The following is a 72,089-nucleotide window of genomic DNA, read 5'->3' as shown; positions in this document are numbered from 1 at the left end:
GCGTTACACGGGCAGAGTTCCGACTTAAAACCCGTAAAACATTCTTACAATAACCTTATTATTATTAACTTAAATTAAAATTAAAATTAAAATTAAAATTATAAATATATATATTACATGTAAAGAGAAAGAAAGAAGAAAAGGTGTACATAACTCGTCCGAAAATTGCTCAATTTATAGACTTGGCCAGCTACAGCATCACATGCGATCGCATGGATTTTGTGCCTTCTGGCCATGCGATCGCATGGCCTCCTGATCCAGCTCATATACTTGCCAAAAACGTGGGCGGCTCTTGATTTATTTATTAAATAATATAATATATATAAATTTATATAATTATATATATATTATATTATATTCTTGTGCATAGTTGACTTGTAATTTTAGCTCCGTTGACTCGCGCGTTGATGCTCGGTTCATGTCCCGGTTCCGGATTTTCAAACGTCCTTTCGTACGATTTAATATCATGTACTTTGCATTCCGCGGCTCGTACTCTTGTAATTTTTAGACGTTTCTCATCAATAATTCGAACCACTTGGATTGTACTTTGTACTTTTTAGCTTTTTGGTCATTTGCGTCTTCAAATCGTCATTTTCTTCTTTTGTCTTCGCACTTATTTATTTAAACGAATATTACATAAAAATAGAACAATTGCAACTAAAAGCTTTACATATTGGAAGGATATTGTGCCTAAATATATGTTCATTTGGAGCACTATCAGGTGCTTAGTCGATGTTGCCTCCGCTGTTAGACTTGCTGTCTTGGTGTTATAGACTTGCTGTTATGGACCTGCTGTGTTAGATTTCCGCTGCATTACTTAGAGATGTCTCAATCATGAAACTTTTATCTTGCATTCGTAACTTATGTTATTTTCAAATAATGACTTTGTAACGACCTTTGTGTCACGTTATCTTTTGTAAACGCTATCTTTTTATGAATGCAAAATTGGTTTGCAAACAACAGGTAGTATTTGACCGTGTAAAGATCCTGTTGGTGACAAATCGTACACAATGGTTTTGTACGGGGCGTCACATATGCATATAATCAGATATAAGTGTAATGACACGGTTGTAGACTAGACCACTAATGTATCCAAACAGTCCAGGTCAGACACACTAATGCACCTAATTCCCTACAACCAACTGTAACGACCCTGGATTTTCCAACGTTTATTTATTAATAATTATTATTATTATTACGTGTGATTAAACGAATGTATGTTATTACATTTACATGTTGCCATGATTGCCCGTACTTGACTTTTAAATGCCCGAAACGTCTTTGTGATATACGAAACTTCACGAATAATATTTTCAAGTATTATTTGCATTCATGATTTATTTTACTAATCATTTTAATTAACTAAAGTTACTAGTTAATTACTTGGGCTTTATTTGATTTAACTTGTGAATTATTGAACTTGGGCTTGTTTAAAGTAAATGGACTCATGTTATTGGGCTTCCAAGCCCACCCTACCTTTTAAGTGGACTTAGTTAGCCCACTCTTTCATGTGTAAGTATCACTTAGGAGTGTAACTAGTTAGTTAATACATGAAGGAATCTAGTTAACTTGTTATCCCCATGCATAACCACTCTTTATCCACCTTTTATGAGCTTTACATGCAAGAACCCAACAAACAACTCCCTCCCCCCTTGTGAGCTGCTGTAACCGTGGCCTAAGGCTCCCATATGGAGTGGTTTTTGTTTCATTTTTCATTTACTTCATTTGCTACATTCCTCTCTCATTTTCACACACACAAACTTGCTTCATTCTCTCTCAATTTTCTCTAGTTCTTGTAAGTAAACTTGAAGCAATTCTTCTCTTCTTTTTCTTACAAAAACCGTAGCCCTTGGCTACAAGGATCATCATCATCTTTTGTTACATGTTGTTTAATTGCTTATTTGTTATTGTTTTGTTACTAGTTGTAGTTACTTACTTAGTTCCAAGAATCAAACTTACTAGTTTCTTTCTTCATTTATCTTGTAATTTCAAGAACACCTAAGAACTAAACTTACTACTTTATGTTCTACATATATTGTTTCAAAAGATCAAAGTTCATGTGTTGAAAGCATAATTGTGATTCATGAAATAAACTTTAAAGTTTACTTTCCTTAAAGAACAAGCTTAGGCTTGAATCTTTAAAGTATGCAACACATGAACTCATTAACTTGTTTAAATTAGTTTGTTATTTTATTTACTTGCACTTTAATTCCATGTTTGTTAGTTTAATTGGTCAAGTACTACAAGTTAGCCTTGATCTCATTAATCTTGAACTAAAAGTTAACTTTGAAAGTTCAAGAACACACAAATAAGTTTTCTTTAAATATAACTTTGTATACTTATGCTTGATCTAGACTTTTGAGTCTTGGATCTTCAAGATCTAACTAAGAACTATGTTCTACATCTTAAGATCTTGATTAGTTAGTTTACTTTCAAGTTTGTAACTTGTTATTAGCTTTAAAGTTCATGTACGTGTTAGATCTAAGACTTTGATGTAACTTTGGTTCATCAAAACACTTGCAACACTTAAGTGAGTTGTGCTTCATGTCTTAGACTTGCACTTGGGTTATGATGGTCAAATCTTGGTCAAGATGATTCAAACACATCAACGAGTTGTACACTTGAAGCTATATGCATCAAGGATGAGAACCATGATGAGCATCGAGCACCGGAACCCATTATTTTCTGTTTACTGTCTTCTACCTACTGTTTTGGTGATTCTGTAACAGACCATTAGACCTGGTCTATTGTGATTATGATTTTAAAATATCTCTATTCTAATAGATAACTTTTCATATAGGACTCATCTTAAACCAAGTTACGGTTTAGGATTTATGGCCCTCCGATCGTCACTATGTCCTTTAACGTTGTGCAGAAATTTCTGACCTACTCGCACTTAGACCGTCACCACGGTCAAACGAAGACGAGTTTGCTTCTGGAATTTTTACCACACTTAAAGGACTCATATACGGAGCCATGACCACTGGTCTCACCTTAATTCAGTAAGGTTAGAGGCCTAGGTGACTGACCGAAGTCAGCCTTTGTTTTAAACTACTTTCATGAACGAAACCTACTTTACGCCTTTTGTTTGATGATGAATGATGATGACCTTTAAGACCTAATTTACATACTTTTAAACCTATTAAGACAATTTACTGACTTAGTACTATTTGACTTAGGTTGAGGACTTTCGGACCGATTACTTGCACACCTTTTCCGAACCGACTTTACGACTACATTATCATTGTGAGTTATAGCATTCCCTTTTTACTTTAACTTATTTTGGGAACTGAGAATACATGCGGATTTTATGTTTTACATACTAGGCATGAGTACTTAAACTATATATATGTGTGGATTATACAACGGCATAAACATTCCCTTTAGCTCGGTAACGTTTAATCATTGGTTTTTGAACCGTGAACGCGAATCTTAGATATGGATCCATAGGGTTTGACATCCCCACTCGGGCTAGTAGCGCTAGCATTTAATGAGTGTTTAATACTTCATAGACATACGCACTTGCCAAGTGTACTTACAGGGGGTATAAACGTTAAGTTAGTTACCAAGTGCCCACGGTTAACATATACTTTATCATACTGTTTTGAAACGCTCTTTGTAGCACTGAAATCTCGTGGCCTACCTTACTTACTGTTATACTTAAACTATAGCTCACCAACCTTTGTGTTGACGTTTTTAAGCATGTTTTTCTCAGGTGCTTGAGGTTAGCTTTCGCTGTGTACTAGTCGTGCTGTAGACACCTGCTGCTTAGAGTTGTTATCGCATGAACTACTTTATTTTGCATTCAAACATTAGTACTTTTGAACTATGACTTGTAACGACCATTGTGGTCACATACACTTATTATTTTCTTCTACTTACTGAAGCATGCTTTTGAAATGTAAAACATTTGATGTCGGTTATGACATCACCTTTTTATCGTGAATGCAACTTCTTTAATTACAGCATATAGTACTTAACCTTATAATGATCCTGTTGTTGATGATTCGTACACGATGGTTTTGTACGGGGCATCACATTTGGTATCAGAGCATTGGTTGTAGGGAATTAGGTTGCATTAGTGAGTCTAAGACCGACCCGAGTAGGATTCACTAATAGGACTAATCTACAACTTGCTAGTTTACGTGTTTCTGCTGAACTTACTGCATGCTGTTGCTTACTTTCACTGCTATATGCCATATGTTACAACATGATTTCACTACTGTATGATATCATTTGCTTTCAATTGCATGCTACTTCTGTACGATTCGTTATTATTGCCATGCTACTTATTGTTATACATGATTTAAACTGTTGGCCTAATACGTGCTTGCTTTATGACTTACTGACATGGAAAATTTATTTTTCCTTGTTCAGATGTCGGATGTACCACCTGCTAGCATTTTGGGCAGTTTAGACTCTTCAGCTACTCCACCTACCACCGTTGCCGATCCACCGATCCCGGTACGCACGAGTGACCCGACGCTTCATCTTCCGGGACTAGCAGCCAGCCGCCTGCACCAGTGGCTACTTCTGATGGACACATGGGCCCTACGGAGATTCCAGCTCCGTCTGCTCCTGGACCCTCGGGGTCACAGCCCCGCATCGGTGGTGTTGTGATCCCCGCGGAGTTCGGGGAAGGGCCATTTCGTAACCATATGCGCATGCCATGCCGACGTGCTCCAGATGGATGTTTAGTGCCGATTCCACCATTCAGACACAGAGAGATGTTGGCCGCCTTCGGACTACCAGTTCAGCCACCCGTATCACCACAACATGATTCTGATGATCCTTCATCCGATGACTCCTCTACAGATGACTCCAGTGACTCCAACGAAGAGAACCTTGATGTCGTACCTATACAGACACCCTCCACCCCACTGAAGAAGCGGTACCGTCCTAATGGCACCGTCATTTCGGGGGTGAATGGAGGTCGTGCTTTCACTGACGCTTTCGGTCGGCGTCAGAGGGTTACTGCCCGTAAGTGGCTTGTGCCGTACCCTGCCGACCCACTCATACGTAAGGCACCTCGTTACGTGCTGACTATTTCTGGAGCCGGGACATCTGAACCCCGTTTCGTGCGGTCTGCACCACCCGTTCCACCAGCACCATCCGCTCCACCGGCCCCACATGCACCACCAGCACCGCCCGCCCCACCATCTCCCACAGTCGAGGAATTGACAAGGGAGGTGGAGATTCTCCGAGCTCGAGTTACAAAGCTCGAGGAGCAGATGGCTCAGGTTTTGGACATCCTACACCCACCTTCACCGTAGAACTTTTGTTGAGTGATGACGTACGACTTATCGGAACTAAAATTTCAAATCAACTATGCATGTGAATTTAATATAATATATAATTAATTATTTAAATTATATATATTATATATTTATTTATTCATGTCGACAAACAAAAAACAAAAGAAATGTGAGCTGTAATTGGAGGCCATGCGATCGCATGGCCATATAGAAGAAACCCCATGCGATCGCATGGGGATAGATTTCAGCTCTGATTGCTATAAATTGCTCGTTTTGCTCGATGATAATCACACACAAACACACACACAGATATTTATTTTTGCTCCGTATTTATTTATTTTATTATTATTATTATTATTATTATTATTATTATTAATAAGATTATTATTAATCTTATTATTTTTATTATTAGTATTATTATTTTTGCGATACAAAAATAAAAATGTACCTAAAATATTACTACGGAGTGCTGTCCAAGTAACTTTCAAAATGGTTTCCAAGCGAGCTAGAGCTAAGGAAATTATGGGTTATTGCCAAGGAAATTATGGGTAATGTTCGGGGGTATTTTTGTGAATCAAACCTCGTGTTTATCATCTCCGATGCGTCTACCTGCTTTCCTACAATATTGTATATCAATATTAAACAGTGAGTTCATTGATCCCTTTTTATACATATTTTTGGGCTGAGAATACATGCGCTGTTTTATAAAATGAATACAAAAACTAAAACTGATTTGAGTGAGTTTCATATGATCCCTTTTACTCTCTACATTTTTGGGCTGAGAATACATGCAAATGCTTTATTAACTGATTTACAATATTTATATGCGTGAGTTTCATTTGCTCCCTTTTTAATTGCTTTTGCAATATATATTTTTGGGCTGAGAATACATGCACTTTATTTTAAACACAATGGATACAAGTACATACTAAATTCTACACTGAGTTTGAACCGAAAATCCCTTAGCTTTGGTAACTAGTAACTGCCAGTTATAAGAACTGGTGGGCGCGAGTAGTAGTATATGGATCCATAGGGCTTGATATCCCCGTCCGAGCTAGAGCACTAGCCTTTTAACGGACGTATGCTATTTGAGAAGCGTACACGTTGGTTTGCGTGTATTATTAAGATGATTATACAAAGGGTACAAATTATATATACGTTAAGTTTAGTTACCAGGGTGCTCAATTTCGTGGAATATTTTAATAAACGTTTCTGGATTGAACAACTGAAATCTTGTGATCCACCTTTATATACAGATTATGCGCAACATTAAAACTATGAACTCACCAACCTTTGTGTTGACACTTGAAGCATGTTTATTCTCAGGTTTCTAGAAGTCTTCCGCTGTTTGCTTATACGTGATACAAGATATGTGCTGGGAGTCATACATGCTATATACAAGAAACTTGCATTCACCAAACCATTACCATGTACCTTATTTTGACTGTATTGTCAACAGATGTATTATTGTAAACCATTTAAATGGTGATTGTCTATACGTAGGAATCATCAGATGTTAAAAACCTAGAATTTATATATTCATTTATGAAATACCTTTTCAAACGAATGCAATGTTACAAAACGTATCACATAGAGGTCAAATACCTCGCGATGAAATCGATGAATGACGTGTTCGTCCAGATGGATATGGACGGGCCATCACAGTTGGTATCAGAGCGTTGGTCTTAGCGAACCAAAAATTGCATTAGTGTGTCTAACCAGTTATTGTTAGGATACATTAGTGAGTCTGGACTTCGACCATGTCTGCATGATAAAAGTTGTTGCTTATAATTTCTTATTAGAAATTACCTGCTTATCATTCCTTGTGTGGAAAACTACCTGCTTATCAATTGTAGTCTAGACACACCTTATTGCATGAATTGCATGACTAGTGTATAGACAAAATAAATATCTTAGCGTATCTGTTACTGTTACCTTTATTTGACAGTTTCCGAAAGTTTCTCCGTAATTTGCGGAACCTTTGTACTATATAAAGGTATTCTATTTAATTAGAATATCATCCGATATCCGAAAATCATTTCACATTGAAAATTCTTTATCTAACCGTGTAAGATGAATTCTGCAAGCAATTCGAGTTCTTCGGATTCCGATATGGATTTCCACCTGAGTTCCGAAAGCAGTGTAACCGGAATGAATCAACCAATCAGTCATCACCAATTCTGGATGAATTGGGGATGGGTTCGTAATCAACTTAATCAATGGAGACAAGAGGAAGGCGATCCTTTCCACCAACCGAATTCACCTCTTGGTGAGGAACCTGAGGCACTTACCGGCGAACCCGTTCGAAACACTATCTTCACCCTCATTTCCAGGATATCTCGCAACGATTATATGATAACCAGAATTTTAAACTTTATTCATCCTCTCGTATCAACCGCCAATCATCCCGGAATAATAGAAGAAGTTAACGAGCTTCGCGCTCGAGTTGTGGCTTTGGAGAATATGATGCACAATTTGCAGGCATCACAGGCAGCACCGGTAGCACCACCAGTACCAGCAGCACAACCAACAACAGTACCAGTACCACCAACAACAACATCCGCACCGTAAACCTTAACCTCACCATCTGTCCCACGAGTATCAACCTCATACGTACCGTAGGCACCGAAGAATACTAATAACCATAAACGATGAAGTATTGATTCATAACTTCATTGGAGAAATATCCTGCGACGATTATGTAATCTTTAATATAGAAGAGATTATTCGTTTCTAGTTCCAACCGAAAACCAAATGAGTTTAATAACTCATTAAATCTATATTACATCTGGAGGAAATATACATACATATATTTTCATAAAGATTGTAATTGAAAATCCTTTTGTACAAACTGTTAATGATAAGAATATTTTATCGGGTAGGTAATACTCTAGAAATATATAAATTTCACATTAATGTGTTATACTATACATTCTTCAATTCTGATTCAGCAATCATTAACTATACGTATCCATTCACCCAAGAACAACCGTTTCCATATAAACTCGATTACATATTCTGATTTCGACAGATCAGAATCCAATTCAAGATTGAACGAGAAGACGAACCAACTACAAGAAGAAATATTTATACTTATAATCATACATCTGGAAAGCTCTCGAAACCTAAGTGAAACTTTAACACGTATTTGTGATAAATCCTTCGGCATTATTATTACTGAAAATAACCTTGCAATTCCTTTTTAAAAGTATCCAGTATTATCACCCATTCAACTAGTCAACGACGACCTTTCAGACTTGTAACTTTGGCATATACGTTTTTGTTACTGGGGAACCTTTTATGTTCCACCACAATTGCAGTAAATTTACCAACAACTTCATTGATCCTTGATCCTCTAAAAAAAATCCTTATACTCATTGAAACCCTATCATGTACTCATCCACATCTTGTAACGGTAATTGCCATACCAACCACCGGGAATTAACAATCAGTATTTTGAATCTCGCAGCATTTTCTATGACAACAGTTATATATAGATAACATCCAACTTCTAGACTTACATACTTCGAATGTGAAGTTTCTGAAAAACACCCAAACTGCGAAACTAGTTCTCCGAATTTTGAAAAGATGCTGATGAAGCAGCAAAAACTGTAAACGACCTTAACAGTCAAAAGTTTGATGATAAAGAATAGTATGGTGGTAAAGCTGAGAAAAAGAGAAAATTTGGTACTGGAAAACGAATTGAGCAAACTATGAAGGAGGCTGTGGACAAATCACAAAGACTAAACCTGCCTTCAAAGAATACAAATGATTCAGTATCTGCTGAAGTCATTAACGAATACCTTGCTCCTGACTCAAAATCCGTTACGAACAAATCTTCTTCATCATCCTTCGATATTTCTGAAGATATCTTCATAACTATTATCATCCGAAATTATTTATGTAACATCCCGCCTTTTTCCATTTACTTTTCCGTTATACTAATATAAAGTCCGTTATATGTTTATAACATCTCCCGTTGATACGCGTTTTAAATTATCTCGTTTAGGTAATTCACGCACCCGAACGAAAGTTGAGGGACTAAACTTGACAAGGGATCAAACCCTTGACTAGGTCAAAGGGTCAAACCCCTTTCACCCATTCATTATCATCTCCATCTCTCTCTCTTTCTCTCTAGCAAGAACACACACCATTACCAAATTCATTCAATCATCATCTAAATCCGATCTAGGAGGCTTACAACAAAATAAATTACATATTCGTAATCCTCTCTTCATCCTCTTCATTTTGGTACCAACTTCATCTCGTTTGGGTAACATTTCTAAAACTCTAGATTTCTCTAAATTCGTGTTTTTGACTTGAAATGGTGTTAGTTAGTGTCTATGGCTCATTGTGATGTCGTGTGTGTAATTTATATGCTCGATCTCGTTGTTTTAGTGTAACTAGCATGAACTTGAATTTTGGTGTGTTGTTCTTGAATTTTGGATGATCATATGTTGTTAGATGTTAAAAGTTCATGTTCTAATTGTGTTCCTAGTATCACTAACTTCAATTTGATGTGTAGGTTGCTTTAGAAAAGTTCATGAACTTGATTTATGATTTTGGTGAATTTGGGTTAGGGTTGATAAACTTGAAATGGACTTTTGATGCATTGAATGCCATGGATTATTATTGGTAAGTGTTTAGTTGGATTGTATGCTTGATTACCTACGAAACGGCATATCATTCATGTAAATTGGTTGCCCGAATCATTGAATTGCATTTATGACTTGTATGCATTGAATGGGGAACATTAATTTCGGTTTTTGGTTGTTGCAAGTAGAAGTTTGATTGATGAGATGTGTTTAGTTGCATTCCTCGTCAAAATACCTTTCCAACGATGTATGATAGGCGTTATAAGTGTTTGCGGGTCAAGTGTTGTGTTAGAAAAGGTTTTGGTTCGTGCACACTTGGAAAAACTGACCAGAATTCTCTGCCCAGGTAGTGGCGCGGCGCGCCACATCCCCGAGCGGCGCGCAGAATCACATGGCCAGATTCTGACCTCTTGGACCCATTTCACGTGAACTGTTTGACTAGCTACCGACCTCCGATTCACATGAAACTTGTTTTAATATACTTGTATATGAATAATTAGCATAGAAAATTTGTCCGGGACCCGACCCGAACATGTTGACTTTTTCGTTGACTTTGACCCGACCAAGTTTGACTTTTTGTCAAACTTAACCAATTAATTATGCAATCTTTCTAACATGATTCTATACTTGTATCTTGCATGAAACTTGACAATTTGCTTCACATGCTACATAATCGAGTCGTGTCGAGCCATAGGACTAATTGAACATCTTTGACCCTTCGTGACTATCGTTATTGATACAACCTATTTGTTTAGATCGAGACTAGCATTGTTCTTTGCACGTTTACTTGTTGAAGTACTATTACACTCTTGCAATCAAAGGTGAGATCATAGTCCCACTTTTACTCTTTTGCACTTACATTTGGGATGAGAAAAACATAAACGTTTCTTTTTACTAAGTGAACACAAGTACATGAAAACAAACATTCTACATACGAGTTTGAACAAAAATCCTCAATTCGATTATCATTAGTTACACTTGCCGGGTGTAAGCAAGAACTTATGTTATATGGCCATATGGGTTTGACAAACCCTCATTCAAACGGTTCGCTACCGTTTACGAATGAAATGTATTTTCGAGAAACAGTGTATGTTCTAACACTATTGTGATGGGGTTCTATGGAAGGAATGTTAAGCATTGATAATTGGGTGCTCGTGAAACAAACTTTTGGAATGTATTACTATTATCTCATGGTTGCAAATCTTGTGGTTCACTTGTACTTACTTACTTAAACCTATGATTTCACCAACGTTTTCGTTGACAGATTTCTATGTTTTTCTCAGGTCCTTGAACGATACATGATACATGCTTCCACTCATTATTTTGATACTTGCATTGGATGTCGAGTATATATGCATACATGGAGCGTCTTTTGGCTACTTTTAAATTGTGTCGCATAAGTTTCATTTGTACTTAAAACTTTGCATCGTAACTTGTGGTGAAACTATTCTTGTAAACTTTGAACAATCTTTACATTTTAAATGAATGCGACATATCTTTAGGTCAAACGTTGTTTTAAAGACTTATGACCACGTAACGGGACCTAAGTAGACGGCGCCGTCAAACATGATTTGGTCGGGTCGCTACAGATGGTATCAGAGCGTTGGTTGTAGGGATTTAGAGTTCATTGGTGTCAACCTCGAGTCATAGGGTACATTGGTGAGTCTGGACTACAACCGGCATATAGACTTGAAGTAGGAATTACTTGACTACTTGTGCATTTATACTCGAACACTTCTACTCCTATCTACTCTTAGTTCATCTTAATCTCACGTTGTTTAATTTGATTGACACGCCACTTTGACTATATGAAATGATGTCGAATGCACATATGAATCAGGGTAATATAATTTCCGGGATTATATTACGGTGACTCATATGAACGTTCCGACATTATGACATAAAGAATTTAAGGCGAGTCGAGGAAAAACTTCTCTTTATCTTTATTCTATATCACGGTTAGTATTATTGAGAATACTAATCAATGATATTCTTGTGTCTTGAAGGAACAATGGCTCCTCGTCGTGTACGCCGCAATGAAACTCCCGAACAAGCTCTCGAACGGATGATAGCCACCGCCGTAGATGCGGCCATGGCCGGTCACTCATCCAACAACAATAATAATAACAACCACAACAACAACAACAATAACAAAAACAATGGAGCCGGAAACTCAAACGAGGGATGCTCCTATAAAGCTTTCATGGGGTGCAAACCTCACACTTTTGATGGAACCGGGGGACCGGTCGTGCTCACCCGATGGTTTGAGCAAACGGAAGCCGTCTTTAGCATAAGCGGGTGTCGGGACCAAGACAAGGTCAAATACTCCACTCACACCTTCGCCGGTGTCGCTCTTGATGGAATTCATCAACTAAACAAGTTTACAAGACCCATTTGGTAGTATATGTAATATGTATATAAAGCGGAAGCATTTTAAAGTTGCATGTGTAGTTTAACCTTTTAAACTTGAATTCCATGTATAGATCTAGTCTTGAAAATATACTAAAATGTAAATAGAAGCTAGTTAGGGTTTTATACCTTCTCCTAAGATGGAGGTTGAAGAAGCAAGATGAAGATGATGAACAAGCTAGTTTCTCACTTGAAACCTCAAGCCTTTGATACCCACAAACCTTTGTATATCAACACCCTTCAAACTTGGTTAGGATTTAGACACAAATGCAAGAAAATCAATTGAAGAACACCTTGTTCTTCCTCCCTAAAAATCGGCCAAGATGAGAGTTGGAAGAGAGTTTTTAGATTTTGAAATTGCAAGTAAGATGTGTGTATTGGAATGTGCAAGAAGGCATGCAAAAGGTAGAGTGTAATATTTAATAAAAGCAAGCATGGGGAGGCTATGTGGGAGTCCCCAAAAACCGTCCCATTATTACCCTTTTTTTTTTTTTTTTTTTGCTTTTATTATTTACTTCTTGATGAATGCACTCTTTATATATATAATTACATGCACATATGTATATCTTTATAAACCACTTATAAAGTTATATATATGTTACTTGCACATTAAATATAATTTTATAAACCACTTTATAAAATTATAACACACACATGAGTTAATCATACAAATAATTAAACTTGCACTTATAATTATCCAAATAATTATTTCTTGCATTTTATCTTTAGAAAACCAAATTCTAAAGTCTAAGTGTCAAGTATTTATTTTAAAGATCCACTCATTAAAACAAATACATAAAAGTGTTGACGGCTTGTTATTGGGTATGACCCGACTTGGATCATAACATATTGGCCACATTAATTAATTATGTCTCTCGGGCACATGAAATACCTTCAATCTCCCACTTGCACGAGAAACATAAGGAATTAATGCAAGTGACGGATACCACCTAACGACCGTCCATCACCCCCAATGTGTTATGACTTGGTGCCATTCTTTAACATCATCCCTTTCGAGTTCCCATCTCGAGTATGATTTAGGTGAATCTTTCAATATATCCTTTCGTCCTAGATGTCATGTCAAATCCAAGAGACATAGAGTGATCACTCTCTTATAGATCTAACTTTATCAGGCCTTAGACATCCGACTCTCAACGAATAAGAGGGACAAATTCCATCTTGACTACATACGTCCTAGATACTACACTTCGTACCATACCTGAAGCCTCCCTTATGTACTACCATGTTTCAGAATAGCGAAGGAAAGAATCAAGGCACAATATTCGGTGAATGTCTGAACCCAATATGTGTCTCAGGTCAGAGGATATAATGATATTCTCCTTTACTCAAGATTACATGTGATCAACCACAAAGGCTCCATATAGTAAATCTTGAGAGCGGGTCTTCCAATATTTGTGTCCCACAAATATCTATGAACCTTGGTTGCAACCTTGTCCCACATTCACCATTTGAATGCTAACCAATCCAAGTTCATAATAGTCTAGACCTCACACTTGTTCCCACAAATGTGATCAACTACGGAATTCAGAATAATAGTTTATTCATGGATAAAATATGCAAAATTGGAACATGACTCATAAATAAATTAATACCATAATTATATTAATGAGTTTGAACTAATTCGTTCCGTTACAATACATAAAATAGATCAATTCCAATCACTAGAATATCGAAGCCCTAATGTACAAACATGTCCCTCATGTTTTGGCCCATGTAAAAGCTTCGTGAGTGGATCCGCAACATTTTGATCTGTGTGAACCTTGTGAATACATATCTTTCCCTTTTCAACCTCATCCCTAATGTAGTTGAATCTCCACTCAATGTGACGAGTCTTTTGATGAGCACGAGGTTCCTTGATTTGAGCAATCGCACCCTCGTTGTCACAAAAGATCTCAAGAGGGTCCTGAATGGAAGGGACCACTCCTAAGTTGTCGATGAATTTCTTCATCCATGCAGCTTCCTGAGCTGCCAATGAGGCGGCAATGTACTCCGACTCTGTAGTGGATAACGCAACAACTTCCTGTTTTGAGCTCTTCCAAGAGACCGCACCACCATTCAACATGAAGACATAACCGGATTGTGATCGAGAGTCATCTCGATCAGTTTGGAAACTCGCGTCCACGTAACCTTTTACAGCGAGTTCCTCCTCACCAGACCCATATATTAGAAACATATCCTTAGTCCTTCTAAGGTATTTCAATATACATTTAACCGCAGTCCAATGACTATTTCCCGGGTTATTCTGGTATCTACTTGTCAAGCTTAGAGCGCATGACACATCCGGTCTAGTACATATCATTGCATACATGATAGACCCAATAGCAGATGCGTATGGGACTTTCTTCATTCTCTCTTGTTCATCTTTCGTGGTAGGACACTGAGATGAACTGAGAACGGTTCCCTTTTGAATAGGTACCAAACCTTTCTTAGAGTTTTCCATCTTGAACCTTTTCAAGATTTTATCAATGTATGTACTTTGACTTAAACCTATCAATCTCTTGGATCTATTCCTATAGATCCCAATCCCCAATATGTATTGTGCTTCTCCAAGATCCTTAATGGAGAAGCAACTCTTTAGCCAAGTTTTGACTTCTTGCATTGTGGTAATATCATTCCCAAATAATAATATATCATCCACATATAGCACAAGGAACATTATAGAGCTCCCACTAGCCTTCTTGTACACACAAGCTTCATCACCATTTTTAATGAAGCCAAATTTCTTTGCCTCATCATTAAAGCGATGATTCCACATTCTAGATGCTTGTTTCAATCCGTAGATTGACTTCTTTAACTTGCATACCTTCTTAGGATTTTTCGGATCAACAAAACCTTCGGGCTGTACCATATAGACATCTTCCTCAAGATATCCATTTAGGAAAGCGGTTTTGACATCCATTTGCCATATTTCATAGTCATAGTGAGCAGCAATGGCAAATAATATCCTAATAGACTTTAGCATTGCCACTGGCGAGAAAGTTTCATCATAATCAACCCCTTGAGTTTGAGTGAAACCTTTTGCTACAAGTCTAGCTTTGTATGTATCCAAGTTTCCATGTATGTCGGTTTTCTTCTTGAAAAGCCATTTGCAATCAACTAGCTTGGAGCTAGGAGGTTGCACAACAAGTTCCCAAACTTGGTTTTCATACATGGATTGCATCTCGGCGTTCATGGCTTCCTGCCATTTATCTTTATCAATCCTTGATAAAGCATCTTTGTAGTTTGTTGGTTCATCCAAATAAACCGTATAGCAACCATCCACGAGAAACCCATATCTCTCGGGAGGATTACTAATCCTACTAGATCTTCGAACGTCTTGTGTACCTTGATCATCCACTTGATCATTTTCAACATCCTCATGTTGAGTACTAGTGCCAACCAATTGTGTAGCATCGGCTTGATCTTGTACCTCTACAAGATCTATCTTCCTTTCACCATCACCTTCCATAAGGAACTTGGTTTCTAGGAATTCCGCTTTTCGAGCAACAAATACCGTTTGCTCGGATGGATCATAGAAGTAATATCCCATGTCATCTTTGGGATATCCTATGAAGATACACTTTGTGGATCGAGCATGTAGCTTATTAGCTACATAACGCTTAGGATAAGCTTCACATCCCCATACTTTCAAGTATGAAAGAGAAGGAGGTTTTCCAAACCACATCTCATGAGGAGTTCGTTACACTTTCTTGGTTAGGGCCATATTTAAAATATGAGCCGCGGAGCTTAGACAATAACCCCAAAATGATAGAGGTAACGAGCTTCTTGCCATCATAGATCGAACCATATCCATTAGGGTTCGGTTCCTCCTTTTGGAAACTCCATTAAGTTGGGGTGTTCCGGGTGGAGTAAGTTGTGAGATAATCCCACAACTCCTAAGATGATCTTGGAAGGTATCGCTTAGGTATTCACCTCCTCTATCGGTACGAAGTACCTTAATTGTCCTATTGAGTTGATTTTGTACTTCGTTTTGATATTCTTTGAATGCTTCAAACGTTTCGTCCTTGTGTCTTAATAAGTAGACATATCCGAAACGACTATAGTCATCAATGAAAGTAACAAAGTATCTTTCACCATTCCTAGTCATGGGTTTAAAGGGTCCACATACATCCGAATGTATTAATCCCAATAAATCTTTAGCCCTTTCATAAGTCCCTTTGAAAGGTGCTTTAGTCATCTTGCCTTGTAAACAAGATTCACATACATCAAATGAATCCATTTATTTGATTTCAAAAGTCCATTCTTTTGAAGTGTATGCATTCGGTTCTTGTTTATGTGACCAAGGCGACAATGCCATAAATAGGAATCACTCAAATCCCTTTTGAGTTTCTTGGTGCTAGTATGGTATATAGAGCTCGATGATGCGTCATCATGAACCAATTCATAAATTCCATTTGAAGGCGAAGCCTTGAAATAGAATACATTATCTTTAGAAACATAAATATCATCATCAATAAAATTAACAACGTAACCACATTGTTTTAAGCGAGAAATAGAAATAATGTTTCTACACAAATCCGGAGCATACAAAACATTTTCTAAAATAAGTTCCAATCCGCTTGGAAGCTTCAAAACAAAATCTCCTTGAGCTTTAACATGCACCTTTGCACCATTGCCCATATAGAGACTTGATGTTCCCGCCATATGATCACTTCTTTTGAACCCCTACAAAGAATTGCAAATATGAGTTCCACATCCCGTGTCTAATACCCATGTATTAGAAGAAGTAATATTAAGCTCTATATATACCATATATATATTACCTGAGGTTTGCCCTGCATCCCTCTTGTCCTTCAACTCCTTAAGGTAGACCGGACAGTTTCGTTTCCAATGACCCATCTCACCGCAACCGAAACATGGGTCTTCCTTGGGGTTTGCCTTCTCGGCTACCTTTTGCTTCTTAGCCTTGTTGATGGTTGGGTTAACCATCTTCCCCTTCCCTTTGCCTTGATAGGCGGGTCCTTTTCTCTTAGCCACCTTTGGCTTAGAGGTGTTACCTTTGGATCCACCTTGATCGATTGCTAACACGGGTAAAGCCCTTTTACCCATGCTAGTTTCCGCCGTTCTAAGCATACCGTGAAGCTCACTTATACTCTTATCCATCCCATTCATATTGTAATTAATTACAAATTGATCAAACCTTTTTGATAGGGAGTTAAGGATAAGATCGGTGGCTAACTCATTAGATATGTTTAGGTTAAGACGGTTAGCACGATCGATAAGGCTTTTCATCTTAAGTACATAAGATGAAACCGATTGGGTATCGTCCATACGACAAGCATGTAGCGCCCGAACCGTTTCGAAGCGCTCGACACGTGCTTGTTGGAGGAACATCTCCTTCAATTGCGTTATCATGTCGTATGCACTATGGTGCTCGAAATCCTTTTGGAGTTCGGGTATCATAGTCCCAAGCATTAAGCATGAGACTTGAAAAGGGAGTCATGGCAATACTTATCGTAAGAGGCCATTGCCTCCACATCATTCTCATCCGGTTGATCGGGAATGGGGTCCTCAAGTACATACGCTTTATCCTCTTGTTTGAGGACAATCCGAAGATTGCTGAACCAATCCATAAAGTTGGTATGATTGAGTTTGTCTTTCTCGAGGAGAGACCGTAACGATAGGTTGTTCATATTAAGTGGTGCGTTTTGCATGTTGTTGTTGTTATTAGCGGCCATCTACAAAATTTCAACAAAGTCCTTTTAAGTATCGATTTTAAATTTAATAAACAATACCCTTTTAATTAGTTTTATTAAATATTAGAATCCAACGGTAAATCAAATTCCGGTTAGGTGACCTTTATCCCGTCATTTGATTTAGCTAGGTAGTCATAATGACAATTGCAATCCTTTTGCAACTTCTAAGTTATGGGATCATGCAATCCTTTTGCATGGCATATTAATCCCATCAACGCCTATTTGTTCCTCATGCTTCGGTGACCCTAAGTTCATGATTCCCAAATCAAGTCGTCCTACTTGTGTAAACATGTAGACTTAACATACAAGTGGTTAGGTGACCTTTATCCCACATGTATGCGAAGTGTACCTTATTGATATTAGTTCACTCATGACGGTTAGGTGACCTTTATCCCATCAAGAGATTCCTAATATGTCTAAGTGTTTCCACAAAAGGATGACGTTTAACTTGTTTACCTTGTTATAGTAAAGGGATTTTAGGTATTCTACATTCTAGTTTAGAAAACAAAGTGCTATACACCAACATGCATTTGGTGTGTAGTATATTTATGAAAAACTCATTTTCATGTCCTTTTTAGTAAACCAATTACTAGTTATAAACCATTTCATTACCTTTTAAATAAACCATTTTATTTAAGTCTAATAACCAATTATTAGCGTCATTTTGTTATGTTTTATTATAACCATTTATAATGTATTATGCAAGTTGTAAACATGTGATAATCTTGTAGCAACCAAACATACAAACATACACAAACATGCATAACAAAGTGTTCACAATCAAGAGCCATTTTGGTGGACATTTGTTTAGCCAAAACAAAAGTCACCTAAGAGGGTTAACCAAAGTAAGAGATTTTTAAACAAATCTCCCACTTAATCTTGTAATCTTCAAAAGCTCCATCTTGTAATCTTCATCTTCATTTTACAAAATTATATCCTAATACAATTTTCTAGAAAATGAAATAACAACCTATTCTATTTTTACAAACAAATAGAATAAATTACATGAAAAATTACAAGATTACTTACAACTTATTACAAACCAAAATTACAAAATTATTACAAATTTATACAAACCATATGAATGAATATAACAACCATGAAAAATAACCAAATCATCCAAACATTCAACCACACGGTCTAGGCTCGATTGTGAACAATAACATAACAACAAATCTTGGCCAAACTTGAAGTCCCAAACCCACTTTTGGGACCCAATAATTCGGCCAAGACACCAAACCCACCAAAACTCATGATTTTCACATTCTACTTTCATGCATGTTGGTAGATTGTAAAATAAATGAGTTTACTAGCCAAAAACAAGAAGCATATTAACAAGACTTTGGCTCTAGATACCATTGATGGAATTCATCAACTAAACAAGTTTACAAGACCCATTTGGTAGTATATGTAATATGTATATAAAGCGGAAGCATTTTAAAGTTGCATGTGTAGTTTAACCTTTTAAACTTGAATTCCATGTATAGATCTAGTCTTGAAAATATACTAAAATGTAAATAGAAGCTAGTTAGGGTTTTATACCTTCTCCTAAGATGGAGGTTGAAGAAGCAAGATGAAGATGATGAACAAGCTAGTTTCTCACTTGAAACCTCAAGCCTTTGATACCCACAAACCTTTGTATATCAACACCCTTCAAACTTGGTTAGGATTTAGACACAAATGCAAGAAAATCAATTGAAGAACACCTTGTTCTTCCTCCCTAAAAATCGGCCAAGATGAGAGTTGGAAGAGAGTTTTTAGATTTTGAAATTGCAAGTAAGATGTGTGTATTGGAATGTGCAAGAAGGCATGCAAAAGGTAGAGTGTAATATTTAATAAAAGCAAGCATGGGGAGGCTATGTGGGAGTCCCCAAAAACCGTCCCATTATTACCCCCCCTTTTTTTTTTTTGCTTTTATTATTTACTTCTTGATGAATGCACTCTTTATATATATAATTACATGCACATATGTATATCTTTATAAACCACTTATAAAGTTATATATATGTTACTTGCACATTAAATATAATTTTATAAACCACTTTATAAAATTATAACACACACATGAGTTAATCATACAAATAATTAAACTTGCACTTATAATTATCCAAATAATTATTTCTTGCATTTTATCTTTAGAAAACCAAATTCTAAAGTCTAAGTGTCAAGTATTTATTTTAAAGATCCACTCATTAAAACAAATACATAAAAGTGTTGACGGCTTGTTATTGGGTATGACCCGACTTGGATCATAACATATTGGCCACATTAATTAATTATGTCTCTCGGGCACATGAAATACCTTCAGCTCTTACATGGTGGAATACTTATGTACAATCGGTGGGTACCGATGAAGCTCACGCCCTCTCTTGGGCCGACTTGAGAGAAAAGATGATTGTCGAATATTTCCCTCGTGAAGAAACCCGAAGGCTCGAACAAGAGCTAAGAACTTTAAAGGCGATCAGAAATGATCTCAAGGCTTACAATCAACGATTTTCCGAACTAGCCTTGATGTGCCCAAATCTTGTGAACCCCGAAGCTTTAAGGGTTGAACTTTACATGGATGGTCTTCCAAAGAGTATCAAACACGGAGTAATGTCATCCAAACCCACTAATCATCAAGAAGCTTTGAACATGGCCCGCAAATTGATAGAAACGGTTGACGAAATCGTAGTTCCGGCACCTAAGGCCGAGGATAAATCGGGCGGCAACAAAAGAACGTGGGAACCCTCCCAATCAAACAACAACAACTTTGCTAAGAAGCCTTACACCTCCGACGGCAAGAAGGGTTATGCCGGGAACCTACCTCTTTGCAACAAATGCAACAAACATCACTTTAGCGAATGTAGTAAGTTAATTTGCCACCGGTGCCAAGGAGTTGGTCATAAGGCCAACGATTGTAAAAGTGCCACTCCCGTCGCTCGAAAGTGGCCCAATGCACCAAAGACGGGCACTTGTTATGAATGTGGCCAAACGGGCCATTATAGAAATGCATGCCCGAAGAGGAAAGATAACACCAATACGCGCGGCCGAGCTTTCAACATCAACACCGAGGAAGCCCGAGATGAAAATGAATTAGTCACGGGTACGTTTCTTCTCAACAATTCTTATGTCTCTTGCTTATTCGATTCGGGTGCCGATAAATGCTTTGTATCCAAGACTTTGACTCATTCTTTTGGCACTCCACCTCTTCCATTAGATACCACTTATACCATTGAAGTGGCTAACGGGAAACTATTAAGTGCCGACGCATATTACCGGGGGTGTACGTTAAACATTTTGGGTAAGGAATTTGAAATTGACTTGATACCCATGGAACTAGGGAGTTTTGACGTAATAATCGGTATGAATTGGATGGTCAAAAATAAATCTCACATTCTTTGCGATCTTCACGCAATCCGAATTCCTATCGAGAATGGTGAACCATTGATTGTCTATGGCGACAAGAATTGCACCGGACTCAATCTCGTTTCGTGCCTTAAAGTTCGAAAGCTACTTCGCAAGGGTTGTTTTGCGATTCTTGCTCACGTTAAGAAAGTCGAGGCCGACGAAAAGCGCATCGATGATGTGCCAATTGTTAGTGACTTTTCCGATGTATTTCCCGATGAATTACCGGGTCTTCCACCTCATCGACCGGTTGAATTTCAAATCGATCTTATACCGGGAGCCGCACCCGTAGCGCGTGCACCATATAGACTCGCTCCATCTGAAATGCAAGAATTGCAAAGTCAAATCCAAGAACTACTTGATCGTGGTTTTATCCAACCTATCCATTCACCATGGGGCGCTCCGATTTTGTTTGTTAAAAAGAAAGACGGATCCCTACGAATGTGCATTGACTATCGTGAACTAAACAAATTGACGATTAAAAACCGATATCCTCTTCCGCGCATTGATGACCTCTTTGATCAACTACAAGGGTCTTGTGTATATTCGAAAATCGATCTCCGCTCGGGTTATCATCAATTGAGGGTTAAGGGGGAAGATGTCTCCAAAACCGCTTTCCGAACTCGTTATGGTAGTTATGAATTCCTTGTCATGCCATTTGGTCTCACTAACGCACCGGCGGTGTTCATGGATCTTATGAACCGCGTGTGCAAACCGTATCTCGATAAATTCGTTATTGTGTTCATCGATGACATATTGATCTATTCTAAAAATGAAGAAGAGCACGAACAACATCTCCGACTTGTGCTTGAACTCTTGAGACAAGAACGACTTTATGCCAAATTCTCCAAGTGTGAATTTTGGTTAAAGGAAGTTCAATTTCTTGGTCATGTTGTAAGTGATCAAGGTATTAAAGTCGATCCCACGAAAATCGAAGCCATTAGTAAATGGGAGACTCCTACTACTCCTACTCACATTCGTCAATTCTTGGGTCTCGCCGGGTACTATCGTAGATTCATCGAAAACTTCTCTTTGGTTGCACGTCCTCTAACTGCATTGACTCACAAGGGAAAGAAATTCATTTGGGCGACCGAACATGAATCCGCATTCCAAGTCTTGAAAACGAAGCTAACCACCGCTCCTATCTTGTCACTTCCCGAAGGCAATGATGACTTTATTGTATATTGTGATGCCTCGAAACATGGTTTTGGGTGTGTATTGATGCAACGAACGAAAGTCATTGCTTATGCTTCTCGACAACTCAAAATTCATGAACGAAACTATACGACACATGATCTCGAACTCGGAGCCGTTGTCTTTGCACTTAAAATGTGGAGACACTATCTTTATGGAACCAAGAGTACTATCTTCACCGATCACAAAAGCCTTCAACACATCTTCGATCAAAAGCAACTAAACATGAGACAACGACGGTGGATTGAAACTTTGAACGATTACGATTGCGAGCTTCGTTACCATCCCGGGAAGGCAAACGTAGTAGCCGATGCCTTAAGTCGAAAAGAAAGAGCGGTGCCTCTTCGTGTCCGAGCTTTAAACATCACCATTCACACCAACCTTAATAGCCAAATTCGGGTAGCCCAAGATGACGCTCTCAAGGATGAAAACCTTTCACACGAGCTCTTGAACATTCTTGTCTCTCGATTCGAAATTAGGGAGACCAGACTCCGATATTACGCCGGAAGGATTTGGGTGCCTAGTTATGGGGACCTACGAAGCCTTATTTTAGATGAAGCCTATAAGTCACGATACTCGATTCACCCCGGTGCCAATAAGATGTACCACGACCTTAAACAACTATATTGGTGGCCGAACATCAAAAGGGACGTAGCTACTTATGTTTCCAAGTGTTTGACATGTTCCAAAGTCAAAGCCGAACACCAAAGACCGTCCGGACTACTTCAACAACCCGAGATCCCGCAATGGAAGTGGGAAAGGATAACGATGGATTTTATCACCAAGCTACCAAAAACGACGGGCGGTTATGATACCATTTGGGTTATTGTTGACCGTCTCACCAAATCCGCACACTTCCTTGCCATGAAAGAAACGGACAAAATGGAGAAACTTGCACAACTTTACATTAAGGAGATCGTAGCCCGACACGGTGTACCTTTATCGATTATCTCCGACCGAGATGGCCGTTTCGTTTCTAGATTTTGGCGTACATTGCAAGAAGCGTTGGGAACGCGTTTAGACATGAGCACCGCATATCATCCACAAACCGACAGACAAAGCGAACGCACAATTCAAACTTTGGAAGACATGCTACGAGCTTGTGTTGTAGACTTTGGAAAAGCTTGGGATAAGCACTTGCCTCTCGCCGAATTCCCCTACAACAATAGCTATCACGCGAGTATTAACGCCGCACCGTTCGAAGCTTTATATGGCCGAAAATGTCGTTCACCTCTTTGTTGGGCCGAAGTAGGCGACACACAAATTACCGGACCTGAACTCATTCATGAAACAACCGAGAAGATCGTTTAAATCCGAGATAGGCTTAGGACGGCCCGAAGTCGTCAAAAGTGTTATACCGACAAAAGACGCAACGACCTTGAATTTCAAGTCGGTGACCACGTCATGTTAAAAGTCGCACCTTGGAAGGGTGTAATCCGTTTTGGGAAACGCGGGAAGCTAAATCCACGGTATATTGGTCCTTTCGAAATCTTGGAGCGTATTGGAACCGTTGCTTATCGTTTAGATCTTCCGCCTCAATTGAACTCCGTTCATCCTACCTTCCATGTATCTAACTTGAAAAAGTGTCTTGCCGAACCCGATATCGTCATCCCTCTCGAGGAACTTACTATTGATGACAAACTACATTTTTTGGAGGAACCGGTTGAAATTGTGGACACCTCCGTCAAGACATTGAAACAAAGCCGAATCCCGATTGTTAAAGTCCGTTGGAACGCCAAAAGGGGACCCGAGTTTACTTGGGAAAGACAAGATCAAATGCAAAGGAAGTATCCTCATCTATTCGTGAATTCGGAAACGCAAGATTTCGAGGAAGAAACAACGACTACTACGCCTACTTAAATTTCGGGACGAAATTTCTTTTAAGGAGTAGGTAATGTAACATCCCGCCTTTTTCCATTTACTTTTCCGTTATACTAATATAAAGTCCGTTATATGTTTATAACATCTCCCGTTGATACGCGTTTTAAATTATCTCGTTTAGGTAATTCACGCACCCGAACGAAAGTTGAGGGACTAAACTTGACAAGGGATCAAACCCTTGACTAGGTCAAAGGGTCAAACCCCTTTCACCCATTCATTATCATCTCCATCTCTCTCTCTTTCTCTCTAGCAAGAACACACACCATTACCAAATTCATTCAATCATCATCTAAATCCGATCTAGGAGGCTTACAACAAAATAAATTACATATTCGTAATCCTCTCTTCATCCTCTTCATTTTGGTACCAACTTCATCTCGTTTGGGTAACATTTCTAAAACTCTAGATTTCTCTAAATTCGTGTTTTTGACTTGAAATGGTGTTAGTTAGTGTCTATGGCTCATTGTGATGTCGTGTGTGTAATTTATATGCTCGATCTCGTTGTTTTATTCTAACTAGCATGAACTTGAATTTTAGTGTGTTGTTCTTGAATTTTGGATGATCATATGTTGTTAGATGTTAAAAGTTCATGTTCTAATTGTGTTCCTAGTATCACTAGCTTCAATTTGATGTGTAGGTTGCTTTAGAAAAGTTCATGAACTTGATTTATGATTTTGGTGAATTTGGGTTAGGGTTGATAAACTTGAAATGGACTTTTGATGCATTGAATGCCATGGATTATTATTGGTAAGTGTTTAGTTGGATTGTATGCTTGATTACCTACGAAACGGCATATCATTCATGTAAATTGGTTGCCCGAATCATTGAATTGCATTTATGACTTGTATGCATTGAATGGGGAACATTAATTGCGGTTTTTGGTTGTTGCAAGTAGAAGTTTGATTGATGAGATGTGTTTAGTTGCATTCCTCGTCAAAATACCTTTCCAACGATGTATGATAGGCGTTATAAGTGTTTGCGGGTCAAGTGTTGTGTTAGAAAAGGTTTTGGTTCGTGCACACTTGGAAAAACTGACCAGAATTCTCTGCCCAGGTAGTGGCGCGGCGCGCCACATCCCCGAGCGGCGCGCAGAATCACCTGGCCAGATTCTGACCTCTTGGACCCATTTCACGTGAAATGTTTGACTAGCTACCGACCTCCGATTCACATGAAACTTGTTTTAATATACTTGTATATGAATAATTAGCATAGAAAATTTGTCCGGGACCCGACCCGAACATGTTGACTTTTTCGTTGACTTTGACCCGACCAAGTTTGACTTTTTGTCAAACTTAACCAATTAATTATGCAATCTTTCTAACATGATTCTATACTTGTATCTTGCATGAAACTTGACAATTTGCTTCACATGCTACATAATCGAGTCGTGTCGAGCCATAGGACTAATTGAACATCTTTGACCCTTCGTGACTATCGTTATTGATACAACCTATTTGTTTAGGTCGAGACTAGCATTGTTCTTTGCACGTTTACTTGTTGAAGTACTATTACACTCTTGCAATCAAAGGTGAGATCATAGTCCCACTTTTACTCTTTTGCACTTACATTTGGGATGAGAAAAACATAAACGTTTCTTTTTACTAAGTGAACACAAGTACAGGAAAACAAACATTCTACATACGAGTTTGAACAAAAATCCTCAATTCGATTATCATTAGTTACACTTGCCGGGTGTAAGCGAGAACTTATGTTATATGGCCATATGGGTTTGACAAACCCTCATTCAAACGGTTCGCTACCGTTTATGAATGAAATGTATTTTCGAGAAACAGTGTATGTTCTAACACTATTGTGATGGGGTTCTATGGAAGGAATGTTAAGCATTGATAATTGGGTGCTCGTGAAACAAACTTTTGGAATGTATTACTATTATCTCATGGTTGCAAATCTTGTGGTTCACTTGTACTTACTTACTTAAACCTATGATTTCACCAACGTTTTCGTTGACAGATTTCTATGTTTTTCTCAGGTCCTTGAACGATACATGATACATGCTTCCGCTCATTATTTTGATACTTGCATTGGATGTCGAGTATATATGCATACATGGAGCGTCTTTTGGCTACTTTTAAATTGTGTCGCATAAGTTTCATTTGTACTTAAAACTTTGTATCGTAACTTGTGGTGAAACTATTCTTGTAAACTTTGAACAATCTTTACATTTGAAATGAATGCGACATATCTTTAGGTCAAACGTTGTTTTAAAGACTTATGACCACGTAACGGGACCTAAGTAGACGGCGCCGTCAAACATGATTTGGTCGGGTCGCTACAATTTATCTCTTCACGCTATCTGTGTTACATCATAAAAGAAACTATTTTAGTTTCTAATTTCTGAAAATTTTGAAAAATGGATGTTTTTGAAGTAGTGTTGGGAACTGAAGCATGAGTTAGTATAATATAATGACACTTGATCAACGTGATTATATTATAGTAAGTCATGCTGAGTTTCTAATGGAACGTGATGATTCACAGATTATAACGTCATCATGTGTCATATTACACGACTCTTACATTCTATCTAATCTATAAACCTATCAAGAGAATAATTTTTCTTGATGATTCGGTCTTTTCCGGATATTCTGGTAATTTGACAAATCAAGATCGTGCCATTATGATTACCTTCTCAGAACATTAACTATGTTCATCCAAAACTCCATACCTACGAATTCTGAACCATTACAAGAGATGCGTAATCGCAAGAAGAAGAAACGGAGGGACAAAGCTCCGAAATAGAAATTGGAGTATAAATCACAGCAAATAGGAGGGAGTATTAACTGTGAATGACAATGATTATAGAAGACAGAAGTAGGTACATTGAAACATAACGGAGAATAAAAAGCCAGATAAAAACACATAAATTTACAAACCGTGTATATCAATGCGTATAGCAATATAAAGACACGGGAGAATGATAAATACAACAATCCCTAGAGCATAATAGAAATAAACAGATTCTTCTGGTGGGAGCTGGAAAAGAAGGATGATTGTGGCAAACGTCAATATTAGGTCAAGAACCAGAACTGGATTGAGCATTTTCACAATCTTTTAAATGTATTAATTGGGGAAGAAAGTAGGGATGGTGAAAATAATGAGACGGAAGAGGTCAATTTATAGCAAAATATCAGACATAGCAATCGAGGCAGATTACACATTTAATCAAAGAAAATCCTAATTTCCGCAAATTCCAAAGAATCAAATCTTATTTAGATTATGAAGATTTTCTATTCCTTAAATTCCGGAAATCAAACGTTACTACGTCAAGAGATAAGACGAATCTCTATTCTCCATTTCACTCTATTACGATAACTTCTCGCATAAGCTTCGAGTAATCGGATTGTTTTGTCCATATTATTCAACGGTGATAAAATTCTATTTATCAACACATATTCGTCATGAAAACATTTTTATTGTTAGCCATGACGACCTCACTCAAATTTCGGGACAAAATTTCTTTAACTGGTAGGTACTGTGATGACCCAGAAATTTCGACTAAATTTAAACTTAATCTTTGTATGATTAACATTTCCGACACGATAAGCAAAGTCTATGAAGTTGAATCTCAAAATTTTAAACTATTCAAATACCCTTCGATTGTTCTCAACGATTCGCGAACCATTATATGTAAATAGATACATATATATACTATAACTTGAAAACGTAACAAAGTTTTAATTGCATGATACCGTACATTAAACTTATTGGTTTATATATCTATTTGAATATATATGATTTCAAGTTATTTAGTAAACGATAGTAACATTCGTTTATTGATTCGATTGATATTTAGATAAGTTAACTAAAGCGTTTAAGATGAATCAGTAAAACACTAATTTGCTACAGTGTTTTCAAATTGCCACATTACTCAAAATGCTACAGTGTTTTCGAAAATCACTATTTGCTACAGTGAAATTGACTTTGCTACAGTAAAACACTATTTTAAAATGTATTTTAACAAATAGCGAGACGATGATTTATAGAAGTAAATGACCAAAACACTCAAATGTATAAGTTATAATTTGAGTGATATAATTTAGGGATAATTTAGGGCTATATTTTGACAAATGTATGTGACACGAAACGTAAAATGCAAGTTTTCTCAGCGTACAAAAGGACATTTGAAAAACCGAAACCGGGACATAAGTTGAGTGATGACGTACGACTTATCGGAACTAAAATTTCAAATCAACTATGCATGTGAATTTAATATAATATATAATTAATTATTTAAATTATATATATTATATATTTATTTATTCATGTCGACAAACAAAAAACAAAAGAAATGTGAGCTGTAATTGGAGGCCATGCGATCGCATGGCCATATAGAAGAAACCCCATGCGATCGCATGGGGATAGATTTCAGCTCTGATTGCTATAAATTGCTCGTTTTGCTCGATGATAATCACACACAAACACACACACAGATATTTATTTTTACTCCGTATTTATTTATTTTATTATTATTATTATTATTATTATTATTATTAATAAGATTATTATTAATCTTATTATTTTTATTATTAGTATTATTATTTTTGCGATACAAAAATAAAAATGTACCTAAAATATTACTACGGAGTGCTGTCCAAGTAACTTTCAAAATGGTTTCCAAGCGAGCTAGAGCTAAGGAAATTATGGGTTATTGCCAAGGAAATTATGGGTAATGTTCGGGGGTATTTTTGTGAATCAAACCTCGTGTTTATCATCTCCGATGCGTCTACCTGCTTTCCTACAATATTGTATATCAATATTAAACAGTGAGTTCATTGATCCCTTTTTATACATATTTTTGGGCTGAGAATACATGCGCTGTTTTATAAAATGAATACAAAAACTAAAACTGATTTGAGTGAGTTTCATATGATCCCTTTTACTCTCTACATTTTTGGGCTGAGAATACATGCAAATGCTTTATTAACTGATTTACAATATTTATATGCGTGAGTTTCATTTGCTCCCTTTTTAATTGCTTTTGCAATATATATTTTTGGGCTGAGAATACATGCACTTTATTTTAAACACAATGGATACAAGTACATACTAAATTCTACACTGAGTTTGAACCGAAAATCCCTTAGCTTTGGTAACTAGTAACTGCCAGTTATAAGAACTGGTGGGCGCGAGTAGTAGTATATGGATCCATAGGGCTTGATATCCCCGTCCGAGCTAGAGCACTAGCCTTTTAACGGACGTATGCTATTTGAGAAGCGTACACGTTGGTTTGCGTGTATTATTAAGATGATTATACAAAGGGTACAAATTATATATACGTTAAGTTTAGTTACCAGGGTGCTCAATTTCGTGGAATATTTTAATAAACGTTTCTGGATTGAACAACTGAAATCTTGTGATCCACCTTTATATACAGATTATGCGCAACATTAAAACTATGAACTCACCAACCTTTGTGTTGACACTTGAAGCATGTTTATTCTCAGGTTTCTAGAAGTCTTTCACTGTTTGCTTATACGTGATACAAGATATGTGCTGGGAGTCATACATGCTATATACAAGAAACTTGCATTCACCAAACCATTACCATGTACCTTATTTTGACTGTATTGTCAACAGATGTATTATTGTAAACCATTTAAATGGTGATTGTCTATACGTAGGAATCATCAGATGTTAAAAACCTAGAATTTATATATTCATTTATGAAATACCTTTTCAAACGAATGCAATGTTACAAAACGTATCACATAGAGGTCAAATACCTCGCGATGAAATCGATGAATGACGTGTTCGTCCAGATGGATATGGACGGGCCATCACATCTTCCCTGAAGAATTTCCTGGATTACCGCTGCCAAGAGCAGTAGAGTTTCAGATTGATTTAGTGCCAGGAGCTGCACCTGTAGCTCGCGCACCTTATAGACTCGCACCTTCCGAGATGCAAGAATTACAGAGTCAACTACAAGAGCTGTTAGATCGTGGATTTATTCAACCAAGTTTCTCGCCTTGGGGCGCACCTGTGTTGTTTGTGAAGAAGAAGGATGGATCCTTCTGTATGTGTATCGACTACCGTGAGCTAAACAAATTGACTATCAAGAATCGGTATCCTCTTCCACGAATTGACAATCTTTTTGATCAACTACAAGGATCGAGTGTCTACTCAAAGATCGATTTGTGATCCGGTTATCACCAGTTGAGGGTGAAGGAAAGTGACGTGATGAAAACTGCATTCAGGACCCGTTATGGTCATTATGAGTTTCTCGTGATGCCATTCGGTTTGACAAATGCACCTGCCGTGTTCATGGACCTCATGAATCGTGTCTGCAAGCCTTACTTGGACAAGTTTGTTATCGTCTTCATAGATGATATTCTCATCTACTCTAAAAGCAAAGAAGAACATGAGCAACACCTCCGATTAGTACTTGAACTCTTGAGACAAGAGCAACTTTACGCCAAATTCTCCAAGTGTGAATTTTGGTTGAAAGAAGTACAATTTCTGGGTCATGTTGTGAGCGACCAGGGTATCAAAGTTGATCCCACCAAGATTGAAGCTATCAGCAAGTGGGAGACCCCCACTACTCCGACTCATATTCGCCAATTCCTAGGTCTCGCCGGTTATTACCGAAGGTTTATCGAAGGATTTTTTATGATTGCGCGTCCTTTGACCGCACTGACTCACAAGGGCAAGAAGTTCATTTGGGAACCCGCACACGAATCAGCATTCCAAACATTGAAGAAGAAGTTGACCACCGCACCTATCCTATCACTTCCTGAAGGCAGTGACGACTTTGTTGTTTATTGCGATGCGTCGAAGAGTGATTTTGGTTGTGTACTGATGCAACGATCAAAGGTTATTGCCTATGCCTCTCGCCAACTGAAGATTCACGAGCGAAACTACACTACTCACGATCTTGAACTTGGAGCTGTTGTCTTTGCGCTTAAATTGTGGAGACATTATTTGTATGGAACTAAGAGTACTATCTTCACCGATCACAAGAGTCTCCGGTGCATCTTTGATCATAAGCAACTAAATATGAGACAACCTCGATGGATTGAGACACTCAACGACTATGATTGTGAACTCCGTTATCACCCTGGCAAGGCCAATGTTTTAGCTGACACTTTAAGCCGAAAGGAGAGGACAGCACCTCTTCGTGTTAGGGCTCTGAACATCACCATTCATTCGAACCTCAACAACCAGATCAGAGTAGCCCAAGATGAGGCTCTCAAGGAGGAGAATATATCTCATGAACATTTGAACATACTTGTCTCTCGATTCGAGGTTAGGGAGTCTGGACTCCGATGTTATGCCGGAAGAATTTGGGTACCTTATTATGGAGATCTACTGAACCTTATATTTGATGAAGCCCACAAATCGAGATATTCGTGGAAGTGTCTTGCTGCACCTGAACTTATCAAACCACTTGAAGAACTTACAATTGATGACAAACTCCACTTCGTAGAAGAGCCTGTTGAGATTATGGATCGTGAGATCAAAACTTTGAAACGCAACAAGATTCCAATCGTCCGAGTGCGATGGAATGCCAAACGAGGACCTGAGTTTACTTGGGAGCGAGAGGATCAAATGATGCGGAAGTATCCTCACCTTTTCCCGACTCCTTCATCTACCTCAGCTTAAAATTTCGGGATGAAATTTTCTTTAACAGGTGGGTAATGTAACGACCCTGGATTTTCCAACGTTTATTTATTAATAATTATTATTATTAATACGTGTGATTAAACGAATGTATGTTATTACATTTACATGTTGCCATGATTGCCCGTACTTGACTTTTAAATGCCCGAAACGTCTTTGTGACACACGAAACTTCACGAATAATATTTTCAAGTATTATTTGCATTCATGATTTATTTTACTAATCATTTTAATTAACTAAAGTTACTAGTTAATTACTTGGGCTTTATTTGGTTTAACTTGTGAATTATTGAACTTGGGCTTGTTTAAAGTAAATGGACTCATGTTATTGGGCTTCCAAGCCCACCCTACCTTTTAAGTGGACTTAGTTAGCCCACTCTTTCATGTGTAAGTATCACTTAGGAGTGCAACTAGTTAGTTAATACATGAAGGAATCTAGTTAACTTGTTATCCCCATGCATAACCACTCTTTATCCACCTTTTATGAGCTTTACATGCAAGAACCCAACAAACAACTCCCTCCCCCCTTGTGAGCTGCTGTAACCGTGGCCTAAGGCTCCCATATGGAGTGGTTTTTGTTTCATTTTTCATTTACTTCATTTGCTACATTCCTCTCTCATTTTCACACACACAAACTTGCTTCATTCTCTCTCAATTTTCTCTAGTTCTTGTAAGTAAACTTGAAGCAATTCTTCTCTTCTTTTTCTTACAAAAACCGTAGCCCTTGGCTACAAGGATCATCATCATCTTTTGTTACATGTTGTTTGATTGCTTGTTTGTTATTGTTTTGTTACTAGTTGTAGTTACTTACTTAGTTCCAAGAATCAAACTTACTAGTTTCTTTCTTCATTTATCTTGTAATTTCAAGAACACCTAAGAACTAAACTTACTAGTTTATGTTCTACATATATTGTTTCAAAAGATCAAAGTTCATGTGTTGAAAGCATACTTGTGATTCATGAAATAAACTTTAAAGTTTACTTTCCTTAAAGAACAAGCTTAGGCTTGAATCTTTAAAGTATGTAACACATGAACTCATTAACTTGTTTAAATTAGTTTGTTATTTTATTTACTTGCACTTTAATTCCATGTTTGTTAGTTTAATTGGTCAAGTACTACAAGTTAGCCTTGATCTCATTAATCTTGAACTAAAAGTTAACTTTGAAAGTTCAAGAACACACAAATAAGTTTTCTTTAAATATAACTTTGTATACTTATGCTTGATCTAGACTTTTGAGTCTTGGATCTTCAAGATCTAACTAAGAACTATGTTCTACATCTTAAGATCTTGATTAGTTAGTTTACTTTCAAGTTTGTAACTTGTTATTAGCTTTAAAGTTCATGTACGTGTTAGATCTAAGACTTTGATGTAACTTTGGTTCATCAAAACACTTGCAACACTTAAGTGAGTTGTGCTTCATGTCTTAGACTTGCACTTGGGTTATGATGGTCAAATCTTGGTCAAGATGATTCAAACACATCAACGAGTTGTACACTTAAAGCTATACGCATCAAGGATGAGAACCATGATGAGCATCGAGCACCGGAACCCATTATTTTCTGTTTACTATCTTCTACCTACTGTTTTGGTGATTCTGTAACATATCAGTAGACCTGGGCTATTGTGATTATGATTTTCAAATAGCTCTATTCTAATAGATAACTTTTCATATAGGACTCATCTTAATCCGAGTTACGGTTTAGGATTTATGGCCCTCCGATCGTCACTATGTCCTTTAACGTTGTGCAGAAATTTCTGACCTACTCGCACTTAGACCGTCACCACGGTCAAACGAAGACGAGTTTGCTTCTGAAATTTTTACCACACTTAAAGGACTCATATACGGAGCCAAGGACACTGGTCTCACCTTAATTCAGTAAGGGTAGAGGCCGTGGTGACTGACCGAAGTCAGCCTTTGTTTTAAACTACTTTCATGAACGAAACCTACTTTACGCCTTTTGTTTGATGATGAATGATGATGACCTTTAAAACCTAATTTACATACTTTTAAACCTATTAAAACGATTTACTAACTTAGTACTATTTGACTTAGGTTGAGGACTTTCGGACCGATTACTTGCACACCTTTTCCGAACCGACTTTACGACTACATTATCATTGTGAGTTATAGCATTCCCTTTTTACTTTAACTTATTTTGGGAACTGAGAATACATGCGGATTTTATGTTTTACATACTAGGCACAAGTACTTAAACTATATATATGTGTGGATTATACAACGGCATAAACATTCCCTTTAGCTCGGTAACGTTTAATCATTGGTTTTTGAACCGTGAACGCGAATCTTAGATATGGATCCATAGGGTTTGACATCCCCACTCGGGCTAGTAGCGCTAGCATTTAACGAGTGTTTAATACTTCATAAATATACGCACTTGCCAAGTGTACTTACAGGGGGTATAAACGTTAAGTTAGTTACCAAGTGCCCACTGTTAACATATACTTTATCATACTGTTTTGAAACGCTCTTTGTAGCACTGAAATCTCGTGGCCTACCTTACTTACTGTTGTACTTAAACTATAGCTCACTAACCTTTGTGTTGATGTTTTTAAGCATGTTTTTCTCAGGTGCTTGAGGTTAGCTTCCGCTGTGTACTAGTCGTGCTGTAGACACCCGCTGCTTAGAGTTGTTATCGCATGAACTACTTTATTTTGCATTCAAACATTAGTACTTTTGAACTATGACTTGTAACGACCATTGTGGTCACATACACTTATTATTTGCTTCTACTTAGTGAAGCATGCTTTTGAAATGTAAAACATTTGATGTCGGTTATGACATCACCTTTTTATCGTGAATGCAACTTCTTTAATTACAACATATAGTACTTAACCTTGTGATGATCCTGTTGTTGATGATTCATACACGATGGTTTTGTACGGGGCATCATATATGCATATAATCAGATATAAGTGTAATGACACGGTTGTAGACTAGACCACTAATGTATCCAAACAGTCCAGGTCAGACACACTAATGTACCTAATTCCCTACAACCAACGCTCTGATACCACATGTAACGACCCGTTAAAATCGCTATTGACGTAGTACGTTATTCACCGGTTTCATTACGAGGTATTGACCTCTATATGATACGTTTTGTAAACATTGCATTCTTTTGAAAAGGCACACCATAAATGAATATCTAAATCCAAGGTTTTTGACATCTGATGATTTCTACATATAGACAATTACCGTAAATAATAGTTTACAATAATACATCCGTTGACAATGCAGTCAAAATAAGATACATGGTGATGATTTTGTGAATGCAAAGTTTTCTCGAATAAAGCATGTATGACTCCATGCACATAACTTGTATAATGTATAAGCAAATAGCGGAAGACTTCTAGGGACCTGAGAATAAACATGCTAAAAGTGTCAACACAAAGGTTGGTGAGTTCATAGTTTTAATATAGCGCATAATCTGTATATAAAAGTGGATCACAAGATTTTAGTTGTTTCATCCAGAAACGTTTATCAAAATATTCTACAAGATTGAGCACCCTGGTAACTAAACTTTAACGTCTATATAATAAGTACCCCTGTTTTAACATACATGCAACCAACATGTACAATACACGCAAACCAACGTGTACTAACCTCAAATAGCATACGTCTGTTTTATAGTTCAGGTTAGGGTTTCTATACCTGGAACAGACGGGGATGTCAAGCCCTATGGATCCATATACAACTATTCGCGCCCACCAGTTCTTATAACCGACAGTTACTAGTTACCAAAGCTAAGGGATTTTCGGTTCAAACTCGGTGTAGAATTTAGTATGTACTTGTATCCATTGCGTTTAAAATAAATTGCATGTATTCTCAGTCCAAAAATATATATTGCAAAAACAATTAAAAAGAGAGCAAATGAAACTCACCTGACAACTTCAGAAATAAATCACAGAGATGTGACCGAAAATCGGAATGCAAGTAACCGTAGATCTCAACCTAGAGAGCACATGTTGGTCAATAAGTGTCTAATAAGCTAGGTCGGTCCATAGGGTTCGTATAGTCCTATTGCTCAAGTCCGACTCATAAATTTAGCAAAATTTAGCAAAAGTCAACAAAAGTCCAAGTAAGTCAAATGTAAGTCAATCGTAAGTCAAACACAGTCACCACAAGTCAACAATCTCATAATATTACCCAAGTTGGTCAAATAGTCAAACATTGGTCAAATTTAAGTTATCCATTTTTATATAGCAAAATAATTTTTTTTTACATATATGTATTTTTTTAGGTATTTTGCAGCTGATTTCGGGTCCCACCAAATTCAATATAATACCTTAGGTCGTAACCGTTAGAAAATATGTCATCCCACCTTTCTATAGACAGTTTATTTGACAAAAACGAAGTTACGGTTTAAAAGTTATGGCCTCGCGAAAACAGCCTCCCGAAACATAAAATGCTGATAAAATATTGTCGTGTTCAAAATCAGCAACAATTGCCCATTTTCATGCTTGTTTTAAACATGTTTAGACTCAACAAAATCATACATATAATATATCATTTTAAAGCTTGTCGTGAATACTTTCAATACCAAATACCAGTTTTTATCCAAACTTAACCGATTTCAAATTACGAGTCCGCAAAGTAGGTCCAAGAGTCATTTTTGACATTTTACCAAAACTATAAAAAATTTCTATCGACAACTCAAATTCTAAACCATAATACTTGAGCATGTAAAAATCATGTCACAAGTCCAAAATGATATTTTATACGTGTTACATACCTTTGGTTCTCAAAATTCCGCATACGGGTCAAAGTAGGCGCGTATGACCCAAATGGATCATAAATACCCATTTTGACCAAAACATGCCAAAACTCATTTTTAACACATTACAATCTTCAAACTTACTTAAATTAATATATCGGACGTGTCCAAGTTTCCCGTTACCCATTTTGACATTTTTAGGCTCAAACGGGTCAAGTGTCCAAACGGGCGGTTTAAATTACATGGTTTATACTTATACAAAATTACCACTTTAGAACACACCATACTATATGAAATAGTTAATATAAGTGTATTAAGTTCGTACAAAAAGTCTCAAGTCTCTAGCATTGGTCATTTAACCCGAAACATTTGAAAAAAAGAACAAGTTTAACACCGTATTTACAGCAGCAACTTCTGTGATTTTTAGAAAAATCATCGCAACTCCAAATCAGTTACCGCCAATTGGAGATGTGGCGTTTTTAAGTGAAGAATCTACATATTTTTTTTTATAGTCTCATTCAACCCAGAACAGCCCCATAAACAGCAAACGTACCCGCTGGTCGAATCAGTTTTTAGCAGCACTTTTAATAAAATGTACAAAACTTTGAACGAGTGTATAGGGTTCAAGAAAAATCGAAATGACCCGATTCTTGAGTCTAAATTCAATAGATTTTCGATGCCTACAATCCTATTAGCCCAGGTTTTTAATTACACCTTGTTAATTGTGTCAAAAACGTACTTTTTCAGCCTATCCTGAAAAGTACCTTATTTTAATCCTAACTTTTGACCCGTTCACCCAATTTACGCAATATCCATATGAAAATTTAACTACTTTTCGAGAGTAATTTATCTAACAACTTCTCAAAAGCTCAAGTTCTAAAACAATTACTTCATGTTAGACCAAATCTAATGCATACAAAACAGTTTTAAGCCAATACGGGTAACCAATATTCGAGCAAACATAACATGAGCAATACGTATTCATTTTACATGATATCCTAGCCTAACTTAAGTGATTTTTAATTATCTAACATATGGTAAATAAATCATATTCCAAATCATAAAGTATTTTGCCCAGAAAATTCGGATTTAAGCATAAACAAGTCAGAACTTCAAATAAGCATAACGAGAGCAATTCTTAATGAAATTCGATGATTCTTAAGCCTAAAGTTATTAATTTTTCGAGAGGATTTCATCTTGATACATATAATTTACAGAAAATATGTCTTTCATATCAGTAGCATGCAATATAAAAACGTGATTTCATTAAAACTACTTAAATGATCAATCAAACACAAATTCGTTTGTAAACATTCAAGGACTTGAGCACTAGACACTATATCTCCCCTAATATGTAGCAAAAACATGAAAACTCAAAAATTAGAGTTTTTAAAACTTACTTTAATCAAGAAATTGTTGGTATGGATGTGTAGAGCTCTTCGAGAGGAATCCGAATATGTAAACAATTTTATGATCAAACTATTTCTTGAAGGTGTTCTTGAGGATGAAAGATTGATGATGATGATGATGATGATGATGAATAGTAATGGGTGTTCTTAAGAAGAGAATAAGATAGATACGTATGTGTGTGTGTTTGGCGAAATGAATCTAGATCATAAATATAAGTAGAAAAGGGAAGTCACGGGTTTAAACTGTAGTAGTCACGGGTAGTTATAAGATATCACGGGTGTAATAATTTGGTAAGCACGGATATTATATCTATTTGCAATTATAATTATAGATGCCACGATTATTAACTGTATAGTCACGGGTTCTATTATATTCTTATCCGTTATCTAAAACCCAATGTATTTTACCTTAATATGATTTACTTAATTGATATATTTTGTATTAAAAAAAATACATTTATATATTGTTCAAAACCTTTTAGAATCTTGACGTTATACTTAGTTGATGTGTTCATAAAATACTTATTTATTATATTTTTAAATTAGATACTGAAAACATGAATGTTTAAACTAATTTTCTCGGGTGTAATTTAAGAATATCCTAATTAATAAAATGATTTTTAAAACTCAATTCTTATATAACATAATAATTATTAAAATTAATAATCATACGTTTTGTTGTTTTAAAATATATTTTTCTCTTTTAAATTAATCGTAGTGTTTTCAAAAAAAATCTAACCAATATTAATAATAGTATATTTAAAAAAAATTACATACAAAATTGTAAATTTTAAGTAACGGTTGTTAAGTTTTCAACGAAAAGTTAACGGAAAAAGTCGGGTTATTACATCATCTAAGTGAGTTAGATTTTTTTCTATTTTCTTTTTGATTTTTTTCAATGAAGGAAAATGACTATTTATGATGTCATCATTATAGTATTTTAATATTAACTATAGATAGTTGTCATTAGCCCCATATTAATTTCATATCATGCCAAATGTATTTTACACATGTCACATCCTCAATATTTTTGATTTTATAAATAATATATTAAATATTAATGAGTTAACTAAATATATAGATTAGAAAAAAGTTAATTTGGAAATACATACATTAATTAAATTTTTTTTTAACAAATTAAATAAAAGAAATAATTTTTTTAAACAAATTAAATAAAAGAAATAAATAAAGTAAACCGATCTAGCTCATCCTTTTTCACAAATTTAATCACTTCCATTTTAACAAATCGCTCTAACCCCAATCTAACCCTAACGTAACGTTGCCAAAATTCACAAAAAATTATCAAAGGATGTAATCAAAGAATAAGGAAGAATCAAAGGATGTAATCAAATGATGATATAATATCAAGCGAAACAAGCATGTGTCTTCTAAATCGACGATCTTATCTCCATCACGGAAAACGCGTAGAACGATTTCAAGTCCTAAAAGATTTTCAGTTTTTTTTTTCTACCATTGTTCAATTGATTGATTTTAAAAATATTGTTCAGCTTATGCGTATTTGAATTTACTAATTAAAAGTTGTTTATTTAATTTTATAAAGATGTTGAAATTATCCTTATTTATCGATGATTCGTTTCTAATTATGCGACTATATATTATCGATTATTTATCAATTTCAGTTCCATTCGATTTAATAATTCCGGTCGAAAGGATATCATTTGTTTTGGAATATACATAGTGACTTACATCATCACATTGATACATCATCACGTGGTGTTACACCTCCAAAATATTATTATTCAAAGGCGACCTTAAATGTGTTGAACCTTTGATCAGTTGTGTTTCTAATTTATATTAATTTTGTGTAAATATGAACTAATGTTTATAAAGGTTGGTTGTTTTCGTTATCATAATTCAGCACGAATAATTTGACCAACTTGCATATTTGGATGTAAAAAAACAATGAAATTCCAAATTCACTTAATATTTTTTATAATATATATAACATGATAATGATAATAATAATAATATAATAATATTAATTATATTTAAAATTTTACTACACTAACTAATTCGGAGGATTAATTTATAAACACAACTAGGTGATATTACTGTAACTTTTTTAGATCTTTTTTCTATAATTAAGTTTATTTTTATATATTTTCAAATAAATACTTAATAAATAATAATAACAGATATTAAAAATACTTTCATCTACCGAAAGGTCACTGACTTATCGGTATCGAGGTGACCCTTTCAACCTATAGATTTGGGGTTTGAGTCCCGGGTAGGGTATGTATATATCCGTGTTTAAATTTGTGTATGTGTGTGTTTTTTAATTGTCTTTAAAAAAAAAAAAAATACTTACATCTTTTTTATAAAATCCCCAATTGCTTTTATGAAATTCGTTTTCTTTTTCAAGAAAATTAAAAACAATAAACTGCCTAGAAACCACGCTTTCCAACGATAAGCTTTACACATAATAAAAACGAATAGTATATATACTCAAACAACTCCATAATATTTTGCCACCGTAACTGCGCCGCTACCACCGCCGCCGCCACCGCCACCACCACCATATTTGTTCTAACCGTCTTATAATTCAAGATCCGTAGGTTTCCGCCGTATGGCGCTGAGAGCCGACGAAACCACCATTCATGATCGCCGTTTTGGTGGTACGGTTGCTGTTTCTTGATTTATTATGTGGTGGTTAAAGTCCGATAATGGTGGTCACAATTATTACGATATGTGGTTGAAACCCATAGAATTGATTTGGTTACACTGTAAAACACGAGACCCGTTCTTTTTAATTGAATCATTAATTCTTTATTTTATATGTAATCTGAAGTGTATATTTGTTGGTTAGGGTTTTATTATTGAGACCGATTGTCTTTGATGTTGGTTTGCGAAAATCTGTTTAAAAATTGAGTTTTTTTTTGTGTGGGTTTCAGGGTTTATGACTTGGCTTGTAAAACATTTCTTCCTTTGATGTTAGTTTGCTAAAATATTTCTAAAAATTGACAGTTTTAGATGTCGATTTATATTGTGGCATGTAACAAATGTTACTTCGATGTTGGTATGCTAAAATCTGTTTACATTGACGGTTTTGATACGAGTTTTTCTCTTGGTTTGTAAAAAATGCCCCTTTGATGTTGGTATGCTAAAATCTCTTTAAATAACGGTTTATGATGTGTGATTATATCGTGGCTTACAAAAAATGTCCCTTCGATGCTGGTTTTGATATGGGTTTATGTCGTGGCCTGTACAAATAAGTCCCTACGGTGCTGGTTTGTCAAAATTTGGTTTAAAATTCATTGACAGTTTTGATGTGCATTTTATATAGTGGCTTATAAAAAATATAAAAAAATGTCCCTTCGATGTTGGTATGCTAAAATCTGTTTACATTGACGGTTTTGATATGGGTTTTTTTTCTTGGATTGTAAAAAATGTCCCTTCGATGTTGGTATGCTAAAATCTTTTAAAATTGATGGTTTATGATGTGAGATTATATCGTGGCTTGTAAATAAAATTGTCCCTGCTGCTGGTTTGCCATCATCTATTTAAAATGACTGTTTTGATGTGGGTTTATGTTGTGGCCCGTACAAATAAGTCCCTATGGTGTTGGTTTGTCAAAATTCGGTTTAAAAATTATTGGCGGTTTTGACTTGCATTTGTATAGTGGCATCTAAAAAACGTCCCTTCGATGTTGGTTTGCAAAAACCTATTTAATTTGACGGCTTTGATGTGGATTATGCTGTGGCATATAAAAAATGTCCCTTTGATGTTGGTATGCTAAAATGTGTTTACATTGACGGTTTATGATGTGGGATTATGGCGTGGCTTCTTAAAATAATGTTCCTTCGATGTTGGTATGCTAAAACTTATGTGAATTGACGGTTTATGATGTGTGATTATGTCGTGGCTTGTAAAAAAATGTCCCTTTGATGTTGGTATGCTAAAATCTCTAAAATTGACGGTTTATGATGGTTTTGTAAAAAAATGTCCCTTCGATGTCCCTTCGGCTTGTAGAAAATGTCCCGCCGATGTTAATATGCTAAAATCTCTATAAATAGATGGTTTATGATGTGGGATTATGTCCTGACTTGTAAAAAAATGTCCCTTCGATGTTGGTATGCTAAAATCTCTAAAATTGACGGTTTTTGATGTGGGATTATATCATGGCTTGTGAATAAAATTGTCCCTGCTGCTGGTTTGCCATCGTCTGTTTAAAATGACTGTTTTGATGTGGGTTTATGTCGTAGCCCGTACAAATAAGTCCCTATGGTGTTGGTTTGTCAAAATTTGGTTTAATTTTTTTTGGCGTTTTTGACTTGCATTTGTATAGTGGCATCTAAAAAACGTCCCTTCGATGTTGGTTTGAAAAAACCTATTTAATTTGATGGCTTTGATGTGGATTATGTTGTGGCATATAAAAAATGTCCCTTTGATGTTGTTATGCTAAAATGTGTTTACATTGACGGTTTATGATGTGGGATTATGGCGTGGCTTCTTAAAAAATGTTCCTTCTATGTTGGTATGCTAAAACTTATGTGAATTGACGGTTTATGATGTGTGATTATGTCGTGGCTTGTAAAAAAATGTCCCTTTGATGTTGGTATGCTAAAATCTCTAAAATTGACGGTTTATGATGGTTTTGTAAAAAAATGTCCCTTCGATGTCCCTTCGGCTTGTAAAAAATGTCCCGCCGATGTTAATATGCTAAAATCTCTATAAATTGGTGGTTTATGATGTGGGATTATGTCCCGACTTGTAAAAAAATGTCCTGCTAAAATCTCTAAAATTGACGGTTTTTGATGTGGGATTATGTTGTGGCTTGTAAAAAAATGTTCTTTCGATGTTGGTATGCTAAAATCTCTATGAATTGACGGTTTATGATGTGGGATTATGTTGTGGCTTGTAAAAAATGTCCTTTCGATGTTGGTATGCTAAAATCTCTTTGAATTGACGGATTACGTTGTTGGATTATGTCGGGGCTTGTAAAAAAAATGTCCCTTCGATGTTGGTATGTAAAATCTCTAAAATTGACGGTTTATGATGGTTTTGTAAAAAAAATGTCCCTTCGATGTCGTCCCTTCGGCTTGTAAAACTTGTCCCGTCGATGTTAGTATGCTAAAATCTCTATGAATTGATGGTTTTTGATGTGGGTTTATGTCGTGGTTTGTAAAAACATGTTCCTACGATGTTGGTATGCTAAAATCTCTATGAATTGATGGTTTATGATGTGGGATTATGTTGTGACTTGTAAAAAAATGCCCCTTCGATGTCTGGTTTGCCATAGTTTGTATAAAATGACGGTTTTGATGTGGGTTATCTCGTGGTCTGTTCATATAAGTCCCTTCGGTGTTGGTTTGTCAAATCACTTGAAATTGACGGTTTTTGTGTGAATTTGTCATAGCTTGTCTGCCGCTTAGAGCCTAACCTATGAAAATTTGATTCTACCATTTTCATGGCGTCTTTGTTTATTTTTTTTTATTTATTTTTTATTTTCTTATTTATTATTACTTTATATATATATATATATATATATATATATATATATATATATATATATATATATATATATATATATATATATATATATACAACAACAACAATACCCAATCCCACAGATGTAGGGTATGGGGGAGGTGGAGTGTAGACAATCATTCCTCGAACCCTAGATTAGAAGGAAGTTACTACTCCACCCGCGGGTATAAAACCCGCGACTAGATAAGATCGTCCATCCCTCTACTCGAGAGCCAAGAGATTGCTTCCTAAAGGACCTCCGGCCAGGAATGCTCATCAAAATGAGATAGTGTGGGCATACGTACCTGTAAGAGTTGTGTGCGCCTAGGAAGATGCAACCATACAAAGTAGCCATAAAATCAAACACAAATAGCAGAAATGCACAACAGTATGACAGACAGCATGAATGGTATAATGCGCAGTAATATGTAGTTTCAAGTAGGCATACAAACAAACAAAAAACACAGTCACGCACCCACACACACACACACACAACCACACGCCCACCTACACTCACCCACCCACCCCCCCACCCCCCACCGTAACATAAGCATGTATGTGTATATGCTCCCACACACACATAAGCATGAATAAATACCTATACCTAAACACGTATACATATAGAAACTTTCATAGGTATATATACCTAGATACCGATACAGACAAACATATATATATATTTATCTTTTTTTTTTTCTTTCTTTTTTTTCATTCTTTATGGCCGGAGGTCCCCTTGAAAGCAATCTCTTTACCCGTCGAATAGAGAGAGGGAGGACTTTCTCCGCTCTTGTGAGTGTTTAACTCGAGGTGGAGAAATGATTTCTCTTTATTCTAGGATAGAGGAAGGATTGTCTACATCCCACCTCCCCCATACCCCACTCATATGGGATTGGGTATTGTTGTTGTTGTTGTTAAAAAAATCTCTCTTCGGAGTTGGTTTGCGAAAATGTGTTTAAATTTATTGTTTTGATGTGGGTTTATGTCTCTTTGATGTTGGTTGGTAAAAAAATTTTTATGTTGGTTTCTTAAAATCTGTATGAATTGACGGTTTTGATGTGGGTTTTCGTCGTGGCTTGCAAAATAATGTCACTTGGATGTTGGTTTGCTAACTTCCGTTTAGATTGACGGTTTTGATGTTGGGTTTATATCATGGCATGTACAAATAAGTCCCTCCGGTGTTGGTTTGTCAAAATTTGTTTAAAAATAATTGACGGTTTTGATATGGATTTATATAGTGGGCTGTAAAAAAATGTCCCTTCGATGTTTGCTTGCTAAACCTATTCAAATTGACGGTTTTGATGTGGATTTATGTTGCGACATGTAAAAATTGTGGATTTATGCTAAAATCAGTTTACATTGACGGTTTTGATGTGGGTTTTTGTCGTGGTTTGTAAAAACTGTCCCTTTGATGTTGGTATGCTAAAATCTCTTTAAATTGACGGTTTATGATGTGGGATTATGTTGTGGCTTGTATGAAAAAGCCCATTCGATGCCTGGTTTACCATAATCTGTTTAAATTGACGGTTTTGATGTGGCTTTATGTCGTGGCCTGTGCAAATGAGTCCCTGCGGTGCTGTTTTGTCAAAAAAAATTTAAAAGTTATTGACGGTTTGATTTGGATTTGTATAGTGTCTTGTAAAAAAAGTCCCTTCGATGTTTAAATTGACAGTTTTGATGTGGATTTATGTTGTGACATGTAAACAATGTCCCTTCGATGTTGGTATGCTAAAATCTGTTTACATTGACGATTCTGATGTGGGTTTTTGTCATGGTTCGTATAAAATGTCCCTTCGATATCGGTATCCTAAAACCTTCTTATATTGACTGTTTATGATGTAAAATCATGTCATGGCTTGGTAAAAAATGTTTATGACTGTTCACGAAGGTATAATTATTTTTTGCTGTGATCATGATTTACAGAATGTGATTTTATAGATCTGAAAAAATGTTGAAATTTATTATTCATGTGAGATAACTGGTGTAAGTCGAGAAAATTTCACTTTGACTGCAAAAACTAAGAAGAACCTAATATACTACAGTTAATAGCACACGTGCTATTTACCCCCTGTACTGAAAGTATAACATGTTATTTACCGCACTGCATTTCATTTTGAAACACACCTTTACATCGCATTTTAGGTATGGATGTAGTATGTACATAATTGTTTTATGTGTGATACTTTTGTATCATATTTGTTTGTGTATATACTATTGGTTAATTTAGAGATAAACTGTAAATGCCAATCACATCGTTTTATAAAAGATGCAATGCTATTTTTACCCCCTGTACTGAAAGTATAACATATTATTTATCATACTGCATCTCATTTTGAAACAGACTTTTATATCGCATTTTGGGTATGGGGGTAGTGTGTACATAATAGTTTTATGTGTGACATTTAATATCAAATTTGTTTGTGTATACTATTGGTTAAATTAGAGATAAGATTATAAATGCAAATCACATATTTTTATAAAAATAGCAATGCTTTGCACTTTTTTCATTCTGGTTGCTTTAATGATACTGGGATTTGCAGATATACTACAAACTTGATGAGCTGATGGTAAATACTTTGCAATTTGTTGTGTCGAACAACCCTGCCCATTTCCAGCTGATCTTATCGAATGAGTTTTAAAACGTTATCCACGTAAGTTCAAAATTCCACTTGTATATAGCTGTTAGACATGGCCAATGCCACCCTTTTATCTATGATCGAGTCAATTATTATTATTGACATATTTGATCGTTTACAGTTGTATAGATTAGTTCAATTCAGTTTAATTTGTTACATTTCTATAGATTTATGTGTTTGTATGACCAATATATATATGTGCAACACTCGAAGAAAATGAGGTATCACTACTGCTGCTACTACAAGCTCTGTTCCCAGTTCGTTTTGTACGTATCGATATCTATCTTTCTATACCTACGTATAAACCTAAATTATCTTTTTTCTTACTTGTCAACTTCTGGTTAATCTGGATTATTTGTCAATTTTCTGTTAATTGTCTACCAATTAAGCTGACTTGTCGGTTATCCACAGCAGACATATACACTCTATATACTTCCATGTCTGCAATTTTATTGTAAAAAAGCGTAATTTACAGAATTATGGCTTTGAGATTTGATCAGATCCTAAATTAGCATAATTTTATTGAAAGCAAATTCAAACAGTCATTCAGTTGAGCTATGGGTCTGATTTATATTACTTTGTTTGAGTGCTTCTTGATGTAGACTTCAAAATGGAGGCATTTAGAAAGGAGGTACTATGCTTTCTTCAAAATCTGAGACTATTCTTTATGGGTTAGGTTGACCTGATACCATTGTATACAATTCCTTGTTAATGGTTGTTGCTATTCATTAACGTATCATAAGTTGGTTTTCAACAGTTTAAAATGAAATGTGTGGAAAATTATGGATTTGGGAGTGGATGAACAACCCAATGAAGAGTCGGTTTATGCCGTGGCTTGTTAAAAAAGGTCTCATGTTGATTTGCTAAAATCTTCTTAAATTGACGTTTTTGATGCGGGTTTATGTCGCGGCTTGTTAAAAGTTATCCCTTTGATGTTGGTTAGTTAATAGTTAGTTAATTTAAATTAACTGTTCTTAAGTGGCTTTATGCATTCACTTGTTAATAGTTAGTTATTTTAAATTAACTGTTTGTAAAATCTGTTTAAGTTGACGGTTTTGAACTTTTGATGATGGGGTTTGATTCTGGTATCTCAAAATTTGTTTAAAATTTACGGTTATGATGTGGGTTCATGTTGTGACTTGTAAAATACGTCGTTAGTTTGTTAAAACTGTGTTAATTGACGGCTACGATGTTGGTCACAATTTCTGTAAATACGTCTCACATTAGCTATGATGAACTGTTATTTTCATTAAAAGGTGAGTATTCGATCCTTATTCTGGAAGGGGAAAAACTGAATGGTGTTTTCATTATGCAACTGTGTATGCAAAATGTTTGCCAGCCTTGATGGAATCGTTATCTTTTGCTTTGAAATCCCCAAAATCGGATCCGAGGTAAAATAAACTAACCGCGTAAATAAATACGAGCTAGTTTTGTAGTGGCTTGTTAATAGAAAAAAAATAGTGTGTCTGCTTTGGCCAATGTAAAGTTGGTTAAATTGGATTGCGGGTGAAAAAGGAAGTAAATGATAGTTTTATGATTATTTGGTAAAATAGCAATCAAAATTATTGTGAATATATGGACTAGGGATGGCAAGAAGACCCGTACACGGTGGTTAAACCTTTTGGGTCGGGTTCAAGTGTTTCTTCCTGGCATCTTTTATCCGGATCCATCCTATCCGACATGCCTTGATTATGTTTTGTCCGGAACTCTTCTGACATGCATTTGTTCACGGTATCGGTTCTTTTGTCTGCAACTCTTTTATCTTATTTCTTCTGAATGTGTTCTTTGACCGGTGTCGGCTCCATATATGATCTTTGCCGGTCCGCGTTCATTTATAAAATAGATAATCTTTATATAAAAATGAAGATTATCTGATACGCATCCTATGGTGCGTCATTATCTAGCTTGTAAAATTCAATTGCAACTAATATGAATATTATCGCGCGTGATGTTTTTGTTAGTGTTTTTAACAAGTACCAGAACTATTCTTGTTGCTACTATTTACAGAGCTCCAACTGACTTGAATCAGGTGAGCTCTATGTTGGATTTATCTTATACCCATATACCAGAATTTAGAGGATCTAAAAGATTTATAATATGTGTGTACCTAATGATGCTACTACAGGTAGAAATTCTAAAGCAAGAATACTACAAGCGGATGAAGCAAGCGCTAGTTGCAGCAATAGTGATAGCAAAATGAATGAAAAATGTACCAGTGTAAGAACGAAAAGATAGTCGAAATCCATTTTTACGCTCTGATAGCATGTCGGTTGATGGAAATGGAACTCTTGGTACAAGTAAGAATGAAAAGAAGAGATCTTGTATGTTTGAATTGTGCTTGAAATTGGTTGAAGAAACTCACTTTCTTAAAGCTTTTCTGAAGCTAATGGCACAAAGTAAAAGCTTTAGGAAAGCTCATTTTTTATATTTCAAGCGATTTAATAAACAAGATTTATCAATAGACGGATGATAAGAGTTTCATCTGCAGCCGTGGTTTATTGTTATTAACTAGCCCGGTTCGGCCCGTGCGATGCGGCGGGGTTTTCGGTATGCATATTCATATTTAACGTAGCGTTTGCAAACATGTTAAGACCCGTTTAGATGTAGGTGCGCGTACCGTTGTTGAAAAATTGTCCGTTTCGAACGTAGTTAATCTCGTTTTGTTCGAAAAATTATTTCAAATTTAATGGTGGTAGCGGTGAAAATTAACTCGCGTCAAGTAGGAAGATAAGACCCGTTTTAGATGTAGGTGTGCGTATCGTTTTTGAAAAATTGTCTGTTTCGAACGTAGTTAGTAGTTTTGTTCGAAAAAATATTTCAAGTTTAATGGTGGTAGCGGTGAAAATTAACTCGCGTCGAGTAGGACGATAAGGCCCATTGAAGTTTTTGGTGGGTTTTGTAGAATTAAATAAAAAATAAATTTAGATTTTAAACCCTAAAATTTACGAATTATATCCCTGAAAAATTGTATTTGTTGAATTCTTAAAGGGGGGCTGGATGTAACCTTGTTATAGTGTTATATTATATAGTATATATACAATAATAGTAGATATTTTATCTTATATCTATATCTATATCTATGTCTATCTTCTATCTATCTATAGTAATTGAGTTCTAGAATCATTTGTATGATGTATTAAATACGGTTAACTCAATAAAATTTACCCATTAAATTTAATAGACGGTTATATAAGGTTAAAAATTATTATGGTAAAAAATTAAAACAAAAAAAGATAAATACCATATTAAATAAAAACGTCATAAATATATTTAAAGTAATTAATGAGCAATAAATATATGAATCTTTCATCTTCTAGGTAACGTAAGCTTTTTTTAGCCTATAAATATGTCATCTTCATTTCATTTTTTAATATCAATCGTATAAAAGAGCACATCATATTACTTATATTGTATTCTCGATTTTTTTTTAGATGGAAAGAATAAATGATATATAGATTATTATTATAGTAGATATAGTATATGATATATATATATATATATATATATATATATATATATATATATATATATATATATATATATATATATATATAATAATAAACATAATATATGTTTTTTGTTTTTGTAGGTATCGAATAAACACCAATTTCAAAATATTGTAAACCGCGGATAAGGCAAGAAGAAACGTGGTTGACTTTATGTTGGATCGATTGGTCCGAAGATCTCTTTTTAATGTTAATATTATGATATTATGATTATTATATTATATATTTGTATAACTTATATGATTAATAATTAAGATTATGATGATTATTATTATGATTATAATTCGTAATTATAATTATAATTATGAATATGATTACTATTATTATTTTTATTATTATTATATTTTAGTTATAATTCATATAACTATATGATTATTATAGGTGTAACATTTTTTATAGGTGCAATGACATTATTATGACTATAATTCATAATTATAATTATGAATATGATTACGATTATTATTATTATTATTATTATTATTATTATTATTATTATTGTTATTATTATTGTTGTTATTATTATTATTATTATTATTATTATTATTATTATTATTATTACAGTTTAGTTATAACTAGTCCGGGTCCGGCCCGCGCGATGCGGCGGGGACTCATGGTCCGGTTCCGAATGTAGTTAGTTTCGTTTTGTTGATAAAATTATTTCGAACCTAACGGTGCTGGCGAAAAAATTTAACTCGCGGCGAGCAGGAAGATACGGGTTGTCGTTGTGTTTAGCGTTTTTTAAAAAGTGTCCGTTTTGAACGTAGTTATTATCGTTTTGTTCATAAAATTATTTCGAGTATGACGGCGCTGTCGGAAAAATTTAAGTCGCGCCGAGCGGGAAGATACAGGCTGTCATTGCGTTTAGCGTTTTTTAAAAAGTGTCCGTTTTCAACGTAGTTAGTTTCGTTTTGTTCGTGAAAATATTTCGAGTTTAACGGTATGGTCGGTGGAATTTAACTCGGGTCGAGAAGGACGATACGGGCTGTCGAAGCGATTGGGTGGAGTTTTTTTATTTTAAGTTATATAATTGACTGTTTTTACCCCTGGAGTATGGTGTATTTTTTGTAACCTGTTTGGAGTTGAGGGGGTTAAATTGTAAATCAAGTGTGAAAAGGGGCTGTTACTATTGTGGTTTTGGCATTCAGCGTACGACCAAGATCCACTCGTCTAATAGTATACGACCAAGATCCACTCGTCTAATAGTATATGTAAAATTTATATAAGTATGATTATTATAGGTGTAATGCTTTTTTATCCATATATATATATATATATATATATATATATATATATATATATATATATATATATATATGCAACGATATCTATTAATATAAATATGAAAAATAAAAAGTTTGAAACTATTATTATTATTTATGTCATAGCTTAATTTTAAATTTATGACAAAATTATGATAAGAAAAATGAAAATATTGAAACTAATCATATAATTTATGACATATAAATTTACTTATTATGAATGAATGTTTATAACTAAAGTTAAATTAATGTAAAGTTTATAAGGTTTACTACTCTTGGTGGTGTTATATATCTTTATTATAATAGTTAATAAATAATTATTAATTTCATATTAATTGTTATTCAATGTCATGAACCTTCAATATTATTATATTAATGAGTTTTATATTTTGTGGTGTAGTAATATGTGACGGTTCATGTTTATATTTAAGATTTTTTTATAATCCAATTATTATGTATCTACTTATTGTCATATATGAAGTCATAAAGGAAGATCTTAAAAAATTTAATGGTAAATTTAAAGGTAATATATGTTTTAATATTATGAATCGTACTACAATATGTAAACTTTGATATCATTTGTTAACTCATTTAACCACGTTTAGTAAACTTTTGCTTATATATAGTTTCATGGTTAGTACATATGACCCGAATGTGCATATTTTCATAGTGGTAAACAAAACATATGCACAAAATTCTACTTAACCACTTGCATAAGGGGACCAACCTCAACTTTCACTTCAAGGTTAATATGTTTTCAACCAATTCCCGCCATAACTCAAACCATTCGGAACAGGAATTTTAAAATAGTGAAATTTGAAACAAGTCGTGCAACGCACGGGCATTGCCTCCTAGTAATATATAAAGATTGAGTACATGGGAAGTAATGAGGTCTAATAAAAAAAATATAAAGATTGAGTACATTGGAAGTAAATGAGGTCTAATAAATGTATTTTATTTAAAAAATTTCAAGAGTTGTTCTTTAAATTAAAGTAAAAAAAAAGTATAAAACTATAATCTTTTATTTCTTTTATATAACATTCAAATTTAAAAGCGTCCGTTTTGCGTATAGTTAGTGACATTGTGTTCTTAAAATTATTTCAAGTTTAACGACGGTGTCGGAAAAATTTAACTCGTTGCGAGCGAGAGGATATGACCCGTTGAATATTTGGGTGGAGTTTATTTAAGATTTTTTTTTTATGAAAATGGTTATTTGACACTTTACCCCCCTCTTTGGGGGGTCGATTTGATTTTTTGAAAGGGGTGGGGGGGCTTTGTAAGTGAAATGAAATTTAGGGAGAAAAAAAAGGTAAAAAGACGAAAATGCCCGTAATTATTATTCATCATTTTTGTCTAATAGATAGTATAGTAATCTGTGTGGGATTCAAAATTTTACTAAATACATTTCAAAATACATATGATGTTGTACAACTAAAAAGGTGTTTTATGCATCACAAAACAAGGGTTGAATTTAGTGCAATAGTTACCAAATATGGCCGATTCTTAGAAATTAATTTATGAAATGTTAAATTAAAAAAATAACAAACATAAATAAATAAAATTTAAGCACCGGAAATATAATACCACTATTTTCTAAACATAAAATAAATGGAGTTGATTTTCACATACCACTTTTTCATTCATCTACACCTAATTAACTATTATACCCTTAATTATACTTTAAATAATAATATAAGTTCAACTCTCTAAATTAATTTAGGGGTATAACTGTAAATTTATGAGACAAAAGTGTAGATGGATAAAAAATGATGTGTGAGGATCACCTCCATAAAATAAAATATGGCGGAGTATTATTATAAAATCAAATAAAATAATAAATAATTTGTAGCGAATAATAAACAAATAAATAAATATTTCTATCTAAGTGTAATAATAATAGTTGCTTACATAAAAAAAACTAATGTAAAACCTATATAAACCCACCCCTAAAAACAAATACTATCCTAAATCACCACCAATCTGCCCGTCACTCCCGCCCTTCTCCCGTCCGCTCTTCTTTTCGGTCGCTCTTCTTACCTTCACAAAAAACTATTGTAAAAAAGATAAAAAAAAAAAAAAAAAAAATTTACCCTTAAAAGTTACATAAAATTTTTAATATGGGAAGTAAATGAGGTCTAATAAATGTATTTTATTTATAAATTTTCAAGAGTGATATTTATGATTAAAGTGAAAAAAAAGGGTATAAAACTATAATCTTCTATTTATTTTATATAACATTCAAATTTAAAAGAAAAGTTGAGTATACAATGATAAATAAGAGTTCTAGACTATTAAATATGATTACACTCACAATAAATAATAGTAAAATGGTATAATATTACTCTAAAATGTTATAAAAGCCTCGAATTTTTATTAAAAGTTGAGTTCTAGCCTATTAAATATGATTTACCTTCACAAAAAACTATTGTAAAAAAGATAATAAAAAAAATTACCCTTAAAATTTACATAAAAATTATTAATATTAATATAATTATGATTGCATAACTATTGTAATATAAATTAAATTACATAATTATTAAATAATTAAATATAAAATATAAAATTTTAAATATGATTATTTATTATTATAATATATGAGTTTAAAATGGTAAAATATAAGATGGTAAAAATAGTTGATTAATTAATCTGAATAAAATAGATTTGAGCTAAATTTAATAATTAAATGTTGCATATAGTCTTTTAGTTTGAATATAAATATTAAGCATTATCATAAATTTGATCATAAATATTATTAATAAGTAAAATTTATCTATGTCATATGTTATTGCAATAGTGTTAACCTTTTCATTTTCCCTAAACATTTATTTATTGTTATCATAACTAATAACAATAGTTTTTATCCTTTCACTTTCCTTATATTAAGTACCTAATTAATTGATAGTCATTGTTGTCTATAAATACCACTTTTTCATATTCACATCACTTCTGCAAATGAAATAAAGGATAAAGTTATATTATTACTCTTTTTCGTTATCATTTTTAATTATTTTGATCTTTTAATGTCGAGTATCATCTATTACATGAAGGTTAAATATATATTATGTTATGATATCTATATAAATACTCTTTTTTCGTCATCATTTTTAGGAAGTTTGACATTTGAATGTCGAGTATCATCAATCACATTAAGGTTGAAGATATATTACGTTATTACTTCTTTAAGATGCTATTAGTGTACGTATAGACTTTTCACACACACAAACGTGCACACACACACACATACACGCTATTAGTGTACGTATAGCTCATAATTTTTTTGTATGTTTTGTTACAATGGTTATGGATTTTCATTTGAATTTTTTTTTTTTTTTTTTGGTATTATCTTTAGATTGAAAATCATTGATATTTCCTTTCAATATTATATAGTGTTTCCTATTTTTATATAAACATTTTATCTTACAATTGTAATATTGGTGTCATCAATTTAATATTGCTGCAATATACAAAGTTATACTAATATTGAAATATGTTTGCTTCTATATGGTATACTTGATTGTTCTAGACAATTTAAATATCACGTGTAATAAAAGATGTTTAGCTAATTATTCATTGTAGTCTCTTTTATTTGTCAAAGTATCAAATATATAATGTGTGGGTCTAAGTAAGAGTTCAATGTTATATAATCACGATTCGTGATTGGTATAAATAAAAACATCAGATGTTAATACAACACATACATTCATATAGCAAACCAAATTCTTATATGGGGATGATGGCAGTTTGGTTTCTAACTATCAATTTAACCCGAACATCAGAACACCACCTGGACACACATCATTAATTCGGGTAAATAGTTACGGAGTAATTTTTATTAATTCTTTTAAGAAACAAAAAGCGGATGGTAAATCAACACACTTTGGACCGAAATTTGCTTAGGAGTTTGAAATTAATGGATAAATATAGCAGGCTTAGACTTGAATTTGATAAAATTACTCTCATTCATGATTGGATTCGTTGGAGTAGTAGTCGTTTTGATTGTCATTGGTGATGGTCCCGAGAACTAATGGGTCGATTGCTCGGCGACATCACCAATCTTACTAACGATTTATCAAGTCTCGTCTTAAGTAATAACAGCAGGGACGAATGGACGTGATCTCCTGACCCATATGGAATACTCACTGTGAAGAAACTAGTACATATCATTATAGAGGCAGCCTGCATTGATTTCGGTGGAAGCATCTCTACATCTATCAATAATCTGGTTCCTCTTAAGGTCATCATTTCATATGGAGGGCTAGGTGGAAAAGGTTATCGGGTCGAGTAGAACTTGACAGTCCGAGTAGAATTTGACAAACGTGGAATGGACTTGCGAACCATTAGATGTCCAATATGTGACGTGTTGGAAAATGTGGATCACGCACTTATCTATAAATCGGATCCTGATAATTGGGTGTGTTTCTATAATTGGTTGCATTTTAACCTACCGTCGAAACCAAGTCTCCCTGAACTATTCATGGGCAATGGTCACAATTTCTCCTCTATCATTTGGCAAACGGTTAAATGGATAACCGGCCGAGTACTCAATATGGAAAAATCGGAACGCTTCAACTTTTGGTAAAAGTAAACTAAGTAGTGCAATGCTTGTTAACGAAATACAATTAAAAAGTTTCGAGTGGATATCTAATCGATCGAAAAATTCATCCTTAGAGTGGCACCGTTGGCTAACCAATCCTTTATCTTTCAATGTCAATTTATCAAATAGAACCGGCATCGGTTAGGCGCAGATGGGATCTACTTCTAATCTTCTCTGTGATGGCTGGTACTAACATTCAAATATTGTCTACAAACTCGTTACTCATGTATGGTGGTTGTATTCTTCTTTTATAGTATTAAAACTTTTTGGCCTTTCCAAAAAAAAAAAAAAAAAACACTGTAAACGCGTAGGTAACTAACTAGTGAGATTTCTGTGTATAAACTCACAGGCGAAAAGAAACCTTTAGAACTCCTGATTTAGTAATATATCATACAGGTAACATATTACATGGGTAAAAAAAGTCATCAATTTTAAAGAACCAAAAAGTTAAAATAAAACAAGTCCCGAGAATCATTTCATGTTCTACTAAAGACCATCACTTTCTTATCGTGAACATGACAATCACAAGTCTATATTCAATCAACCCCATATCCACAACCCGCCCACAAAAAAGCCCAGCACCAAACTGTTTGTTTGCTACATTACTGTCAGCAATATAATGCAACAATGTGATTAATTTCATAGTCTACTACTAATCAGATACCTAAAGCAAAGCAAAACAAAACATGAGTTTAGTTTTTTACGGTGGTTAAAATGACCATACTGACCCTAGTCGAAGAGGAGAGACACGGTTACTACACGTTACCAACAGATCAGACAGCGAGTTTAATAATTGCAGTCAGCTAGCCAAGAGCGCGTCTGTGTCAAGTCCATTGGTGTTTTCTAGTTCTTTCATTGTCGACCCTACAAGAGACTGCAAGTAGAATGGGGAATATAGTAAATATCTTGATCCATATAAAGCTTGCCCAAGAAAGGTTATGATAGTAATTTACAGAAGCGCGTTTATATTGCAGGACTTCAGGGAAACGTAGTAAATCTAAAGTCATATTAATATAATTTGGTAATGTAAATGTATTTGGATTCTAACCAAAAGACACTTATCCATAATCCATATTTGTAGATTGTAGCTGACTGGATGACAGAGGTGACAAAATGGGTGGGTCAAGTATAATATTCGGGTTCGAAATGGGTCAACCGTTTTTTTGTTGCATTTTTATATATGATTGATGTTGTATATATGAGTTCTAAACTGTATTATTACAATAATAACCCCTGGTTTATATAGAGCAATTAGGAGGTTAAATCAGTTTTAACATTGGATCTCAAGTAAGAATAATTTTCATCTAAAGCATGTTCATATGTTAAAAACTTGGTGAAGTCACAAACTTAAAGCAACATAAGTAGCGAAGACTAACCTGGAGTTCCTCTTCACAGCTTCTAAGTTTCTCATTGTACTCTTTCATATTAACAAAACAATTATGAAGCTGCAAGAAAATAAAATTGATAGCATGAATACCCATAAATAAATTAAAAAATATAAATACATTAACATGACAAGTACCTTAACTAACTGCTTCCTACGATTTGAAGTGAGCTTCTTGGCTGATGCCAGTGCATCCTCTAGTTTCTGAAACAACTATTACAGTTCAGCAACAATAAACCGTATACGGTTTAAACATGAGTTGGTAAATTTCACACATATATTTACGAATGGGTTGATTCGGGTTATACTTATTCCCTAACGAGTAAAATAACAATAATAAGAAAAGGTTTCAGAAAGTGGCCAGAACATATTTCTTATACATATGATCTCCTAGCATTTTATTTCAAGAATGTAGGCATGTAGCTGACTATTAAAATAATTTAAATAATACAGTAATATTTGACCCGGTGTTCTCATTACGCGGGTTACACCCTCCTCGTATTACCATGGTCTTCCGAGTAGGATATGTAATACATAGGGACGACCTAACACCAGGCGTCATGTATGATGGACCCAGACCAAAAAATTACTATTTGGCCCAAATCCATTTCTCAACGCCTTTTTATTTTGCCTTTCAAAAAAAAAAAAAAAAAGAAAAAAAACCTGAGCTTTCTCTCGCAGCATAGATACATGATCATCTTTCTCTTCTACAAGCTCTTCCATGCGATAAACCTAGGAGATCCAAATTTCGTGTTGACAAAAGACAAAAAAAAAAACAAAACAAAAAAAAAAATAACAGATGCCTTACCTACCACATAAGCTTAGAAAATGAGTTTTACTTGAGATGTTAAAAAAAAATTTCTAAGAAAAGTGAAATCATGAGGTATGGTTATCTACATATTCTGTTTCAAAAAATAAAAGCTTCATCCCTTACATTTGAACTTGTGTTTTTTTATCTTCCACTAGTTTTAAAGGAACACAAAACTCAAACGGAAAAAGAAAAAAATGGAGACATTTTGAATAACTAAACGCACCCTAACAATTTCATTTTGACATGTCACATATCATCAATTAATATAAACAATGGAATAAGGAGAAAATGGCTCTATTTTTGAGTCAACAACAAGCGTCGATTTATTGGCGTCTTGACTGCCGTTTAGAGCCTAAATTGAATTCCGGGCAGGATTTAAAACCCATGGAAATTTGATTCTACCATTTTCATGGCGTCTCAATTATATTTTACTATTTTTTTTTAAAAATTCGTACTTATTGGCCGGAGGTCCACTCTGAAGCAATCTCTTTATTCGTCGAATAAAGAGAGGGATGACTTTCTCTACTTTTGAGAGTGTTTTCACTCTGGGTGGAGAAATGACTTGTTTTTATTCTCGGATAGGGGAAGGATTGTCTACATCTCACCTCCACAAACACCACTCATGTGGTATTGGGTTTTGTTGTTGTTGTTGTAATGGAATAAGGAGAAATTCAAACCTCTTTTTGGAGTTCTTCTATTTTTTGGTGTGAAACATCAAGCTGCTTTGGAACCTGATGGTACATACATGGAATGCATAAGATAACCAGATAAGTGATGCACAGATGCCTGAATGTTTCGTGTTATGGGCGGCAAAGTGTAGGTCGGATGGATCGGTGACTGCTCAAAAAATTAGTTTTCGGAGAAGGCTGCATTTGGTTGACCTGAAACACTTTGTCCAATTTTTTTTTACTAATAACAAGCATGTCAAATACATTTTTTTAAATATTTGAATTCAATATTAATAATCTAATGTCTAAACTTATGAATAGATTGATTTAGGAGACTTTATGCATTAAACACACTTTGGACCCAAGTGACTCATCTTCAATTATACGAATGCTTTTTTTTGTTGACCCATTAGAGATCAAACATAGCCCGAAGCAACCCACCCATAGTAATTGGGTCAAAATTGCTACCTCTAATAAAATTATGTACTCAGGTATCCAACATAATAGGTAGAAATCCCCTACCTGATCATAATCACCATGACTTGAACCAGATGGACGCTCTCTACTGTGGGGCTCACTTAGATCCGAACTGTATAAAGGCGCCACGGAGAACAATAATTAAAAAAACGATGTTGATTAAAAGTAAATGGGATAGAAAACAATAGAAGTCTGAGCATTATTATCAAAGATAATAATAATTATAATTATTGTATATAAATTATTAATATAAGATCACACAATATAGTAGGTATAATGTTAGTTGAAATTGTAATCTTACCCGTTTGACAATTTAGCCGTTTGATCTGTATACTTGTTCCCACTACTATGATGAATTTCACTTCTCCTTATCTCCTTCTCTTGATCTCTGTCCGTTTGATCTCGGTCTCTTACACGTTCATCATCTGTATCTCGATCATGTCCCCTGCCCCTGTCATTAAATCGTTCCCGATTCGGATCAATGTCACGCACACGATCAAATGATCTATCTTTATCCTGATTACGATCTCGAGACCAGTCCCTCTTTTGATCATGTGACCGATCCCTAACACGACCATAGTCTTTGTCTCTGTCTCTGGCTCTACCCCTGTCCAACTCAGCATCTCGGTCATTATTACGTCGACCAAAATTTGACCTCCCGCCTCTAGTCATCACTTCGTTGACTCTTACAGCTCGTCCTTCGATGCTCTGTTACAGATCCATTAAATCAAACATTCGAGACTAATATTACCGAACGAGCAGGAGACACGAATAGTAGGGAAAACAAGTGCAATACATAGTCGGCGCGACCCATTTTAAAAGAATAGGTCGACATGGGTTGTAATTATCTCTAGGGTCAAATGAGCGAACTTAAGAATAGGGTTGAAAGTCACCAAAAGGGTATAATTGATGCACAAACCCTCTTAAATCATTCTCATATTAAATTTTACATAGTATAACTATTGTGATAATTTTTAAGTCGCTAATTTTTTTATTAGAATAGATAAAAGATATATAGACAAACGGAGTTGACATTAGCACAACCCCACTATATATTGATCTGTTACCCATCCCACCCACATGCCCATTTTGCCACCTCTAACGCATTGTATTAAGACATTAATAGGATAAAACATAAACTCATAAGTAACTACAAATACCCTTCCATCCATATCCTTGATGGCATCAACTGCAGATCGATGATTCGTGTAAGTAACAAAGCAGAAACATTTTCCACCACGCTCATTAATCATCTAGAAATAAAATGCAAAAAAAATTAAAAAAAAAAAATATTAGGTAATCTTCCATCCAAATGTCAAAATGACTTACAAAATTTTAAAATCCAAACACTTTGAAAATAACAATGAGCCACACATATAGTTAGGAAGTTTGTAGTTTGGCAACTAAAGTTCTAGTGTAGGACTCTCATCAAATAGCAATCTGCAACTTCATGAAAAAGTATTTGTAATGAACTTATATTCAACCACTTCATTCAACTAATTTGTAATGAACAGTTGAGCCTCAACCTCATCTATCGAATTTCACTCGAAATTTAGCAAAATCGCAACGAAAATATTACCTCAAAGTGAATAACACAAAAAATTAAATACATAAATCAACAAATAAATTGCAGAGAAATCGAAATACAGAATGCATATATCTGTACACAAATTCGCAACATATATTTACAAGCTTCAGAGAAACATCTACACTTGTATTCCATCAGCTTATTCAGCTTGTGGCACTACTTATAGATATTAAGCGCTGTTATCAAAACTTAGGGCAAAACACATAAATTATAATAACTCAAAGTGAATAACATGAATGAAACAGATATATAATTATAAGTAAGTAAACATAAAATATGCACAGAAATTAGAGTTTAAATGCACAAAGTATATAGATCTATTACCTTGACGCCTACTATTTGTCCGTACAGATTGAAAGCATTACGGATAGAATCTTCAGTGGCGTTGTAAGACAGATTGCCAACGTAAACGGAGTTATCTTCGTCTACAGTCATTTTGTTTACCGCCAAACCCTAATTTCACCGGAAACAAACAATCACCGGAAGTTACTTGGAAAACTATATTTTAGAATTTTAGAAAACTTGTTTAGGATGCAATGCTCGATTGTACACCGGGTACAACTTGACTATGCAATGGATTCTTTTTATTTTATGTTTTGAAACTAGTCCGGACCGGCCCGAGCGTTGTGGCGGGGGCTTTCGGCTGCGTATTCATATTTAACGTAGCGTTGTGTATTTACAGAGGGGAACACGACTCATGTGTTAAGCGCCGTTTTAGATGTCGTTGTGTTAAGCGTTTTTTAAAAAGTATCCGTTTCGAACGCAGTTAGTTTTGTTTTGTTCAATAAATTTTTTCGAGTGTGTCGGAAAAATTTAACTCGCGGCGAGCAGAAAGATACGGGCTGTCGTTGTGTTTAGTGTTTTTTAAAAAGTGTCCGTTTCGAACGTGGTTAGTTTCGTTTTGTTCATAAAATTATTTCGAGTATGACGCTGCCGTCGAAAAAATTTAACTCGTGGCGAGCGGGAAGATACGGGTTGTCGTTGTGTTTAGTGTTTTTTTAAAAATTGTCCGTTTCGCGTATAGTTAGTCCCGTTGGGTTCGTAAAATTTTTCCGAATTGAACGGTGGTCTAGAAAAAATTTAATTCGCACCGAGTGAGAAGATAGAGTCCGTTATAAATTCGGATGAAATTAGTTTCTTTTATTTTAATAAAATTATATATTATATATTTACACTTTTAACCCCTGAAAAAGTGTAAATTTGAGGGGTCGTTGTGTAAATATAGCCGAAGTTAAGGGACAGGTTGTAATGTGAACGCAAACTCAAAACTACAATCCGATATAACTGAAACTACACACATTCCCACCACATTTAGCATATAAAGTATTAATAACTAAATCAATCAACTTTTGTCAAAAATAAAAGAATCCATCAACAAATATACAACCAAACGAATTGACTTCGACAACCTCGCAAATAGAATATAAACGAAAACCTACCAAGCCTAAAAAATTAGGGATGACACCCATGGACGACTTGCATAGATCCTTTATACTCACAACCCGTTTATCAAGATTTTTTACCCGAAAGGCCCTATATACTCCTTTTTGGTTTGGTTTTTCTATGTCGGATCTTACGTGGCCGAATTTAGGCCTTGTCTAAGTTTTATTCTGGTTTTTTGTGTTGCTTTATTTTTGTGTTGTGTTATGTGTTATCATCTGGGGGTTGGTCGCCATATATATGTCTCCGCATGTAGCTTTCGTCGTAACTCTTTGTTTTGTTATATTTTCCTTGTGAATCTTCGCTGGTTTATCTTCCTCCCCTTCCTCACTTCCTCCAAACGCTTGTTACTAAGACATTCGCTCCATCTTACTCGACGTTGGTCTCATCTTGGTTGAGATTGACGAAGTTTCTGCCAGTCTAGGTTGTGTTTACTCGGCATCAAATTTTCATATACCTCACTTCCACCAAAAGTTTTTTACCTCTTAAAGACGTTCGTTCCATCTTACTCGACGCCTGTCACCTCTTGACGGAGTTTGGCAAAGTTATGTCGGTCTAGGTGAAATGTCCCGTTCATATTGATTATAAACGTTCCATATTAATTGATTTCGTCGCGAGGTTTTGACCTCTATATGAGACGTTTTTCAAAGACTGCATTCATTTTTAAAACAACCATAACCTTTATTTTATCGATAAAGGTTTTAAAAAAAACAATACGTAGATTATCAAATAATGATAATCTAAAATATACCTTTTACACAAGACCATTACATAATGGTTTACAATAAGAATATATTACATCAAAAATAAGTTTCTTGAATGCAGTTTCTACACAATATCATACAAGCATGGACTCCAAATCTTGTCCTTATTTTAGTATGCAACAGCGGAAGCTCTTAATAATCACCTGAGAATAAACATGCTTAAAACGTCAACAAAAATGTTGGTGAGTTATAGGTTTAACCTATATATTATCAAATCATAATAATAGACCACAAGATTTCATATTTCAATATACATCCCATACATAGAGATAAAATTCATTCATATGGTGAACACCTGGTAACCGACATTAACAAGATGCATATAGAATATCCCCATCATTCCGGGACACCCATCGGACATGATAATTTCGAAGTACTAAAGCATTCCAAATTTCAGAATGGGGCTTGTTGGGCCCGATAGATTTATCTTTAGGATTCGCGTCAATTTGGGGGTCTGTTCCCAAATTCTTAGGCTACCAAGCTAAAAAGGGGCATATTCGGCTTCGATCATTCACCCATATATGAAATGTCCCGTTCATATTGATTATAAACGTTCCATATTAATTGATTTCGTTGCGAGGTTTTGACCTCTATATGAGACATTTTTCAAAGACTGCATTCATTTTTAAAACAACCATAACCTTTATTTTATCGATAAAGGTTTAAAAAGCATTACGTAGATTATCAAGTAATGATAATCTAAAATATACCGTTTACACACGACCATTACATAATGGTTTACAATAAGAATATATTACATCAAAAATAAGTTTCTTGAATGCAGTTTTTACATAATATCATACAAGCATGGACTCCAAATCTTGTCCTTATTTTAGTATGCAACAGCGGAAGCTCTTAATAATCACCTGAGAATAAACATGCTTAAAACGTCAACAAAAATGTTGGTGAGTTATAGATTTAACCTATATATTATCAAATCATAATAATAGACCACAAGATTTTATATTTCAATATACATCCCATACATAGAGATAAAATTCATTCATATGGTGAACACCTGGTAACCGACATTAACAAGATGCATATAAGAATATCCCCTATCATTTTGGGAAATTCTTCGGACATGATAAAAACGAATTCGAAGTACTAAAGCCTCCGGTACTTTGGATGGGGTTCGTTAGGCCCAATAGATCTATCTTTAGGATTCGCATCAATTAGTAGATCGGTTTACTAATTCTTAGGCTACCAAGCAAAAGGGGCATATTCAGCTTCGATCATTCACCCATATAATGTAGTTTCATTTACTTGTGTCTATTTCGTAAAACATTTATAAAACTGCATGTATTCTCATCCCAAAATATTAGATTTTAAAAGTGGGACTATAACTCACTTTCACAGATTTTTACTTCGTCGAGAAGTAAGACTTGGCCACTGGTCGATTCACTAACCTAAAACAAATATGTACATATATATCAAAGTATGTTCAAAATATATTTACAACACTTTTAATACATTTTGATGTTTTAAGTTTATTAAGTCAGTTGTCCTCGTTAGTAACTGTGATGACCCGAAAATTTCTGACCAAATTTAAACTTTATCTTTAAATGATTTAATGTTTTCGGCACGATAAGCAAAGTCTGTAATGTTGAGTCTCAAAGTTTTGGAACTATATTCATGTAATCAATTATTCTTTGACTGTTCTCGAAGATTCACGAACAATATATATATATATAACTTAATGTGCATATATATATATATATATATATATATATATATATATATATATATATATATATATATATATATATATATATATATATATATATTCAAGTTATTTAGTAAACGATAGTAACATTCGATTATTGATTCGATTGATATTTAGATAAGTTAACTAAAACGTTTAAGATGAACCAGTAAAACACTAATTTGCTACAATATTTTCGAATTGCTACAGTACCCGAAAAGCTACAGTGTTTTTGAAAATCACTATTTGCTACAGTAAAAAATGACTTTGCTGCAGTAAAACACTATTTGCTACAGTGAAACCGTATTTTGCTACAGTGCTACAGTGAAAACACTATTTGCTACAGCAAATACTATTTTGCTATAGTAAACACTATTTGCTACAGTAAACACTATTTGCTACAGTGCTACAGTAACACTATTTGCTACAGTAACACTATTTTGCTATAGTAAACACTATTTGCTACAGTAAACACTATTTGTGAAATGTCCAGTTCTTATTGATTAAAAACGTTCCATATTAATTGATTTCGTTGCGAGGTTTTGACCTCTATATGAGACGTTTTTCAAAGACTGCATTCATTTTTAAAACAAACCATAACCTCTATTTCATAAATAAAGGTTTAAAAAGCTTTACGTAGATTATCAAATAATGATAATCTAAAATATCCTGTTTACACACGACCATTACATAATGGTTTACAATACAAATATGTTACATCGAAATCAGTTTCTTGAATGCAGTTTTTACACAATATCATACAAACATGGACTCCAAATCTTGTCCTTATTTTAGTATGCAACGCGGAAGCTCTTAGTATTCACCTGAGAATAAACATGCTTTAAACGTCAACAAAAATGTTGGTGAGTTATAGGTTTAACCTATATATATCAAATCGTAACAATAGACCACAAGATTTCATATTTCAATACACATCCCATACATAGAGATAAAAATCATTCATATGGTGAACACCTGGTAACCGACATTAACAAGATGCATATATAAGAATATCTCCATCATTCCGGGACACCCTTCGGATATGATATAAATTTCGAAGTACTAAAGCATCCGGTACTTTGGATGGGGTTTGTTAGGCCCAATAGATCTATCTTTAGGATTCGCGTCAATTAGGGTGTCTGTTCCCTAATTCTTAGATTACCAGACTTAATAAAAAGGGGCATATTCGATTTCGATAATTCAACCATAGAATGTAGTTTCACGTACTTGTGTCTATTTTGTAAATCATTTATAAAACCTGCATGTATTCTCATCCCAAAAATATTAGATTTTAAAAGTGGGACTATAACTCACTTTCACAGATTTTTACTTCGTCGGGAAGTAAGACTTGGCCACTGGTTGATTCACGAACCTATAACAATATATACATATATATCAAAGTATGTTCAAAATATATTTACAACACTTTTAATATATTTTGATGTTTTAATTTTATTAAGTCAGCTGTCCTCGTTAGTAACCTACAACTAGTTGTCCACAGTTAGATGTACAGAAATAAATCGATAAATATTATCTTGAATCAATCCACGACCCAGTGTATACGTATCTCAGTATTGATCACAACTCAAACTATATATATTTTGGAATCAACCTCAACCCTGTATAGCTAACTCCAACATTCACATATAGAGTGTCTATGGTTGTTCCGAAATATATATAGATGTGTCGACATGATAGGTCGAAACATTGTATACGTGTCTATGGTATCTCAAGATTACATAATATACAATACAAGTTGATTAAGTTATGGTTGGAATAGATTTGTTACCAATTTTCACGTAGCTAAAATGAGAAAAATTATCCAATCTTGTTTTACCCATAACTTCTTCATTTTAAATCCGTTTTGAGTGAATCAAATTGCTATGGTTTCATATTGAACTCTATTTTATGAATCTAAACAGAAAAATTATAGGTTTATAGTCGGAAAAATAAGTTACAAGTCGTTTTTGTAAAGGTAGTCATTTCAGTCGAAAGAACGACGTCTAGATGACCATTTTAGAAAACATACTTCCACTTTGAGTTTAACCATAATTTTTGGATATAGTTTCATGTTCACAATAAAAATCATTTTCTCAGAATAACAACTTTTAAATCAAAGTTTATCATAGTTTTTAATTAACTAACCCAAAACAGCCCGCGGTGTTACTACGACGGCGTAAATCCGGTTTTACGGTGTTTTTTGTGTTTCCAGGTTTTAAATCATTAAGTTAGCATATCATATAGATATAGAACATGTGTTTAGTTAATTTTAAAAGTCAAGTTAGAAGGATTAACTTTTGTTTGCGAACAAGTTTAGAATTAACTAAACTATGTTCTAGTGATTACGAGTTTAAACCTTCGAATAAGATAGTTTTATATATATGAATCGAATGATGTTATGAACATCATTACTACCTCAAGTTTAGTAGGTAAACCTACTGGAAGTGACAAGAAATGATCTAGCTTCAAAGGATCTTGGATGGCTTGAAAGTTCTTGAAGTAGGATCATGACACAAAAACAAGTTCAAGTAAGATTTTTACTCGAATTAAGATAGTTTATAGTTATAGAAATTGAATCAAAGTTTGAATATGAATATTACCTTGAATAAGAAAGATAACCTACTGTATGTAACAAAGGTTTCTTGATCTTAGATGATTACTTGGAATGGATTAGAAAGTTTGGAAGTAAATTAGTAAACTTGAAGGGATTTTTGAAGTGTTCTTGAAGTGTTCTTCCTATGATGATTATAGCTTGATTCTTGAAGTGATTTTTAATGAAGATGATGATTAACTACTGGAAAAATACATTCATAATAGTGTGTGTGTGTTGAGAGAGAATTAGAAAGAGAATTGGAAGTGAAATGGAGTGAATGATGAGTGGTAATTGGTGAGTGGTGAGTGGGGTTAAAAGGAGTTCTAGTTAGTTGACTAGCTCATGGTAGAAGTTAAAATTGATTAGTCATACATGACATAATCAAGAGTGGAATCCCATGCTAGTTCCTATTGGTATATACCTATAGTAAGTACGTTTTGAAGCTGTGTATAATACGGGTAAGAATACGACTAGAATTCTTGATGAAAGAAAAGAATGGGAAAGTAACTGTAACCATTTTTGTTAAGTATGAGTGTTTTGATATATGTCTTTAAGTCTTCCAAAAGTATTTTAATACATCTAAATACACTACATGTATATACATTTTAACTGAGTCGTTAAGTCATCGTTAGTCGTTACATGTAAGTGTTGTTTTGAAACCTTTAAGTTAACGATCTCAATTAATGTTGTTAACCCATTGTTTATTATATCTAATGAGATGTTAAATTATTATATTATCATGATATTATGATATATTAATATATCTTAATATGATATATATACATTTAAATGTCGTTACAACGATAATCGTTACATATATGTCTCGTTTCGAAATCCTTAAGTTAGTAGTCTTGTTTATATGTATATAACTCATTGTTAATATACTTATGGAGATACTTACTTATCATAATCTCATGTTAACCATATGTATATCCATATATATATCGTCATGTCGTTTTTACAAGTTTTAACGTTCGTGAATCGCCGGTCAACTTGGGTGGTCAATTGTCTATATGAAACATATTTCAATTAATCAAGTCTTAACAAGTTTGATTGCTTAACATGTTGGAAACATTTAATCATGTAAATATCAATCTCAATTAATATATATAAACATGGAAAAGTTCGGGTCACTACAGTACCTACCCGTTAAATAAATTTCGTCCCGAAATTTTAAGCTGTTGAAGGTGTTGACGAATCTTCTGGAAATAGATGCGGGTATTTCTTCTTCATCTGATCTTCACGCTCCCAGGTGAAATCGGGTCCTCTACGAGCATTCCATCGAACCTTAACAATTGGTATCTTGTTTTGCTTAAGTCTTTTAACCTCACGATCCATTATTTCGACGGGTTCTTCGATGAATTGGAGTTTTTCGTTGATTTGGATTTCATCTAACGGAATAGTGAGATCTTCTTTAGCAAAACATTTCTTCAAATTCGAGACGTGGAAAGTGTTATGTACAGCCACGAGTTGTTGAGGTAACTCAAGTCGGTAAGCTACTGGTCCGACACGATCAATAATCTTGAATGGTCCAATATACCTTGGATTTAATTTCCCTCGTTTACCAAATCGAACAACGCCTTTCCAAGGTGCAACTTTAAGCATGACCATCTCTCCAATTTCAAATTCTATATCTTTTCTTTTAATGTCAGCGTAGCTCTTTTGTCGACTTTGGGCGGTTTTCAACCGTTGTTGAATTTGGATGATCTTCTCGGTAGTTTCTTGTATAATCTCCAGACCCGTAATCTGTCTATCCCCCACTTCACTCCAACAAATCGGAGACCTACACTTTCTACCATAAAGTGCTTCAAACGGCGCCATCTCAATGCTTGAATGGTAGCTGTTGTTGTAGGAAAATTCTGCTAACGGTAGATGTCGATCCCAACTGTTTTCGAAATCAATAACACATGCTCGTAGCATGTCTTCAAGCGTTTGTATCGTCCTTTCGCTCTGCCCATCAGTTTGTGGATGATAGGCAGTACTCATGTCTAGACGAGTTCCTAATGCTTGCTGTAATGTCTGCCAGAATCTTGAAATAAATCTGCCATCCCTATCAGAGATAATAGAGATTGGTATTCCATGTCTGGAGACGACTTCCTTCAAATACAGTCGTGCTAACTTCTCCATCTTGTCATCTTCTCTTATTGGTAGGAAGTGTGCTGATTTGGTGAGACGATCAACTATTACCCAAATAGTATCAAAACCACTTGCAGTCCTTGGCAATTTAGTGATGAAATCCATGGTAATGTTTTCCCATTTCCATTCTGGGATTTCGGGTTGTTGAAGTAGACCTGATGGTTTCTGATGCTCAGCTTTGACCTTAGAACACGTCAAACATTCTCCTACGTATTTAGCAACATCGGCTTTCATACCCGGCCACCAAAAATGTTTCTTGAGATCCTTGTACATCTTCCCCGTTCCAGGATGTATTGAGTATCTGGTTTTATGAGATTCTCTAAGTACCATTTCTCTCATATCTCCAAATTTTGGTACCCAAATCCTTTCAGCCCTATACCGGGTTCCGTCTTCCCGAATATTAAGATGCTGCTCCGATCCTTAGGGTATTTCATCCTTTAAATTTCCTTCTTTTAAAACTCCTTGTTGCGCCTCCTTTATTTGAGTAGTAAGGTTATTATGAATCATTATATTCATAGATTTTACTAGAATGGGTTCTCTGTCCTTCCTACTCAAGGCATCGGCTACCACATTTGCCTTCCCCGGGTGGTAACGAATCTCAAAGTCGTAATCATTCAACAATTCAATCCACCTACGCTGCCTCATATTCAGTTGTTTCTGATTAAATATGTGTTGAAGACTTTTGTGGTCGGTATATATAATACTTTTGACCCCATATAAGTAGTGCCTCCAAGTCTTTAATGCAAAAACAACCGCGCCTAATTCCAAATCATGCGTCGTATAATTTTGCTCGTGAATCTTCAATTGTCTAGACGCATAAGCAATCACCTTCGTTCGTTGCATTAATACACAACCGAGACCTTGCTTTGATGCGTCACAATAAATCACAAAATCATCATTCCCTTCAGGCAATGACAATATAGGTGCCGTAGTTAGCTTTTTCTTCAATAACTGAAACGCTTTCTCTTGTTCATCCTTCCATTCAAATTTCTTCCCTTTATGCGTTAATGCAGTCAAGGGTTTTGCTATTCTGGAAAAGTCTTGGATGAACCTTCTGTAGTAACCAGCTAGTTCTAAGAACTGGCATATGTGTTTCGGAGTTTTCGGGGTTTCCCACTTTTCAACAGTTTCTATCTTTGCCGGATCCACCTTAATACCTTTTTTATTCACTATGTGACCGAGGAATTGAACTTCTTCCAACCAAAATGCACACTTTGAAAATTTAGCGCACAATTCTTCCTTCCTCAATACTTTTAACACCTTTCTCAAATGTTCACTGTGTTCTTGGTCATTCTTTGAGTAAATAAGTATGTCATCAATGAAAACAATGACAAACTTGTCAAGGTATGGTCCACACACTCGGTTCATAAGGTCCATGAACACAGCTGGTGCATTAGTTAAACTAAATGGCATGACCATAAACTCGTAATGACCGTAACGTGTTCTGAAAGCAGTCTTTGGAATATCATCTTCTTTCACCCGCATTTGATGATACCCGGAACGTAAGTCAATCTTTGAATAAACAGACAAGCCTTGTAGTTGATCAAATAAGTCATTGATTCTCGGTAGTGGGTAGCGGTTCTTGATGGTAAGTTTGTTCAACTCTCGGTAGTCGATACACAACCTGAATGTACCATCTTTCTTCTTGACAAACAAAATAGGAGCTCCCCACGGTGATGTGCTTGGTCGAATGAAACCATGCTCTAAAAGTTCTTGTAATTGGCTTTGCAGTTCTTTCATCTCGCTGGGTGCGAGTCTGTAAGGAGCACGAGCTATTGGTGCAGCTCCTGGTACAAGATCTATTTGAAATTCAACGGATCGATGTGGGGGTAATCCAGGTAATTCTTTCGGAAATACATCGGAAAATTCTTTTGCGACGGGAACATCATTGATGCTCTTTTCTTCTGTTTGTACTTTCTCGACGTGTGCTAGAACAGCATAGCAACCTTTTCTTATAAGTTTTTGTGCCTTCAAATTACTAATAAGATGTAGCTTCGTGTTGCCCTTTTCTCCGTACACCATTAAGGGTTTTCCTTTTTCTCGTATAATGCGAATTGCATTTTTGTAACAAACGATCTCTGCTTTCACTTCTTTCAACCAGTCCATACCGATTATCACATCAAAACTCCCTAACTCTACTGGTATCAAGTCAATCTTAAATGTTTCGCTAACCAGTTTAATTTCTCGATTCCGACATATATTATCTGCTGAAATTAATTTACCATTTGCTAATTCGAGTAAAAATTTACTATCCAAAGGCGTCAATGGACAACTTAATTTAGCACAAAAATCTCTACTCATATGGCTTCTATCCGCACCCGAATCAAATAAAACGTAAGCAGATTTATTGTCAATAAGAAACGTACCCGTAACAAGCTCCGGGTCTTCCTGTGCCTCTGCCGCATTAATATTGAAAACTCTTCCCCTTGTCCATTCGTGTTCTCCTGGTTCGGGCAATTTCTAATAATGTGGCCCAGTTTTCCACATTTATAACAAACTACATTGACATAACTTGCTCCGACACTACTTGCTCCACCATTACTCGTTCCGACACCATTTGTTCCTTTCGTTCTATTAACCCCTGGTCCGTAGACCTCACACTTCGCCGCGCTATGACCATTTCTTTTACACTTGTTGCAAAATTTGGTGCAGAACCCCGAGTGATACTTTTCACACCTTTGGCATAGCTGCTTCTGATTGTTGTTGTTGTTGCGGTTATTATTGTTGTTAGGATGATTGTTGTAGTTGCTGTTGTTGTTGTTGTTGTTGTTGTTGGGCCGTTTGTTGTAGTTGTGATTGATGTTGCGATTGTTGGGATAATTGTT

General features: G+C 34.9%; 1 protein-coding gene and 1 long non-coding RNA gene across 2 annotated transcripts; one reads left to right on the top strand and one right to left on the bottom strand.

Annotated features, from left to right (window-relative positions):
• The first annotated feature begins 44,621 nt into the window (after positions 1 to 44,621).
• Positions 44,622 to 49,026, top strand: LOC139898407 (uncharacterized). Its single transcript, XR_011777006.1, has 3 exons — positions 44,622 to 45,591; positions 46,244 to 48,368; positions 48,465 to 49,026. It is a non-coding gene; the product is annotated as an uncharacterized lncRNA (long non-coding RNA).
• Positions 49,027 to 56,091: 7,065 nt separating this feature from the next.
• LOC139898405 (uncharacterized) lies at positions 56,092 to 61,106 on the bottom strand. The gene is made up of 9 exons (XM_071881134.1): positions 60,951 to 61,106; positions 60,199 to 60,291; positions 59,340 to 59,746; positions 59,084 to 59,150; positions 58,571 to 58,624; positions 57,746 to 57,814; positions 57,221 to 57,286; positions 57,075 to 57,143; positions 56,092 to 56,572 (listed from the first exon to the last, which is right to left on the bottom strand). Exons 1-9 carry the CDS (start codon positions 61,059 to 61,061, stop codon positions 56,498 to 56,500), a joined length of 1,011 nt encoding a protein of 336 aa, XP_071737235.1. The 5' UTR covers positions 61,062 to 61,106; the 3' UTR covers positions 56,092 to 56,497.
• Positions 61,107 to 72,089: the final 10,983 nt, after the last annotated feature.

This window comes from Rutidosis leptorrhynchoides, chromosome 3, assembly GCF_046630445.1.
Source record: "Rutidosis leptorrhynchoides isolate AG116_Rl617_1_P2 chromosome 3, CSIRO_AGI_Rlap_v1, whole genome shotgun sequence".
In the NCBI taxonomy this organism is placed as follows: domain Eukaryota; kingdom Viridiplantae; phylum Streptophyta; class Magnoliopsida; order Asterales; family Asteraceae; genus Rutidosis; species Rutidosis leptorrhynchoides.
Note: the sequence above shows the minus strand (reverse complement) of the source record. Positions and strands in the feature narration are given on the sequence as shown.

Excerpts from the sequence above, each read along its gene's own strand:
- LOC139898405 (XM_071881134.1), bottom strand. The coding sequence starts at position 61,061 with ATGACTGTAGACGAAGATAACTCCGTTTACGTTGGCAATCTGTCTTAC. Across the intron at positions 59,151-59,339 it reads ACGGCTAAATTGTCAAACGG|TTCGGATCTAAGTGAGCCCC; the intron begins GTAAGATTACAA and ends GCCTTTATACAG. Across the intron at positions 56,573-57,074 it reads GCTGTGAAGAGGAACTCCAG|TCTCTTGTAGGGTCGACAAT; the intron begins GTTAGTCTTCGC and ends TTCTACTTGCAG.